This window comes from Nelumbo lutea, chromosome 2 (genome assembly GCF_056320005.1).
Source record: "Nelumbo lutea isolate HS-2025 chromosome 2, American lotus-T2T, whole genome shotgun sequence".
NCBI classification, from domain to species: Eukaryota; Viridiplantae; Streptophyta; class Magnoliopsida; order Proteales; family Nelumbonaceae; genus Nelumbo; species Nelumbo lutea.
This window is the reverse complement of record NC_142685.1, coordinates 57011530-57083618: the sequence shown is the minus strand read 5'-3', so window position 1 is coordinate 57083618 and position 72089 is coordinate 57011530. Positions and strand designations below refer to the sequence as shown.

Sequence of the window (72089 nt, the reverse complement as noted above, 5' to 3'; positions counted from 1 at the left end):
AAGGGGCCATTGCTTGGTGCAATAATAAAATCTAGGACTGACAAGCATAAGAATGTGGGTTCATGTCTGAGAATGGAGACTTGGTGTAAATAAAGACGAAAGTTGGATCCCCAGATAGCCCAGGACCAACTTTTAGTAATGACCTATAAAGGGTAGCAACTATTGAGACAATTGAACTTCAACCAAGTTAAAAGAGGAAAATCATTTTGGAATTTAAAAGGGAAATTTGTCACACAAACCTGCAAAGGTTCATTCTCATCTGTGGAACCAAGCATCTCATTTACGAGAAGCTGACGTTCTTCAGGACCACCAAAGGTTAAACACTTTTCAACAACATTGGAAGCAAACTTCTGTTGACTCATCTTTACTATCTGTCCAGCAAGCTTGCTAATTATAGCAGATCGTTCATGTGGTTTCCCATGTTGCAGCACATGCTGAGAAAAGCGAAAATAGCAACTTCAGGGAAAATAGAGAAAAATAAACATAATAGTAAAGAAAAAACAAAGAAAAAAAGACATACCACATCAAGAGAACAAAAATAAGTGGTGGGGAGAATCCTCAGAAAGAAAAGGATACCAGTTTTAGAATCAATAAGGAAGCTCTAGAATAAGATCTTAAATTAAAAGTAAACAAGACAATAAGATTATAAATATCTCAAAGTAGAACGGATAACATTTTATATGCACCAAAGAAAAACAAAGCAGCATATTTCATAGAAGGATATAATAAACGAACAACAGTATAACGGAGCAGAATGTGAAGAATGCCTCAGCTACTTATATTATAGAAGGTCAGAAGAAACAATATGGAGCAACATCCACTTTAGTGCAGGGAACATAAACTCTTCTGCCAATACATCTTTAACTAGGTATATAGGCCTTTTTACTTTACTAATACATCATCTTCCTAGCATATTAAGAGTACATTAACAGATAAAAAAACCCTTTGTAACAACATTTTCTAGCCCAAAATATATTCCATCCCCCAAACCCAACCCACTTTCTGATAGATAATTTCAAAAAAAAAAAAAAAAAAGAAAATAAGCAGACATGCCAACAATGAAGAGATGTACAATCTGGAAACATGTAACAACAGCATCAAATGAAACCAAAAAAGCCTCCATCACTAATTAACATAGAAAAATAATAGATACTCCATAAACGCACAAAAAAAAAAAGAAAAAAACCAGGCAACCAGACCTTATCATAACTCGAAAAGAAATGCCATTTGATTGATAGTTTCATCAACTGACATTAAAAGTTAAAACCATTAAAAAAAGGTTTTTTAAGAGATGTCAAAGTCTAATTAGCAGGGGCAATATTGTCTTTTACATTCATGTTTTAGTCTCTCTATTATGAATTACTTTTCAGGGGTATACTTGTAAATTTGTTATATATTAGATGCTAAATAAAACATGGGTTGATAGTCAGGGAGGGAGATTCAATTCCTCCCTACTGAAAACCCTTCTTTACCTTTTCTTCTTCTTCCTTCTAATCTGGTTACTTTCTTTTCTGACTGAACAGAGTTTTCTATCACTTTCTCTACTTTTCACCTCTTTCTAACAGGTTTCTAAGAAATATCACAAGGGAAACTACCAACCTGAACAACATAATTCCCATATTGATCTTGCGCCAAAGTAGAAACAGATTGCAAGATTTCTTCCATGATGATCTGTTGGGTATTGGCATCATCGCAATGCTCAAGGACCCTCTGTTAGAAGAAAAGGAACTTCTTCAGAGGATAGCATAAAGGAATATGAAAGAATGGGAAATGAAGTAGACATAATACCTGAATGACACGACAACCATATGGGTGGGTGGAAAGTGCAACAACTTGCCCATAGAAGGCAGAGATAATAAACTGAATCCGATCTTGAGGAACACACTCAATACACTTCTGGATAACATGATTACCATTCTGATCACGAACACATTTCATCACTGAACCATCAAGCTCTTGCACCATTTGAGTCTGCTGATCCACATCAACCACCTCTAGAGCCTGTATAAAAAATTAAAAGCAGAAGTTTCAACCATGGGGTATCGATACCAAAAAGAGAAATAAAACCTGCACATGACAAGTACATCTATGCAAACTGAAAAGACAAAAGCAATATAGAACTTGCATAAGGTATATATATCAAAGTCAATTCCACGATAATACTTTAAATCATAGAAAAGAGGTATGTGTCTAATAATTGTAATGGCATGACAGATAGTCAGCCAAATAGGGGAAAAAGTGCAACTCAAAACAGATTTGAAGGATGTCTGGAGGAGGGAAAAAAACAGAAGAGAGAAGAGAGAATGGAAGAATGATAAAAAGAAAGGGGAACAAAACCATGCTGCCACTCCCTTAGACTTCTATTTATGTCAACATAATAAGTGTGTACAATGACCATCATACTCCTGGCTGGCCCATACTTATGAAGTGAACTAAACAAATAAAGACATAAACCAATAGGCCCGTTACACTATGGGAAAAAAGTGTAACCCAAAAACAGATTTGAAGGATGTCTGGAGAAGGGAAGAAAAGAAGAGAGAAGAGAGAATTGAAGAACGACAAAAAAAGAAAGGGGAACAAAAGTATGATGCTGCTCCCTTAGACTTCTATTTATATTACATAATGTGTGTACTCCTGGCTGGCCCATACTTATGAAGTGACTAAACAAAGCCCAGGTGCATCATCTGCATTTCAGACCATTGTCCAATTGTACTTGGACAGAATTGCAGCACTTATGCAGTACCAAAGAATATTCCCTCTTTTTGTGTGCTTAGTGAGTTGGAAGGTGAACAACTGTACCACTTCAGAAGTGGTGAACCAAGCAACACCAAATAAGTTACAAGTAGCTCCACACCTTATAAGTGAAAGGGACTCTACCATTATCTATTCTAATTCATTTTTCCATCATTCTCAGAAATTGCAGTTTGAGATGTTAAACCAATAATGGAAACATCCTTTTTGTTTACCTAATCCATATTATATAGTTCACTCCTCCTAGTCACTTAGATAGCAGACACAGCATTTGAAGTCTCCACACCCCACAGTGAACCATTCACTGTTCAAAATTTTGTTAGACAAAGACATTCGTGGTCTACAACTTCATTCTACCCATTGACGCATAGATGGTATGCGTTAGTTCTCTATCATGAGAAGCAAAAGTTTGATTTTGGTGGTCAAAACCAATTTTCAAATTCGTAGACAATTACCTGTAAGGAAGCATTCCGATGAAAAAAATGGCAATATATGTAACTCCATATAGAAACTGTAGCATAGAGTTTCCTAACTGCAAGATAATGATTTAATATGAAGATAATGAAAACCACAGATGTGAAGCAGATGCAGCAAGGCAGAAACTTTAGGTGAGATGTAAAAGCATATAAACAACCAAAGCTTAAAGAGGCACCTTCTGAATCACTCTGCAGCCATACATTTGGAGACTAAGAGGCAAAACATGACCAGTAAGCTGGCTAGCTAACTCTTTTCTTTGACTCTCTGTACCATGTTCAAAAAACTGCCATTTCAAGCAAAACAATGTAAGAGACAGGTCTGGAATACTTTGACGCAAATATACATAGTTTCATAGATGGTGAAGTGCATACTTTCTGTATGACATAGTTTCCAAAGACATCTGTCATCAAGGTATGAGCTTGGGGAATGATCTCTGGAAATATCTTGTTCTTTTCTTCCACTGAAGCAGTTTCTAATTTCTGTTGAATAAAGCGACTACCATACTGATCAGCACTGCATTGAGAGAGAGAGAGAGAGAGAGAGAGAGAGAGAGAGAGAGAGAGAGAGAGAGGAGAGACTCAGTGTTATGCCTGCAGCTGCAGGAGAAAAATAAGATACCAACCAAAGGCATATGATTATACCTGAATTTGACAACATGACCAACAATTTCTGAAAGTTCAAAAGACCTGGTCTTGTTGTTCTTAAACTCTTCCAGTAGTGATGATGCAAAACTTTCATCCATGTTTCCACTATTATCTGAGTGCCAAGATCCTGCAGATCCTCCTGCTGAACTTCTTATCATGGAAGGGAAACGTGAGAGTCGCTCACTCTGTCGGATAGGACTTCCAGGCCCAATAGAAGGAAGTCCAAGATTTGCCAGGGGGTTTCCAGGATATGGCAAGCCAAGGCCAAATGCAGGATTCCCATAGTATCCATGATTTAGACCACTGGGTTTACCTAAAAATGCCAGCCCATACTGTTGTTTCTGTTGAGCAAGCAATACCTCAAGGTACGCTTTCTGAAACCCAAGTAAGTCTGCCTCTGAAGTACCTAGGTAATTCCTTCCTAAAGAAGCATCAGTCAAGCCACTTGCACCCTGTTCTGCATAATCAGAAGTTCTTTGCAAGTACTGCAAGTAGAGAGGGTCCATGACTGGTAACTGAATGCCAGACCCTAGTTGATTTCCTCTTCTACTTAGACTTGGTCCCTCTATATTGCCTGCTAATGGTATACCTAGAGGCAAAAGACATGTCAAAAAAATTTGTCCAATTGACGTTTTCTGATACAAGTAAACTATAGAAATCTTAGCAAGAAAGAAGCAAATTACCTGTATCAAGGTGATTGTTCATTACTAAATTCAACCTCTGATTGACGGAATAGCCACGTTGGATATACCCGCCAAAATCGACATTTGGTAAATCCTTATTCTGATAATGAAAACTAGATCCCTCTAGGCTTGCAGATGCTGAAGAAGGCACTTTTGTGTAGAGATTGGCAGAAGAGGATGTTCTTTTTGGCAAGTTTGCATGCCCATCAAAACTTACCTTGGAAATATTATGGTCGGTTTTTGCTAGATCTTTGTACATGTTAGGTAGGGTTAGTATTTCAGTCTCAGATTTGTCAATGAGCTGTTGCTGCAGGCTTTGTTTATGACCATTTGGCATATCATACTGGAAGCTAGTCTTATTATCAAATTCTTGTTGGAGCTGTGACTGTACATTACTATCTTCATCTGGAAGTCTACTTTTTGATAGGCTTAAGCCAGAAAAAGTAGCTGCAATATCAGTGTGATCACCTGTTCCAGAAGAAAGGCTATTGGAGGGATTTGAACTAACAGCATTTTTCTTACCACCCACAGGGGGAAGACGAGGGCCAGGTGACCTCACCGAATTAGATTCAGGGGTTGTACTCCTGGGCAGAGAAGAACCCAGAGCTGAAGCAAAAGATTGAGAAAGAGATGAACCAAAACTTTGAACTCTAGCCAGGCCAGGGGAAGTTGCTCCAGAATGTAAGCTATCTACAGAATCCACTCCATTACATAGCTGTGCCAGTTGGGGATCAGAAATTCCCCTCGGTTCCACAGCATCATCAATAGCATTACAGCTAACTGGTCGAGAAATATTACCAGATACAGAGGTAGGTTTCCCTAGTCCTTCCTGTAATGAAATTGACTTAACATCAGTACAAACAAAGCCATAAAATACATAAGCAAAAGTTAATTTTGGGAAGCATTGCAGATCCCACACATCATACTGTTTGAACTGAACTGACTTAGAAAACCAAGTATTTTGCATGACCACATTCAATGTGCATTACATGAACTGCTGTCAGAGCTTGGAACTTGGCACTTGGCAATGACAATTTAATCAAATGGCTTGCACAGTCATTCGAACAATGCGTTCAGTGTATAAACATGCTAGCAAAAAGAGATCCATCTCAGCTAGTGGATGACAAAAGCTAGAAAAAAAAAGGCTAGTTACTAAATGCATAAAGTGACAAAACCAATACCAGCGACACCAAGTCACCAAGTGAAAGGGATGTATGGAGTAAAAGTAAGTGGTCCAACCATTTCATTAGCAAAATGTATAGTTAATAAAGATTTAAAACTGCCATACATCTCAGCAGCAAATAGAGTTTCCAGGATGCCTGTGCTTCAGGAATACCGGACATTGCAAAGTTGCTGGTAGAGTTACTTTGGAAAATAGCATTCAGTGTGCCTCTGGCACAAGCAATAATTTCTCAGCAGAGTAAAAGCATACATAACCATAGGAAGGGAGATATCTGTCTATTTAAAGGCATTAAACATTTAACTAGAAAATGAATCACAAATAGTGCAGAAAGTTTTCTACGGGGTATTCCAGAAACTGGTAAAAAAACTACCTGCCTCATGCATACCACTGCCAGAAAAAAGGAATGCACATAAAAAATGGAACCGACTGCAAGCAAAAACCAAAAATTTTGGAACTTTGAACATCAGTGTACTTTAATTTGCATAAAAGAATTATTAATAAAATGAAGAGAGAAAAGAAAGTACAATCCCCAAACCCTCCAAAACAGAGAGGCAACACAAACAACCCCAATTTTTTCTTGACCATGTTGGTATGAAGATTGAAGATGTTTATTACAAATGAAATCTTTTATTGAGTTGCATGCCAGTTCTGCTCTCCTATATGTTGAGTCCCATCCTATTATACGTTGCAACTGCTTCCTGGTTTGTTCATAAATTAAGGAAATAGTATGACATAAAACTACAAAATAAGATGAAAGATAATATAGTGGTTTGAAAAGCCACTAATCTCTATTAAAATTATTATGATAAGTTGAGTTTTTCTAACCATTTGCTTTCATGTATCAGGCTAAAGCACAAAAAGGGGTAACATGACTGACAAAATAATACAATATATGGCCTAAACAAAAATATCTTAAGCAATAAGTAGAAAGCATAACTCAAAAGCATAAAAAGTACACAACATTTCATAATCAAAGCTGTACTATATATATATATATATATATATATTACACTTCATATCACTAATAGTTTTTATTTTGCTTTGAGAGAGAGAAAGGTAAAGTATTGCATTATTAATAACTAAAAAAAATACCACAATCTGCACAACAAGGTACTGTGCAGTGCCCATGACATTTCTGTACATGACATCACTAATAGTGAGTGATGTTAAAAATGAACTGCCAGCAACTCCATCAGGTATTAGAAAAGTACATTAAGAAACTGATTATCAGCCCTTCATGCACTCAGGATATGACGACAGTTAATTTCTTGTTACAAGGGAAAAAGCAGCAGATGCAAAAAAAAAAAAAAATTCAAAAATTTCATGATATAAAGGGTGACAGAAAAAATCTTCGTAAAGTATAAAAGGACAATTCCCCAGCACACGGAATGCAGAGACACAAGTATAATGAAAGCAACAAAAATTTATTACAGGATAAACCAAGCACCTGCAGGAAGTCAGCAATAATCTTCCTCCTCGCGCTCAACCCCACGCCTGCCAATCCAATGAGGCCATCATTGTTTCTCTCAAGCCATTCTGCAGAAGGTTGTCTAGTGAGGTTCCTTGGTGTGACTTTCTTTGGCTCAACGAAATCGCCTTCACCCTTCTGTGCTGGAAGACCAGGCTGCAAAGAGAACAATGATTTTCTTTCTCCTTCATCAATTATATCCTTCTTCCTCCGATCCCCAATTCCTCCAAACGGCGACGTACCAGTCTGAAACTTCTGCGCGACACGCCAATCCTCCTTCGACAACAGAGGAGGAGGAAGTCTAGGATTGATATTATCATGGGAATAGTAGTAAGACAGATACGCGGGATGTGAGCGAAGCTCTTCATCTGACAGAATTCCGTTGGTATTGGAGTTCCTATTAATCCCCGAAAAGTCAGCACCAGGATCCCTAAAAAGACCGCCGATAGCAGTAAGGGATCCCTCAACCGTCGGAGGTGCGCTACCGCTCCTGTATATATTTAGGTCCCTCTCCCGATCAATAACATCTCTATTGCGCTGCTCTCGCAGCAGGAACTCGAGCTCCTTCCCGAAAGTATCTTCTAGATTAACACTGGATCCTCTAAGATCTTCTCCTAACGTTGGCATCCCGTCTAGATTCGAGAACATCTTTAATGGACTCTCAGTAACCATCTCCAAAGCCCTTATCCACCAAATACGAGTGAACATGTGCAGAACAACAAATTAGCATGACGTAAAAATGTAAAAGTTAAGCAGGAGAAAAGGAGAAAAAGAAAAAACCCTAATATCAGACACGAAATCCAACCTAACGGGCTAAATTCCACACCTTTAAACTAATTTCCGCATCACTTCAAACCGCAACATCCGAATTACTTGGAAAATCCTTCTAAAACCAAGAACAAACAAGAAATCAGTACAACAGAAGAATCCAACGCGAAACTGATTCGAAATCCCCTTAGTTCTTCGATTTCAGATAAAAATGGCATAAATGGCGGGAAATTATCGACTTTATAACAGCAATTAAACAGTTACTGCGACAGTCGATTCACGATTGCCATTTAAATGCGAAAATCATAACTTATGCTTCACTACGATGAAAAATAGAAAAGAAAATTGAACGCCGAAGACACTAAACGCCTGTGAATTACCGAACAGAGCAGCTCAATCGAGAAACCAAGTGGTGATTCGGAACAGTTAGGTCGAGATTTCACTGGAATTAAAACAGAGAGCGAACAAGGAGGAAGAGATGGCAACGAATACGCGAGATTTTTCTGAAACGGTGGCGTTAGAGGGAACCAACCACTACTGCGACGCGTCGACGATAAGCACGAAGAAATGCATCCTGAGACGTCCAATCGTGGATGGACGGCTCAAATTCCTTGAAGGCGTTAAGCACATGGAAAATGTGGTGAAATTCTATATTAGCATCCCTTTATACTTGCATTTTATACTCGTATTGGAAAGAGGTAAGCTTGCTTTCGGAAATCGGAAACGAAGAAGGACACGTGGCAACCCAAGTGGCCCCCAACTTCCATCTATGAGTGTAATGAGTCCGAGTCCGGATCACCTGCCAATAAGACACGTTCATCCTTCTACTAACATATCTCACACCACACATCCACACATTTCACACATAGAGGGTCTCAGTTTCACGGTGAGATATAAAATCTTCTTTCACGTGGCAAAACGTTATTTTTCAAGATATTTTTCATGAATTTATAATAGAAAGTAGGTAGCCCAGACGAGATCAGATTGGTGCGCCGCACGAGATATTTCCAATTGAGATTTGCATGTGAGGCGCCAATATGATCTCAGCCTAGGCGTATAACATCAATACACAAGGTTTTAAAAACCGAATCGAATAGGGAACCGTTATGGGAATCAGTTCCTCGGTTGAACGGTCAGATTGTCTGGTTTGAATGGATGGCTTGTTCTGACAATAAAATTAAAAAAAACGAAAAACAAAAAACCATTATCTAATTTGACAGTTGATGGTTTGAATCAACGGTTTATAATTAAATCAATGGTTTTTTGCCAAAAACAGTTTTTGGGTAAAATGAAACCCAATTTGTCTGGCTTGACCGTCCAACCTGATTTGGTTTTGAAAACAGTGTCGATACAACCATAGCGTATAAATGACATACATCTACATATATGCTCTGCTCGAGTTCGGATCTAGTTCCCAATACAGGGCCAACAGCCATTACATTTTTACTGATTTACACAACTATTACAATTATACATAGATTTGTTCATGGGTGGATAATCCGACGGGGAAGCTTGGGCCGGCCTGATATTTTTTGGGTTTGGATAAAATTTTAAGCCTACGGACTCAAGCTAGACTTGACTATTTTTCATATTGGGCTTGGGCTTTTTCAACTAAGACCAGCCAGGTCCGAGATATACATTATTTATATATAATAAATATATAATAGGGAAATTGTTCAAAACCCACCCTCACTTTTTTATCAATTCTCTTAAACTCGCCGTAACTTTTCAAATCGCTAATTTACTATTTTACCCTTAATTATGTTGACCCATTTTACCATATCCCAAAATTACTCCATCATTCTTCAACCCAAAACCTTTAACAGTCAGAAAGTATTTGGCTGCATCCACTATTGGCCGCGTTGCTTCTCCCATCGTCTGAGAATGTGAAGATTTGATATTCCGTAGAGAAGGAACAAAATCAGAAGAATCAAGAGGAAAGCCACCACCGACCCGATTGCGATTCCAATAGCTCCTCCAGACAACTTCTTTCCACCACTGTTACTGTTGTTGGAGCTGCTACCTCCGCTTGTCGGCGGCACCGCTTTGTTAGGACGGAGAAAGCGGCGAGCCCCAGAGCGAAGTGCTAAGGAATGAATCGGCCTTAAACTTCCGCATAGTCGTTGGAATCGAGCCATTCAATTGATTGAACGAGACGTTGAACTGATCAAGATTCGTTAGGCTCAGCTCCGGTATCAGACCAGTTAACTTATTGTTCTGCAGATACAGAGTCGCCGGTGAGATTATTGAAGGACGGAGAGATCCCACCAGAGAAGTTATTCAAAGCAAGGTTCACGTGGACAAGTTTCTTGAGTCCGAACAAGGACGACGGAATCTCGCCGGAGAAAAAGTTCCCCTGCAAATATAAATTGTGGAGGTCCGTACATGCAGCTAGACCGGACGGCAATGGACCGGTGAGAGCATTAAGCCGGAGGATAAGCGTGTGGAGCTGCACCAGATTTCCGAAGATTCCTACGGGGATGTGGCCGATGAGTCCATTGCCAGGAAGATGCAAGACGATGACTCGGTTGTTCTCGTAAGTAATGCCTTGCCACCGACAAGGACTTTGTTCGGTCGTGTTCCACAAGAGCGACCTTCCACCGACAGCCAACTGGAGGAAGATGGTTCAGTGTTATCGATTTTGGTTGATCTTCTTGTAGCGAGAGGAAGATGGTTCGAGTGAGCAACAACCTAATAGGCATTCTAAACTTTGTGACGTTCCTGCTCTCGATTCCGATCTTGGGAGCAGGAATATGGCTGGCAAACCAGCAGCGACTACGAGAAGTTCCTCTAAAAGCCCGTTATCGCTCTTGGAGTATTTCTCATGGTGGTCTCTCTCGCCGGACTTACCGGTGCATGCTGCAGAGTTTCATGGCTTCTCTGGCTTTAGCTTCTTGTGATGTTCCTCCTCATAGTTCTTCTCTTCTGCTTCACGATCTTTGCTTTCGTAGTGACTAACAAGGGAGCTGGAGAGGTGTTGTCAGGTAAAGGGTATAAGGATTATAAGTTGGGGGATTATTCCAACTGGTTGCAGAAGACAACAACTGGAGGAAGATCAAGAGTTGCTTGATGGATAGCCATCTCTGCAAGAGTCTCAATGACTTTGCTGCCGAATCGGTGGAAGAATTTTACGCCCGGCATTTGTCTTCAATTCGGTCATGCTTCTGTAAGCCTCCAACAGCATGTAATTTCCTATACGTGAGCCCAACAGTCTGGACGAAAACCAATACAACCAGCGAGCTTTCTGATTGCAATAACTGGGACAATCCCACAGGCTCGCTCTGTTTCAACTGCGATTCTTGCAAGGCTGGAGTACTTGACAACCTCAAGAAGGACTGGAAGAAGGTGGCTGTCGTGAACATTATCTTCCTCATTATTGTCTACTCTGTTGGCTATTGCTTTCAGGAACAATGGAGAGGACAATGCTTACCCCAGATGGAAGGGATACCCTTGTATCACTGATTTAGTCCCGTCGTTCCGTTGCAAGATCTGGTTTTCCAAGAAGAAAGAAAACCAGTAACAAGAAAGTAATAAACTGGAGAACCCCATTAGCGGTTTAGAAAAACCAAACCCACTTTTCATTACTTCGACATCGTCCTAAGAGAGAGAGAGAGAGAGAGTAGGGTCACGAGAGATGTATAAAACCCAGCTGTAGCTTCTCTGCAATTCTTTCCTCGTCTCTCTTATGTTCTTTCCTCGTCTCTATTTTTGTAATTTCATAAGGGTTGTTCGATTGATTGCAAAACTCACCATAACTATTCAAAAGGTCTAAAGTTCAACATTCAGGGACAATTTTGTCATGAAACTTGCATTTAGGTTGACGTGGATAATTTGGGTCAATGAATTTAAACAATGTTCCAACATGGTGAGTTTTAGAAAATAAAATCTCAATTACATGATTAGTTTTGGATGTTTTAAAAAGTTATGATGAGTTTAAGAGAATTCATAAAAATTGACGTGGATTTTTTAATTAATTAATTATTAAATTAATATAATATTAATTTATTAATTTGTACAAAAAAAAATAGGACATTTTATGTAGAGATCAGGTTTCGGACCGGGCTTGGGCTCAAGATTTAGGCCCGAAGGTCGGACTCGGGCCTAGACATTTTCTATTGATAAAAGCCCAGCCGGGCCCGACCTGTAAACAGGTCTAGTTGTACACCAATAATATTTCGCCATAAAATGTTTCTAATGCAGGGACGGAATGGATGTTGGGATCAGTTTTTGGGACTCTGGGACTAGATTCAAACTCTCTCTGAATGTTTTGGTCGTTTGGATTAATCAATACAAATATATATATATATATATATATATATATATATATATATATATATATATATATATATATATATTATATATTAATACCAAAGGGGTTGTCTCCCCTTTCACCTCATGGCATTAATTTAATTATTTATTAAATTAATCATTATAATTATTAACGATTATATGACATTAATTTAATTACTAATTAAATTTATTGATTATAATTACTAACCATTATAATTACTAACTATTATAATTATTAACCATTATAATGGCAGTAATTCAAATCTATTATAATTATAAAAAATTCTTTAAAATTCTCAAATTACAAGAAACGAATATAAGAAATTTTATATATTTTATTTGTCATTGGTTTTTGGGTCGATGGTTCGATTGTCTGTTTTGAACAAATAGCCCGTTTTGATAACAAAAATTATAAGCAAAAAATTATGGAACCACTCTGGTCATTGGTTTTTTGGGTTGACGGTTCAATCATCCAGTTAAAATGGACGACCCGTTTTGACAATAAAAATTATAGGCAAAATTATTAACAATTATAATGGTAGTAATTTAAATCCATTATAATTACTAAAGATTCTTCAAAAATTCTCACATTACAAGAAACAAACATAAGAAGTTTTATATATCTTTTTTGCCGCCATTTTTTGGGTCGATGGTTCAATCGTCCGTTCGAATGGACGCTCGTTCTGACAACAAAAATTACAGGCAAAAAATTATGGAACCATTCTTGGCACCGATTTTTCGGGTCGATGGTTCGACTGTCCAATTCAAATGGGTGGCCCATTTTGGCAATAAAAATTACAGGCAAAAAATTGAGTGTGTGAGGTCCATTAAGCAATATCATACGTGTTATATCATTTGAGCACGTGACTCATACGATCCAAAAATTGAACCGTTCCGGCCATTGGTTTTCGGGTCAGTAGTTCGACTGTCTAGTTCGAACAGACGGCCCGTTTTGACAACAAAAATTAAAAGAATAAAAAAAATGGCCAAAACCATTAGACGGGTCAATGGGTTAACGATTCGACCGCTCGGGTCAATGGGTCATTGACCGATTCAACAAATTTTTTTCCAAGGGCCGGGGTTGGGGTAAAATGGAATCGATTGCCTAAACTGTTCCCAATTAAAAATAAAAAAAAATGGCGGTTCGGTCGTCTAATTCGAATGGATGACCCGTTATGGCAACAAAAATTACAGGCAAAAAATTAAGTGTGTGAGGTTCATTAAGCAATACCATACGTGTTATGTAATTCAAGCGTGCAACCCATATGACCCGAAAATGGAACCGTTTTGGCCACCGGTTTTTCGGGTCGATGGTTCGAATATATAGTTTGAATGGACGACCTGTTTTGACAACAAAAATTAAAAAAAAATGGCCAAAAACCATTGAACGGGTTAATGGTTTGACCACCCGGGTCAATGGGTCATTGACCAATTCAACGGTTTTTGGCCAGGGATCGGGATTGGAATAAAACATAACTAACTACCTGGATGTTCCTAATTAAAAATAAAAAATGGCAAAAATCCACTGAACAAGTCAAACGGCTTGACAGTTCGACCACCCGGGTTAATGGGTCGTTGACCGATTCAACAGTTTTTGGCTAGGGACCATGGTTTTTGATGCTTTTGGATTTTCACTATTCAATGGTTTTCTACTACGGGCTTTATTAGAGCATGTGTGGTATGTTCCTTTTTTTTCATTTTTTGCTTTTGTTATTTATTTATTTTTTTTTTTGCATTTGGTCTTCTTCTTTAAGATCCTCCAAAACGGTCTAGGGTTTACCACCATTTTATTTTTTCCCTTTTGTTTTTTCTTTGGATTTTCTTGTGCAATGTTTTTTTTTTCTAACAACATGGTCTACTTTGTCTCTTTCTTTGATTGCATGTATGTTTAGCTCCGTCTCAAAGTGAAACTTTAGACTCAATTTTCTGATTTTTTTTCCTTGGTTTTTGTGGATTTACAGCCAATTTTTTTTCTTTGTTTAAGCTCACTTTGGATTTATCTTTCAAGCTTTTGGAATTCCTTGCAATGTCCATCTTTCCCATGACTATGACTACAAAGTTATTTCGTCTAATTATTGACATCTAGAAAAAATGACCCAAAAATAGAACCGTTCTGGCCACCGGTTTCTAGGTCGATAGTTCGACCATCCAGTTCAAACGAATGGCTCGTTCTAACAATAAAAATAAAAATAAAAATAAAAAATAATTAAAAATAAAAAATGGCCAAAAGTCGTTGAACAGGTCGACAGGTCAATCCCCCGAGTCAAAGGGTTGTTGATTGATTCAATGATTTTTGGCCAGGGACAGAGTTTGGGGTAAAATGGAACTGGCTGCCTAGATGGTTCCTAGGCCGAGTGGTCCTACCGTCTGGGTCAACTAGGAGTTCTCGATATGAAACAAAGGACAACTATGAAGTAGAACTCAAAACTATCACTATACGATCGCACTCTTTTATATGACATACTTTGCTGAGCAATATTTAAAAAACAAGCACATAATAATCTCTTTTAAGTCTTTATATGAGTTTCAAGACTTGAGTACTTCTAATTGCAAGTTTCTTATTAAGATATCATTATCTTTTTTGATGTAGCAAATAACAATGTTAAAATTCCAATCCTGCCCCTACGAAGCAAGGACCCTCCGCTAGTATATCTATTAAAGGGATAGGGGTGGTCTCCCTTTTCACCAAATGGCAGCCCTTTAATATATATATATATATATATATATCAACATTTTAAAAAACGACCTAGAAATGGAACCGTTCTGGCTACCGATTTTTGGGCCAATGGTCCGACTGTTTGGTTCGAACGGACGACCCGTTCTGACCACAAAATTAAAAATTAATTAAAATTAAAAAAACACTCAAAAACTGTTAAGCAGGTCGACAGTTTAACCGCCCGGGTCAATGATTTGTTGACTTTTTCAATGATTTTTTACCAGATTATGGGTTTTGGGTAAAACGAGACTGGTTATATATACATGCCATCGGTTTTGGGTCGATGGTTTGAATGAATGGTCCATTCTAACAACAAAAACTATAAGAAAAAAACTATAGAACCGTTCTGGTCATTGGTTTTTAGGTTGAAGGTTTGGCCGTCCGGTTAGAACAGACAACCCATTCTAACAACAAAAATTATAGGGAAAAAACTGAGTGTGTGAGGTCCATTAAGCAATATCATACGTGTTATGTCATTCGAGTGCATGACGCATACGACCCAAAAACGGAATTGTTCTGGCCATCAATTTTTGGGTTGACGATTCGACCATCCAATTTGAACAGACAACCCGCTTTGACAACAAAAATTAAAAAAATAAAAAAAATGACCAAAAACCATTGGATGGGTCAACAGTTCAACCACTAGGGTCAATGGGTCATTAACCAATTCAACGGCTTTTGGCCAGGGACCGGGATTGGGGTAAAATGGAACCGATTGCATGGATGGTTCCCAATTAAAAAAATAAAAAAATGGTGGTTCGACCATCCGGTTTGAATGGATGACCCATTCTAACAACACAAATTACAGGAAAAAAATTGAGTGCGTAAGGTCCATTAAGCAGTATCATACGTGTTATGTCATTCGAGCATGTGACTCATACGACCTGAAAATGAAACCGTTCTGGCCACCGGTTTTTGGGTCGACGGTTCAACCATTCGGTTCGAACAGACTGCCCGTTCTAACAACAAAAATTTAGAAAATGGCCAAAACCATTGAACGGGTTAACCGGTCGATCACCCGGTTCAATGGATCATTGATCGATTCAACGGTTTTTGGCTAGGGATCGGGATTGGTATAAAATAGAACCGATTGCCTGGACAGTTCCCAATTAAAAAAAATGGTCAAAACCATTGATTGGGTCAATGGGTCAATTGTTTGAATGCCAAGGTCAATGGGTCGTTGATTGATTCAGTGATTTTTGGCCAGGGACCAGGGTTGGGGTAAAATGGAACCGGTTGCCTGGATGGTTCTTGGGCTGAAATGCTCATCTATCCAAGTCAATGACAGTTCAAAAACCATGGATTTTTATGCTTTTGGATTTTCACTATTCAAAAGTTTCTTCTACTATTGGCTTTATTCGAGTGTGTTCGGTATGTTTCTTTTTCTTTTCATTTTCTACTTTTTTTTGTGTGTTTGGTCTTCTTCTTCAACAAAAATTACAAGTAAAAAATTGAGTGTGTGAGGTCCATTAAGCAGTATCATACGTGTTATGTCATTCGAGCGTGTTACTCATACGACCCGAAAATGGAATCGTTTTGGCCATCGGTTTTTGGGTCAACAGTTCAATCGTCCAGTTTGAACGGACGACTAGCTCTAACAATAAAATAAAAAAATATAAAAAAACAGCCAAAAACCATTGAACAGGTCGACGGATCAACCGCCTGGGTCAATGGGTCATTGATCACTTCAATGGTTTTTGGCCAGGGGTCGGGATTGGGATAAAATGGAACCAGTTGCTTGGACAGTTCCCAATTAAAAAAATAAAAAACGGTAAAAAACCATTGGATGAGTCAACGGGTTGACAATTCAACTGCCCAGATCAATGGGTCATTGATCGATTCAACAGTTTTTGGCCAAAGACTGGGATTGGGGTAAAACGAAACCGATTGCCTAGTCGGTTCTTGGGCCGAAATGTCCGTCCATCTGGGTCAATGACGGTTCAAAAACCATGGTTTTTTATGCTTTTGGTTTTTCACTACTCGAAGGTTTCTTCTACAGTTGGCTTTCTTCAAGCGTGTACGGTCTAGGGTTTACCACCATTTTATTTCTTCCCTTTTGTTTTTTCTTTGGGTTTTCTTGTGCAATGTTTTTTATTTTCTTACAAGATGATCTGCTTTGTCTTTTTGTTTGCATGTATATTTAGCTCTGTCTCAAAGTGGAACTTTGGACTCAAATTTCTGATTTTTTTCCTTGGCTTTTCTAGTTTGGTGGATTTATCACCAATTTTTATTTTTGTGTTTAAGGTCACTTTGGATTTATGGCCAATTTTTCTTTTTCTGTGTTTAAGGTCACTTTGGATTTATTTTTCAAGGTTTTGGAATCCCTTGCAATGTCCACCCTTCTCATGACTATGACTACAAAGTTATTTTTTCTAATTATTGACATCTAGAAAAAATGACCCAGAAACAGAACCATTCTGGCCACTAGTTTCCAGGTCGACAGTTTGACCGTTCAGTTCGACGGATGGCCCATTTTGATAACAAAGATAAAAAATTAGAAATGGACAAAACCGTTGAACGGGTCAACGGGTCATTGACTGATTCAATGAATTTTGGCCAGGGACCGGGTTTAGAGTAAAATGGAACCAGTTGCTTGGATTGTTCTCGGGTCGAACAGTCCTACTTTCATGGTTAACTAGGAGTTTTTGACGTGAAACAAATAACATCTATGAAGTAGAACTCAGAACTATCAATGTATGATTGTATTCTTTTATATGAGATCCTTTGCTGAAGTAATATTTAAAAAACAAACACATGATGATCTCTTTTTGAGTCTTTATATGAGTTTCAAGACTTGAGTAATTACAATTGCAAGTTTTTTATTAAGAAACCATTGTCTTTTTTAATGTAGCAAATAGCAATGTTGCAATTCCATTCCAACCCTTGCGAAGCAGGGACCCCTCTGCTAGTTGTTAGTTTATTATTACCAAAAAAAAAATCAATACAAATTGGCAAATAACTGTTATTTTAGATGGTATATGCTCACAACAAAAATTGTCCCAACTTGGTTCCAACTTGATCTATGTTCGCACATCTCACCAAGAGACTAGCACCCATCGTGTTTATGATGTGTAGGTAAAGATCACGTTGGAATGTCAGTGAAAGCCCGTAGTCACATCGTTCCAACAGCCTCTTGCAACCTTCCATTGAGAATATCTCCCCATGAAATAAAGCACATAAGTATGGAGATATTCTCAATACAAATCTATAAAGGCTATTGGAACGGGTGTTACACAGATTGAAGCTGAACTCCTTTGTTAGGACATTATTAGGACTGTGTGTTGGGACTAGATTGAAATTTATTTATTTATTATAAAATCAAAAAATTACCATTCAACCAAAAGATCAAATAAATTTTATACAAAAATGAGAGAGGGGAATAAAAAAAAAATAAAGGGAGAAAGATGGTTCCGCCCAAGGTCAGAATTTATAGGCATAGAGTATTGTTGGAGTAGGTGTCAGCTCGAAATTGATGCCAGTGCATAGAGTGTGGACTGTTGCCATTTTGAATGTTTATAGCTCTATAGTGAAAATCAGAAATCTACATTAGGCCTGTCCGTACTTCTCCGAAAAATAAATTAACCTCCCTATTCAGAGTTTGTGCCCTCTTAGCTATTTCATGGGCCAGATTATTCCTCACCCTAGGAATATACTTAAAAGTTTACCCAAGTAACGTAATAACATATGACAAATCCCTTGCTAAGTTGATAAACCTAAATCATTTTTAAGTAGAAAGAATAGCAATGGTATCAAACACAATCTTTTGCCTTAGAGTTCAAATTTTCTCCTCACTCTAAATCAATCCTCACACCCACCTAACAGCTTTTGCAGCCGCACATCGAGACACTCGTATGTTTTTATTCATGAGAGATGTTCGTATGAGGATCAATTTTATGAAGAACAAATTGGGTTTTTGTGCTTTAGCTTTCAAAGGATTGGTTTCGGTGATTTGTTGTTTGGCGGATTGTCAATTAGTTAAATTAGTTAAAATTTGAATTTTTTTCAGTGACAACTTATGTTCTATTTCCTTCTTCTCTAATGGATGCTTGTCTCTGTTGCTTATATTTTTCTTGTAACATAATAATAGAGATAGATGGTGGTGTTCGCAATCTGTTTTTGAGATAATGTTAATTTGATTTCTTGTAACATAATAACATATTAATTTGATTGTCAATTGTTAAATAGCATATAAACATGTATTTGTCATGTATAATATTTTTAGAAGATAATGACCCAAAAGTTGAGATGGTGATTTGGCATCTGCCCAAAAATGGAGACATGGAAATGACCTCATCGGGCTGAATTCTCTCTATGATGTGTGGTCAATGGACCTCATATACACTCTCATTGTCCCCACTTGAGACTCATTCGTAAACTCTAACCCGAATCATACTATCAAAATTAAAAAAAAAGGAGAGAGAATACTTTGTCTGCCCATGTTTGATAGCGTGGATTGTGAGTAGGGATCTCTCTATGAGTTCATTTTTTCTGAAATCATAGACTTAGATATACTGAAGTGGCCCCACCAATAATTCACTTCATTTTAATTCAAGGTGGGGCCATGGCAATAAATCAAAAGCTTTAATTTAGTAGTTCCAGTGCAGGGCTACGATACTATCGTAGCAAATGTAGATCGTCTCCCCATATGACACGTTAGTTCATATAGATTTATTGTAACAGTATTAGTGATTCACATCTTTTAATTTACACGGAGACAAAAATTTATTAGTCATTACTCATATTTTTCAAAGCTAATTAGTGAAAGTTGCATTTGTTTCCATGTAAAAGGAGTTAAAAACAATGCTTTGACCGTAGGGGGTTAAAAAAATATAATTGAGACTTTGTGAATTGAGAAGATTCTTTGGAGAATTACAGATAAATCCATTGTAGATTTATGATTTTCGAGACCGGATCTGCTCCTCACATGCACATCCTACCATGCATTGAGAACATTTCTGGTATTTATAAGTTATTTTTCACGGGAGATGTTTCCAATGCATGGTGGATGTGCATGTGAGGCACCCAAGTGTGAGGAGCAGATCTCGTTTCTTGATCTCCACCGCAAAACGATAAACATTCAAAAGGTAAAAAACTCACGCTCTATACATTTATACCCGCCCATGAATTAGCATCAATTCTGAGCTGGCACCCATCCAAAATGTACTTTGAACCTACAAATTCTGACCCTGAGCTGAACCATTCTCCCAAGATTTTTTGGCCCTGTATGGTGAAAGAAAGAAACCTTAGGATAAGTAAGCAGTTAAGCACATTAAGGAAATATATACATTTTGGTTGTCCTATTATTGTCACTTCTACTTGCAACTTTTTGTGTTGTCAAGTTTATGAGAAATTGTCTTGTCATATTACATCAAATAAGTAACCACTTGCACTCATTGAACATTTATGGTAGAAATACCAAATTTGATGTTTTCTGAAAAAGCAGCTATGGTATCCAATGTCGAATTGATATTTCAAAGCATTTGTGGTAAGAAAAATAATATATTCTCATAACATTTGTATTGACAAACCTAAATGTTGTAAGTAGAAGTGGCAATGGTAGCAACACATCTCAGATTTTAGTAAGCAATTAAGAAAAATAATATATTCTTATAACATTTGTATTGACAAGCCTAAATGTTGTAAGTAGAAGTGGTAATGGTACTAACACAACATTTATCTCAGATTTTGGTACATTCTGTTTATGGGTAAATAAAAACATTTGTTCTTAAGGCTACGTTTGGAAAGGGGGTTAATACAAAATTGAACGGTGTAAATTAGCATTCCACTGGTTTGAAAAATACAAATCAGTTTGTTTTTGCATGTCTAATTTACGCTTTTCGTGTTTGGCACCAAGATGTAAAACATTCGATGTACTTTTTCTACCATTTGGAAACTTACAAACTTACACCGATGTAAAAAAAATGACCGTTTGATTATGGATTGTGCCATTTAACATCGTCACATATGCCTATAACATTTCTGTACCGTTACAGTTTGATTGTGGATTGTGCATTTTAGAGATGGCTCACGTACCTGCCTCTGAGGTTGTTGCCCAGTCCCTAGATCTGAATTTCACAGAATACTACCACCGCCACCACTTTCTCTCTTTTCCTCAACACCCAATTCATCAATCATGAGTCTCTCCCTTCCTTCTTAGATTCTTTCTCTTACTTCAACAAGGCCTACCCTGCTTTCTCCTAAACCCATCTGCCTGACCGCATCAGAGCCCAGGAATACTCAAGGTTCTAAATATCGATCGATACAGGGCTGATATGTGTCAATACTTTGAACCTTGGGAATACTACCACTGTCACCACTTCACTGAAATCTTCACTGAAATTCAACAGAAAAATGAACTAAAATTCATCAAAAATTCATTGAAAATTTACATAAAAATTCACTGAAATTTCATAGAAATATTCATTGAAATTTCACATAAATATTCACTAAAATTCTATAGAAAATGAACTAAAGTTCCACAAAAATCCACTGAAATTCCACATAAAAAATCACAGAAATGTTCACTAAAATTCTACAGAAAAATGAACTAAAATTCCACAAAAATCCATTGAAATTCCACATAAAAATTCACAGAAATGTTCACTGAAATTCTATAGAAAAATGAACTAAAGTTCCACAAAAATACACTAAAATTCCACATAAAAATTCACTGAACTTTCATAGAAATAGTCACTAAAATTTATGTCTACATAGGTTCAAAGACAAGGTGTCAAACAACAATTGGTTGTTTGTGACACTTGGTAAAGTGGGTGAAAAGTAGTTCCTATATGGGTTGGGTTTGGTTCAAGAGAGGCTGGACTAGTCTTGAACTGATTATTGATCAGTTCTATCAAAAAGACCTAGGACTGAACAAATTATTAATTGGGATAATTAATAATTATACTTGATATCTATAATTACCTATTATATAACAACTTGGGACTTCATTTTTGATAATATAACTGTAAGAAAAATGATATTAAACAGAAAGTTGTTTATATGTTGATAAACAAAAGGATGCAAGCCAAAGATTACCAGAAGTGTTTGACGTGCGGTGAGAGAGAGAGGATCAGTGGAGACGAAGAGCCGTTCGCTGCGTAAAAAATTCCGATGGAGTTTTACATCGTACTTACTTCGATGGAGTTTTACATCAAAACAAATCGATGTATAAAATACATTGATAATCGAAGTAAAAAAAATTGAAAATCACTTTTATACCGATTTTCAATGTATTTTTACATTCCACCGAAACGGTCATAAAATTGAACCGGAATATAAAAATACATTAAACCAGGTTTTACACTAAATCCAAACATAGTCTAAAGAAATTACAAAGTCAATTATGTTTATTCCCATTGCCGTCTTTATATGTTGTACATGGTATAGATTGAAATGTATTAGAAATGTGTTGTAGTTTTTGCATACTGAAATATTTACCTCTGATTTTTGACATGTTTAGCTTCTATTTTGATTATCATAAAATATGTTGTTTTCTCCCAAATTATTGACAATTTATTGGATATAGAAAGTAGGTTCTTAAAAAAGAAAAAAACAAAAACAAAAACAAAAGTTTAGTTTCAAGGACAACACTAATATGTGATAAGTTGCTTCATCACCTTCAATTCTTGAAGTGAATGCTTAAAGCTTTTTCCTATTAACTTACTAACTGATTACCATCAAGGCTCAGTTTGAAAGGAGTGCAAATACAAATATTTAGGGTGTAAAACCTTGTATTTTGTATATATCTGTAGTGTACATATTTGTATTTATACTCTTTCCAAAATATTTTATAGAACATTGTAAAATGTTATTTTGGGCCTTTAATATCTAGAATTCAACTTTTATCTCATCATCATCATCATCTTCTTCTTCTTCTTATTCTTTCAAGTCTTATCCCAATTACAAGGGATCAGCTACATGAACCCTATTTCACATTTTATTCTATTTAATGTCATTTCCAATATTAAATTATAAGGGAACATACCCTTGCCCATTTGACACTAAACTAAAATTAAGATGCAGTGTGCTATTTCTAGAAAACACCATAGCATAAACATCGAAATAAAAATCAAGACCTGATCAGAGAGTTCTTGGCAAAGTTCTAGTCTCAACTACCAACTTAATGCAACCCTCCTCTTTATTTGGGGCTTAGGGCCAACGGTGTAAGAAAAAGCTTGAACTAGTTATCTCCTCATAATAAGTGCTTGTTTGGGAGGGTTTTCACATGGTGTCTTTTATGGCTTTGTGAGGTGGGCCCCACGAACAAACTAGAAGTTATGTTTGATGAAAAACTTGAGAAGCCCAAAGAAGCATTCATTCAACTAAGATATTCACTTTCATGAAGTTGATTTTAGTAGTTTCTTCAAAGTAGCTCAACGAAAGCTGAAGTCCTCCCAAATGAGAAGGTAAAAATGCTACGGATATAATCCTGTAGGTAAATTATTTTATCCCGTTAATTAGGGATTGCAAATTTCCCCATCCCTACTAGGTACTGGGTTGATCAGCGAGGGAATGTAGATTACTTTGGTGGGGACATGGATAGGATGGGAAGTGAAGTGAGATTACTTTGGTGGGGATATGGGTTGCCTAGAATCCAAAACTAGGCCAACTTCTAGTTTAAATTACCATACAACAATCATCATTTTTTTTCCTCATGCTAGGTTTGGGCAATATGTAGGAAAATCTATGATGCCGAAAAGATGTGATATCGGAATGGTTTTTATCAATCATAACCTCCTGCCGAAAAGATGCCGAAAAGATGTGATATTGGTTACTGCTTTTATAATGTTGGTTGATTGGTTGTAAATTTTTCCTATATCATGTCTTTCTGGCATCATAATCAAACCCCCTAATATATAGTGTATTGGTGGGTTCAGGCGCGATGTATATTGTACCATAAGCACTGATACATTGCAATGCCAAACCTTTATTGCCTCATTATGAAGTCTTCTCTTAGCTTACTTGGAGATTTAAGGTGTTTTGATCAATTAAAATTTTGAACTTTTTTTCACTTCAGTTTGGTGTATGGTATTGATTAAAGGCTTTAGGACCACCACAATGACCATTTCAACCACTTCACAGGCATTTAATTTAAAAAAAAAAAATTCCTCTTTAATCCCATGAAATGTTAGCCATAGATTTACTTTAAAAGTAAGTATTCACAAGATAAAGGAATTTTTCTTTTTTGCAGGATATTTATTAATTAAAAAGATCAGGAAATTATTTAATAACATTTTTTGTTTGGATGTGGCACATCATATATGACCAGTGACAACACTTGTAAGATAACAAATTGAAAAAGCAAAAAGGACTAGGATGAACTAAAAAAAACATGAATAATAAAAAATGATTTAAGCACTCATAATTTAAACAAGGCTCATATAGGGGACCCCGTAAGACTTGATGATGGTGATGATATGGCACATCATGCAATTAATCAACGGATGGTTAGTTATTGGTTGCCCATCATATCTCAGCTACCTCATGCCAAAAAAGCCTTATTCCAGTTATTAAGACCAGTGAATGCCTAAGGAAGACCTTAAGATATACAGCACCAGTTCTTATCAAAGAAATAGTATAAGCTTAAAATCATTTAGAGTTTTGATGTGACCTCTCAAAATCATATTCAGATTCAGATTGATTCTAACTCAGTATTATCTATGATTATTTTCATAATCCAAAATATTAAAACAAAATAATAAGTATAAAAGAAAAGAAAAAAGTTATTAAGCCAGCAAATCTCATGTCTTGCAGGTATGCACACCAATGGTAGAAACCCAAAACTGTTGGAATCAAGATGTGCAACAATTGTTGGTATACCAACTCATGAACATCAGATCCAAACACATACTATATATATCAGCAATTGATGTGTACTCTTACATGTATGGGTATTTATAGACGTGTAATGGAAAACCTTCCATAGATCGAATGTAAATTCACATGGGCATCCCACAGAGTATACCCTACAGCACAACCGAATCGTGTACTGGGAACATTTTTCTATGACAAGTATGTAGAGCATGCTCTGTAGGAGACGGGATTTGCTCCTCACATGCATATCCACCCTGCATTGAAAACATCTCCCGTGATGTGCATGTGAGGCGCCTGTGAAGAACAGATCCGGTTTCGCTCTGTGGAGCTTCAATCTGAACTCATTGAATGCACGCTGGATTTCCTTCCCCAACACTATCTACAGTACATTACGGACCCACATCGTGCACTGCATGTTGTCACATTGATGTAACTGCATGTAGGTGAGATATGCTGCTGCAGTGTATTATTGGTAGAGTCCGGTGGGCAGGAAATCTGGACTAGATTTAATGGAAGTACCGGAGATCCAGGCTCTATTGTTTCCTCAAAATTTGTTAGTCTGATGTAAATACATACAAAATACAAGATTTTACACTTTAAATATTTGTATTCCTTCAAACTTAGGTTCAGTTTGGGAAAAGTATAAATACGCATCTGTACATTGCAAGTATAGGTATATAAATATAAAATACAAGGGGCTTTGCATTGTACATATTTGTATTTGAATTCTTTTCAAGTTAAGCCTTAGTAAACCCATTGATCACAAGTGCAAGAATGTTTCAAGGATTTAACATTTATCTTGATGACATTGGTGCACTAATGAGTCCAACCTTACAAGTGCATGGTGCACTCTTCAAAAATCCTTGTGCACACAACATTGCATCTTAGGATAGAACACATGACAGTAGGCATGAAGTTGCCAGGAAGTCACTGTTAAGTTCATGAATTGCAACAATGCTTTATTTATTTTTTTTTTTGCTGCAAGGGGCTACACAACAGAGAGATAGCCCATCCCCCAAATTCATAAACCCCCAACCCAGGTGCAGGTGGGATTCGATCCCAAGTCTCTGCTACAACTAGCAAGAGACCTTATCACTAACCGATTGGCACTTTGCACAATGTCTTTTTTTTTCCTGAAGACTTGGGGACCAACCTGGTCTTCATACAGGAACTCTCGGTGTAAGGAGCAAGTTGGATTGGGTTAGCCTGAACCCAACCCAAAAAATTCAAGTTGGGATTGAAAAATATAAACCTGACTTGACTTCAGGATGGGTTAGGGTTGGGCAATCTGGCTCAATTTGAGCCCAATATGCTTGTTCATATTTCCATATATTACATAATTAGTGTAACGTTGAGTATAGCAATCTCAAAATAGCCCAATTGATGAGATGGTCATTTGGCACCTCACCATATAGCAGGCATGGGATCAAACCCGTGGAATTGCAGGCTATCTGTCATATGCCCAGTGGCTTCATGAGCACCCTGCTGGGCTAGCTCGAACTTGACTGACCTACCCAATTAGACTTGCATTCTTACTTTGGTGGTTCTTTCATAACTTAACTAGCTTTCCTCTCCCGCAAGGTTCATAAAGGAAGAAGAAGAAAAATAGATGGAAAGAACAGAAAAAAGGAAAAAAAAAATTGCAGAATAGAAAAACTAGAAGAGTGCTAGCAAAACAAAGAAAGAGAAAAAAAACCATGTTGAAAAATTATACTGGGTGCAAATTTACACTGTATCAGACCCGAACCCTTCAAGTTTTAAATTTTTAATAATTGCTCAACCCAAGCCCACCCAAATTGCACCCCTACCTAAGTTCTTTAAGTTTGCATTCTTTTGATATTTGTTTAAAAAATCCTAATATAACCTTGAGAAAAATCTTTGTTGGAGAATATGGATAGAAATTACATATAGGTACCCTGTACTTTGAGGGTAGTGACAGATGGGCACTGTGTAATGTTTAACTGGTGAAATACTAATGGATGGACCTAAGGCTCAGTTTGGAAGGAATACAAATATAAATATATATAGTATAAATACATAAAAAATAATACAAGATGCAAGGTTTTGCACTCTACATTTTTGTATTTGTACTCCTTTCAAACTGAGCCTAAGTATCTATTTTTTAAAGTTCAGGACATTCAAGTGTTGCAATTAAAAATTTAGGGTATTTATCTATCACTACCCCAAAGTACAGGGTATCTATTTGTAATTTACCCTTCATTTAATTTGCTTTTAAAGTTTATCAAAAAATGATACTAATTGGGTGAGTGAATGAACTGGCAATTGAGTACTTGTATTAAGCTTGTTGGGCTTATTGCTTATTAGAAGCTAAGGGCACCCAAAAAAAAGCCCAAATAGTGTTTATTTCTCCCCAAAAAACCCATCTAGAGGAAGCCAAAAATTTTGGGATTTTGGTTTCTTACCTTGTGAAGAAACCCTTTTATAAAGAAAAAAAATCCGTTTAAAATATCACACCAAATGCTCAAATGTATTTGTCTAAATAAGAATTTATTCAAAAAGAAAAATACTTGTTTAAAAGCTCGTTTAGAAAGGAAAAACTTTCCCTATCCCAAACATACGTCTAAACTTTATTTCACACTAGAGTAAAGGGAATGTGCTACATGCGTATACACATGTTAAAGATGGGGTAAACCTTATACGCTTGATACTTTTATGACCTGTATTAAAACCAAGGTTATTATCTACTTGTATATATAGAGAGAGAGATATACAGATAGATTTTATCTGTACAAGGTTTGTACAGGTTTCCATACCTTTTCCTTCATTTCTATATCTTTTAAAATAGACAATATGGCTGATTTTATTTTTGAAAACAAAAATAATCGTCATATAAAAAAGCAATATGTTTAACAAATTGAATCATACATCTATCTATAGGGAAAAACTCAATATGATCCTGTCATTCAGCTATTAGTTTGATTTATTTAGTTGGATAAGTTATAAAGATCTCCTTGTACTATAGAGTTAGTGACAAATACCACCTTGAACATTCATTTGCGGCAAAGACCCCCTACATTTTTGCCTTCTAACAAATACCCCCTCCATTAGTAGGGGTGAGTATGGCCGGTTCAATTCGGTTCCATGGTAGAACCTACCCTGTAGGGGTTGGTTCCAAGTTTTTGGAACCAGAGCCTACCTTGTGAAGGTCGATTCTTACTTTGGTGGTTATGGGGTCGATTCTAGGTTTTACTCGTGGCTTGATCTTTCTTTACTATCCCCACTCAAAAAAAAAAAAAAAAAAGAAGCATGTTCTTTAAAAACTTGATTTTTAATAAAATATAATATATAGTTAAAACTTATATTATCTTTATTGATGAAATTGAGTAAATTAATATGTAGATTATCATTATATGGTTCAAAACTTATAATTTAAATTTAAAATTTGTGAATATTACCTTTTACATTACTTATTGTACACATTCAAATATTAAAATGAAAATAAATGATCAAATCGCTTAGGCAACTCAGTTGTCAAGTGAAACCATGGCCTTTGTAACCATAAGTGCTTGGCTTCAAATCTTCATATCCCCAAAAGTATTTTGGGGTTTATTTCAAGGCAATTTCAATTCCAAGGCAGGCTCCACCAAGGCCAATCAAGGTTGGTTCATTAGGTTGGTTTGGGTAGGGTAAACTCATCGATCCTTGAACTAGCCTGGGTGGGGGTCAGTTCCAATAATTTGGAACCAGACCCCACCTTATAACATATTAGGTAGGGTTAGTTCAAGGCCGGTTTTGAGTAGAACTAAAGCTGTTCCGCCATTAATTTTGAAAAAAGATTCTCATTCAGTTATTTATTTATTTTTTAATTTCTAAGCTACCATTTTCTTATTTATTCGAATAACTTATGGTTTGATTAGTTTTCTAAATATGACATTGAAGGCCTCTTAGTTGCTCCAATAGATCCTTGCAGATTTCTAACTAGATTACCATTCCAATGAAATGGTAGATGTTTCTTTCTAATAGATATAAATTTATGGTTTTGTTTGGTTTTCCTTAATTTTTATATTTTAAGATGATGAGAGACATTCACGTGAGCAAAATGAATAAAAAAAATTTAAAAAGCTTTTTTTTTCTATGCCAATGAAATGATTCGTTTTTTTTAGTTGGTTTCATTTGATAAAAATGGAGGTATTTTTAGTCTATTAGGGTTTAAGAGAAAAAAGGACAAAAAAAGAAATTAAGAAAAGTTTAAGTAGGCATTTTGATTATTTAATACGTTTCCAAGACCAACTTAACAATTGAGGGTATTTGTCTCAGACTGAAAGTTTTAAAGGGTATTCGTCACAAATGAAAATTAGGAGGTATTTGTAAGGGTGCTGTCATAATTTAACCGAACGGTGAGTTTTTTTTTGAACCGAATAGACTTGGTCGGTTTCTTAATAATTCAAACCAAAACTGAACCGATGCAACCGGTTGGCCAGTTAATCGTAGTTTGGTTTTCGTTTTTTTTTTTTGTTTAGTAACCTTCCACTCAAAATAAAAGAAAAGGAAAAAAACCTTCCCTCCATCAAAATCAATTTACATATTGAAATAAACTGATTTAAATTTATACACTTTTATTTTATTGAATGCTACAATAGGTTATAGACTTATAGTTTATGTAATTTGTTCAATTCTTCTAATCTAAAAAGTGAAGATTATAAGCTGGATGTACAAAGGACAGTCATCCCTGATTCTTATACAACTCTCACTAGATGTTTGGCATAAAAACAAATGTTCTCATTTTGTAATCATCTCATAAAACATGAATAAATAAATAGGCATTGGGGCATAAAGTTTTATTTCTGCTAAATCATTCAAGGGTTTACTTGTAATCCAAATCAGCATTTTAAAGTTATAGTTTTGCTAAATCATTCAAGGGTTCACTTGTAATCCAAATCAATAAAACAAGCTAAAATGAAAATACAACAAACTAAACTATTAATTAACATTCGTTCACTAAAACAAATTAGACTATTAATCAACATTCATTCAGTAACAATCCAAAAAAATGAAAAATTACACTATAAATGAACAAGCTGAAATAAAAATACAAGCTTAAGCCTAAAGGCCTGTATATTAATGAAAAATACACTATAAATAATATTTATGCAAAAAAAAAACCTTAAATCAGCTGAAAGCTTGAAGTCAAACTTGGACAATGAACACTGAAGTAGTAGCCGATTTGTTGGTGCAAGATTGGTTGCTGTCGCTTAAACATGAAGTGAGAGGTGGTAGAAATGATAGGTTTCATCGGAGCGGGAGTAGCTGGCACCTGGCTTTGGACCTTTGGTGGCTTGGTGCTTGCCAGCAACCAACTAGCGTTGCCGCTTGGCGGTTGTTGCGGAGCGGCAAGGGAGATAACGAGAGAGAGAGAGAGAGAGTTCTTAGTTCTAGGCATTTTAGCAGAGAAGGGAGGGGGAGAAGCTATCAGAGGACGACCATCAACCTCGAATGATAGAAGATGATGACCGGCGCCGAAGGAAAGCAAGGAGAACTAGGGAGGAAGACGAATAAAAGTAAAGCAAGGGTTTTCAGCTTTGATATTAGCTGATGAAAGAAGATTTGGCCCGACATCACTGTTACGCGACACGTGGCAGAAACAACAGCTCGGCAAAAGGGGCCAAGCCTAAGGCGGGAATAAGGGGACACCAGCGGACCAAACTCCCGACGGGGGGCCCGAACTCACCCTTTGCCCAAAACCAGAGTAATTCGAACTGGCCAACCTTGTAACAGCTCGGGATACACCTCGCCGAACTGACCCACCTTGTAATAGCTCGGGATACACCTCACCGAACTGGCCAACTTTGTAACAGCTCGGGAAACACTTCGCCGAACTGACCCACCTTGTAACAGCTCGGGATATACCTCGCCGAACTGGCCACCTTGTAACAGTTCGGGATACACCTCGCCGAACTGACCTGCCCTATAGATACCTCCGAGCTCAAGACTTCGCCTCGCTCAGCACTCCGCATCACCTTCTGGGCACCAAACCAAACAAGTCGTAACATGCCTGACACTGAGGAAGTCCGTGCCCGAGGGCGCCGCACCTGACTGACTTGGGATCTGACGCTTGGCGGCCGCACTCTAAACGGCCACCTGCCACTGCCACTGACACCGCCATCTCCACTTAGAGAGACAGTTAGGCAGTGACGATTCTGTCCCAACAGAAAGGACGATGGCCGAATTGACAAGCACAAGGGTAATCATACCCGACCTGACAAGGGCCTCGGGGTGAGTACACGAAGTGATTATAAGAGCCCTTTGCCCCCAACAAACAAGGGATGCAAAACTTTGCGCTATCTGGTATTATCTTGCTTTTGAAGGATCCTAACTTGAGCTTCGGAGCCGCTACACCGGGTTCCCCCCGAAGCTTCCTCATCTCCTCCGTTTCAGGTTCCCTGCTACCCCGTTCAGAAGCAAGGTCACGGACAGCTAAGACCGGCCAGATCGTGCTCCATCAATTGGCGCCGTCTGTGGGAACGCTTCAAAAAGCCTCCCTCCAAACTTCCATAACCCCTTTTCTTCAAAAAACCCAACACTCATGGCCTCCTCCAGCAACACCGGATGTGGCACGGAGACAAACACCACCGGGGAACAACTTCAAGTCCCCGTGGTGTGCGTTGGACAGTTCACCATCCCCCTTTCGATGGATGGGATCCCCAGCTTGAACGCGCCACAAGCAGTGGCGCCCGTAAACCTTCCTGCCACAAGCATCCCCTTTCCTCTCCCCATTGAGACAACCTTCACTGAACCGACTGCCGTCCCCCTGGCAGCTAGCCAAAACCGGTTGGACGACCTGATGCAGTGCATGCGGGCAATGCAAGCCCAAATGCAACAGTTCCAGCAGCACTTGCTTCACCAGCACCAAGTACTGCACAACATCTCCTAGTATCACTATCAAGAGCAGTTCCCCCAACAGCCACTGAACCAACCACTACTTCCACCTCGCCACCCCGCTCCGAGGCCGGTCAAGGCCTCCCCGCAGGATGGACGCCCCCACCAGGCGAAGGCCTCCCGGCCCCAGAACCCCCCTAACAGCCAGGCCTCGTCCCCAGGCCGAAGAGAGAAAAATGTCATCCCCGCCTCGCAACCCGCAGGCGGGTCGGGAACCTTGCCTGCGAGGTCGGCACCCCGGCGCTCCCAGCTTGAGTTCCCGCTCACCGAAAACCGATTCGGCACCCTGGCGGCAGACTACCAGCATTCTGGGCCCATCGAGCTCGGTAACACGGAGGCCAGCAGCGTCAGTACAAGGCTTGCTCAACAACGAAGGCGCCGGCGAAGTCACCGAACCGCCACCCGTGTCTTGTCAGAACTCAGAGGCAAAGAGACGAGCTCGGACGAGGTAGGAGCTGCCCCGATTCTCTCGGTTCCTTCCCCCCTCGCATCAGAACTCCTGGCGGTCCCCTTACCCAGAGATTTCAAGCTCCCACCTCTGGACAAGTACGACGGGTCCTTCGACCCCAACAACCACGTTGACGCCTTTCAGTCCCAAATGCACCTCGCCAAGGCCAGCGAATCGTGCATGTGCATGGCCTTTACCACCATCCTCAGGGGGGTAGCCCGCACTTGGTACAGAAACCTGGCCCCCGGGTCGATAAAGTGCTGGGCCCAGTTCGTGCAGGTCTTCACCGCACACTTTGTCACCAGCCAACGGTGCCCCAGAACAGAGGAAAGCATCTTTGGAGTAGTCCAAAGAGAAGGAGAATCCATCTAGGGCTACATCAAGCGATTCAACGAAGCATGCTTGCAGATACCGCAGTTGGATCCCGCAGTGCAGCTCGCGGCGGCCAAAAGAGGGGTGACGCACAAAGAATTCAAATGGCACATGGTGGCTAACCAGCCCGCAACCGTGGCCGAATTCCTCAAGATCGTGGATAAGTTCATGAGGACAAAGGAAGAAATCAACCAACGAACTGAAGGCGGGAACGAGAAAAGAAAGAGAGAGGGCGAGCTCTCCAACCCAGTCGACAGAAAAAACCCGACCCGGGAGCCAAAGCCGAACCAGTCATTCCGGACTCCCCTAGCAGTTCGGACGGACTACACGCCGTTAAACACGAGGCGGACGGAGATCTTAATGACGATCAAAGACGCCCCGTACGTGAAGTGGCCACCTCGCCTAAAGGGAAATCCGAACGAGAGAAATAAGAATTTGTATTGTGGTTTCCATAGAGACCATGGTCATAGTACCGAGCAATGTAATAACCTCCGGGACGAGATAGAGGGGCTCATCCGTCGCGGATACTTGAGAAACTTTGTACAGCACAACAATAATAACAATAAGGCAGGTCGGCAAGGGGAGCACGAAAAGGATGCCCCCGAGTCTAGCAACAGACCTGCCGAACCGTTGCAGCGACAACCTCCGGAAGAGAGGCTAGTTCGGGGAACCATCCATGTAATTGTGGGAGGTTCGGTGGTAGTGGGGTGTACCTCGGCAGCGGCCCAGACTTCAGTTCGCGAAGCGGCCCTCGAAGAATGGAACCCCCCAAAGAGACCAAAGACCGAAGAACCAATCTTCTTCACGGAGGACGACGCGCGAGGGGTCCGCTACCCCCATGATGACGCGCTTGTCATTAAACTAAGAATCAACGACTTCGAGGTCAGACGCGTACTCATAGATTCGGGCAACTCAGCGGACATCCTCTTTAAATCAGCATTTGACCAGTTGCAGTTACAGAGGAGCGAGCTAAAGCCCGCGAACACTCCCCTGGTGGGTTTCAGCGGAGAGGAAGTCAGGCCCCTCAGAAAAATAATAGTACCTGTGGAAGTCGGCACATGGCCTTGTGCAGTCAAACTCAACCATGATTTCCTGGTAGTCGCGACCCCCTCCCCATACAATGCCATAATAGGGCGGCCAATCACGCATATCCTAGGGGCGGCGGTCTCCACCTACTATTTGGCCATGAAGTTCCCTACGGGCTTCGGTGTAGGGGTAGCGCAGGGCGACCAGCTCGAGTCCCGCAAGTGTTATGTTGCCACCCTGAAGGGAAAAACCAAGGCGGCCGACGACCTCGAACTGGAGCGGCCTGCGGAGCAAGGTGAGGAACGAGCTTCGCCCACAGAGGAAACGGTTGCAATCCAGACTTCGGCTACGGACTCAGCTTGCACACTTCAGATCGGAGCTTCCATCGAGGATCCCCTACGAACCAAACTGGTGAGTTTTTTACTTCAAAATTTAGATATTTTTGCCTGGTCCGCGACCGACATGCCCGGCATTAGCCCCGGCCTGATAACTCACAAACTTAATACTGACCCTGTAGTCAGACCCGTTAGACAAAAGAAACGCAACTTAGCCCCAGAACGCTGGAGGGCGGTCGGCGAGGAGGTCGAGAAGCTCCTCGCAGCAAACTTCATAAGGGAAGTCCATTACCCGAGCTAGGTGGCCAACCCGGTGTTGGTAAAAATGGCAAACAGCAAGTGGTGCATGTGCGTCGACTACACCGACCTGAACCGAGCTTGCCCGAAAGATTGCTTCCCCCTCCCCATAATTAACCTCCTAGTGGACGCGACCTCGGGAAATGAGTTGCTAAGCTTCCTGGATGCCTACTCGGGCTACAACCAAGTCAGGATGGACCCATCCGATTTGGAAAAAACCAGCTTTATAACCGAGTTCGGCCTATATTGCTACAAGGTCATGCCCTTCGGACTAAAAAATGCCGGGGCGACTTTCCAAAGACTTGTAAATAGGCTATTCCGGCCCCTGATTGGCACGAAGATAGAGTGCTATGTAGACGACATGGTCGTCAAGACTCAGTTTTCACAAGAATTAATACAAGACTTAGATTCTGTCTTCCAAATCCTGCGTCAGTTTAGCATGAAATTGAACCCCAACAAATGTGTCTTCGGCGTCACCTCGGGCAAATTCCTAGGGTACATTGTCAATCGGCGCGGTATTGAGGCCAACCCGGACAAAATAAAAGCCATTCTAGATATGAGACCACCTTGGAAAGTAAAAGAGGTTCAGAGGCTAAACGGCCACATAGCCGCTCTAAGCCGCTTCATGTCCAAATCAGCAGACCGCTGCCTACCTTTCTTCAAGGCAATCAAAGGCAAAGGGTTCGAGTGGACCCAGGACTGCCAGCTCGCGTTTGACGAGCTAAAAGGTTACCTCGCTAGTGTGCCGACCTTAGCCCCGCTCGAGGTGGGCGAGGTCTTAGAACTGTACCTCTCGGCAAGCGACGAGGTGGTCAGTTCAGTACTAATAAAAGAAACAGACCGGGTCCAGCGACCCATCTATTATGTTAGTAAAAATTTTGCAGAGAGCAGAGGCAAGGTACCCGCAGATAGAAAAACTAGCATACGCCCTAGTGACAGCAGCTCGGAAACTCCGCCCATACTTCCAGGCTCACACCGTCATCGTCCTGACTGACAAACCTATGAGACAAGTTTTACTCAAACCTGAGGTTTCCGGTCGACTGACGAAATGGGCCATCGAACTCAGCGAGTACGACTTCCAGTACAAACCAAGAACCGCTATTAAGGCCCAAGCTTTGGCAGATTTTATCGTCGAGTGCACTTTCAGCCACGAAGCCCCACAGGTCGAGCCCGAGGTACCCAGTTCGGGCGAACCTGGAGCTCCCGAGCCAATAGAGTCCGAACCCCGTGAAGTAGCAGCTAGTGTGGCATCTCTCCTGGTCAGGCGAAGCGCGAACTAGGATGAGGAGCCTTGGATCCTTCACGTGGATGGTTCCTCGAACCGGCAAGGCAGCGGAGCTGGAATAGTCTTGTGCGGCCCGGGCGGCACAAAATTAGAATACGCACTACGCTTTGAGTTCGCGGCATCCAACAACGAGGCAGAGTACGAAGCACTGATAGCCGGACTGGACCTAGCGCGAAAGGTAAAGGCAAAACACTTGGTCATCTGCAGCGATTCTGAGCTCGTGGTCAACCAAGTTACAGGCGAGTATGAAGCACGCGAGCTCTCCATGATCGCACATTTGGCCAAAGTAAAAGAAGCCCTGCTCAACTTCCAGTCACACTTCATCAGGCAAATCCCGAGGTCAAAGAACACTAAGGCCGACGCCCTGTCCCGGTTAGCCAGTACAAGTCACAACAACATGAGAACTGTTTACATAGAGGACTTACCTCGGCCTAGTATTCTCGGGGGGACAGAGGAGGTCACTCCCGTCTTGGAAGCAGAGCCGAGCTGGATCGACCCACTCGCGAGCTTCTTGATAGACGGAACCCTCCTTGCAGAACGCAATGCGGCCAAGAGGGTGCAGCGGCAGGCAGCCAAATACGTCATAATAGACGAACGGTTATACCAACAATCCTACACGCTCCCCTACTTGTGTTGCCTACGACCTGCCGAAGCCGAGTTCGTACTCCGCGACACTCATGAAGGCCTGTGCGGCGGACACTTGGGGGGCAGAGCACTCACCCAAAAAAGCACTTCGACAAGGATACTACTGGCCAACGATGAAGGCAGAAGCTGTCGAGCTCGTCAGGAAATGCGAGAAGTGTCAAAAGCATGCCAATATCCACCATCAACCTGCCTCCGACCTCAAATACCTCGCTAGCCCGTGGCCCTTTGCACAATGGGGCATCGACCTCCTGGGGCCATTCCCACCAACAACAGGTGGAAGAAAATTCCTAGTTGTTGTAGTAGATTACCTTACGAAGTGGATAGAAGTCGAACCTCTGGCAACTGTTACGGCTCAAAACATACAGAACTTCTTTTGGAAGAACGTAGTATGTCGCTTCGGGTTACCTCAGGTACTAATCTCTGACAACGGCAAGCAGTTCGAGGATATCAAGTTTCAAGAGTGGTGCCAGAACATGGGGATTCGGCAAAACTTCACATCAGTCGCGCACCCGCAGGCAAACAGTCAGACGGAAGTAATGAACAGAGCCATCCTGCGCGGATTGAAAGCACGTCTGGATCGAGCTAAGGGATTGTGGGCCGAAGAGCTACCAAGTGTCTTATGGGCTCACCGAACTACAGAAAAAACCGCCACGGGAGAAACCCCCTTCAACCTCACCTACAGCACTGAAGTAGTGATCCCGGTGGAAATCGAAGTACCGACATTGCGACTAGAAACATACGACGATCGGACGAACGGAGACGAGTTACATACCAACCTTGACCTATTGGACGAGGTAAGGGACCTCGCGCACATCCGAACAGCGGCATACCAGCAGCAGGTAGCTCGCTACTACAATAGCAGAGTAAAGCAACGAAGCTTCCGAGTCGGCGACCTGGTCCTTCGTAAGATTAGTTTACCCGAACCCGGTGTGGGCAAACTTGGACCAAACTGGGAAGGGCCCTATAAAGTAAAAAGAGCGCTCGGGGGGGCATACGAACTCGAAACCTTGGAAGGCAAACAAGTACCTCGAGCGTGGAACATCGTGAACTTAAGGCGATACTACCTATAAACCACCAAGCGAAGCGGACGAAATTAAGTCCTATGGGCCACGATGCAAGCCAAGAGGAACCTCGGCGTAAACAAGCAAATAAGTCGAGCATATTATCAGCTCGGCAAAAAACCAGTTCGCTGCAAAAAAAAAAGCCTTCGCGGCAGAACAGGTCGCGGAAGTATAATAACCCAGACAAAGTGGCATCGACAAAGAATCAGTTATGGGAAAAAGAACACTTGGGCAAAAAAACTATCTATTCCATTGCAAGAAATAGGAGTACATTGGCCATCAGAAAGGACTTCCAAAAAAAAAATTACATGCCCGGAGCTACTTCTTCGCCATCAGAAGGCACTTCAACAACACCCGAAGGCCCTGCCTCTCCTTCAGAGTCCGGCTTGCCATCGGCAGCATTGGCCATCTCCTGAGTTATATGCGAAGTGGATATGGCACTAACATCGAGGTCGGGGTACGTATTCCGGATCAACCACCTACTCAATTTGAACCCCCTCCTGTAAGAATCCACCATCAGATCGTCAAAACGCGAAGAGGCAATGTAGTCCTCAACTGCCTTCTTCTTGGCGTCTTCAATGCCTTGGGAAAAAATCTATGTTCTCTCCCTGATGTCCTCCTGAAGATATTCGACTTGATGCTGCAAATCCAACTTCAAGTCCGCCATATGCTTGACAACTACCCCCATGGCCTCGGCGTCACGCTGAGACCTTGCCTGACTGGCCATCGCGACGCGAGCAGCCTCTTCGGCAGCGTAAGCAGCCGCCTCAGCAGCCCGGGTATTTGCCTCTGCAGCATGGAAAGCTTCTTCAGCAACATGAGCGGCAGCCTCAGCAGCTCGCGCCTATCGCGAGCTCCTCTCCACTTGGGCCGCTAAGGCATGAATTGAAGAATTCACCTACCAAAAGAAACAAGTGAGCAATAACAGCAGAAGCGACATAAAATGAAAAAGGCAGACGGAATCTAACTTACCACCATGGCATGTGTTATGGCGCGGCAGGCGACCTGATTCAAGGGAAGATCGGTCCACGCCGCGATCTCCTCAAGGAAAGTAGCCTCCCTACTCTTCTGAAGAGCGTAGTTCGGTGTCAACACGCTCTTGAACTCCCCTTGAGCTCCCGAGCCCGAGGGCCCAGCCCGCGTATGAGCGGACCCGGAGTGAGCAGGAGCACTTGAGTATGCAGGAGCGCCCGTATGAGTGGTCTCAGCGTAAGGCGCCCCGGCAGTTTCGTGCATCGGTGGAGTCACCTCGGGCTCCCTGGGCAGATCCTCTGGCGTGTGGTCTGGAACTTGGGGCTCCTCATCCAGGGGTAGCTCGGTACGAGTTTGCTTGGCGACCCGCTTCCTCCTCTTCATACCTTGGAACAAACGCCCCCCACGAGTTCTCTCCGCGTCCATCACACCTGTAGAAACGAGTTCGACATCAGAAAAAATGAAAAGAACAAAGCAAGCAAGAAACCGCATAGCTAGAAACCTACCTGAACTCAGGCCAGCCGCAATAAGCTTGGCCTCCGTTAAGTAGTGGTGGCACTTTAAACCTTGCCGTGCCCATTGCCGGAGGCCCTTCACTGTCTCTTTATCGAGAGTCACGCCTAAGTCAGGAGCGGCCTCACCCTACCCGGTTTGAAAGGTCCATCCTTGTGCACTTCGCACGCCGAAGTAGTCCCGCTTCCACGCCGGGACCTTATTAGGAAGATCGTGCATAAGCTTAAAACCCTGGCGAGAAGAAAGGTAATATGCCCGTCTTCCCCCAGGAAGAGAACCCGCCTGTCTCTTGAGCATCAAGATAGAGGAGAATATCTCTAAGTCCAAGGGGAAGTTCTGCTCGCAAAAAAGGGAAACTATCCCCACCAGGTTCCGAATAGAGTTCGGATGAAATTGGCCAATGGTGACACCGAAGTGGTTTATGACTTCGACGAGAAGGGGATGGAAAGGAAGTTGCAACCCCGCAGCGAGCTGCTCTCGAAAAATCACGATCTCATCAGGACCGTGTTCCCAAGGAAAGCTACCCGAAGGAATAAAATATCTATACCCCCCAGGAAGGTTATAAGACATAAGTATGGATTGAAGCCCCTCACGCGTCATGGTCGAAGGACCAAACCTGTCTAGCATCCGACCTCGGCGGGAGGTAGACGCCAAACTGCCCGAAGCAGCTCGGCCTACTGGTTCATAGTCCTCAAGTTCCACCTCAGGATCACTGAGGCAGTCGGAGGACACGACTCGGTTGGTGGAACCTACGTCGGCCCTACTTGAAGAATCGTCTGAACTATCAAAGCTAGACATTGGGGAAAAGATGGATTTAGGAAAGTACTCACCGGAAAAAGTTTGAAGGCTCCGGAGACTGGAACAAGCCAAAGAACCGTGAAGGCTATATAACTAGCCTTGACGCGAGCTGGAAAAACTTGGACGTGAGCTCAGTAGACAAACCGTAGAAGTGACAAACCGACTGGGGTCCCCCACTATTTATAGCTACAGTAACCAAGAATCGATCGTGCAGATCGAAGACGATCCGACGACCCATGTTTTCACTGACCGCACGTCCCATAAGGTCGAGACGTGATTGGCGCACGTCTTTCCGAAAAAAGCGAAACGTCAGCGCACGTCTTTTTGAAACCGACGTTGCTTCGACACGCGTCTTTCCGAAACTAATGCGCTGCACGTCTCCCTAACAGCCGCCCGCGCACGTACAGTAGTGGCACGCCTTTTTGAATGACCCGCTGTCACGTCCCAACGGCGTGAATTTTTGAAATTTAAAACGCGCGCTGTCACAACCATCAACATTCTTGAGTAGGCACGTTTCTAGCCTTCTCGGAAACCGAAGAACCCTGGCAAAAACAACTCGCGCAATCAAGATTCGAAGGATGGGACAAATCCACCTACTACCTCGCGAAACTCCCCGCACCATGGCAAGACCCTTGGCGCGAGGAGTGGGGGCAATTGATGAAGGAAGATTTGGCCCGACCTCACTGTTACGCAACACGTGGCAGAAACAGCAGCTCGGCAAAAGGGGCCAAGCCTAAGGCGGGAACAAGGGGACACCAGCGGACCGAACTCCCTACGGGGGGCCCGAACTCACCCTTTGCCCAAAACCAGAGTAATCCGAACTGGCCAACCTTGTAACAGCTCGGGATACACCTCGCCGAACTGACCCACCTTGTAACAGCTTGGGATACACCTCGCCGAACTGGCCAACTTTGTAACAGCTCGGGAAACACTTCGCCAAACTGACCCACCTTGTAACAGCTCGGGATATACCTCGCCGAATTGGCCACCTTGTAACAGTTCGGGATACACCTCGCTGAACTGACCTGCCCTATAGATACCTCCAAGCTCAAGACTTTGCCTCGCTCAGCACTCCGCATCACCTTCTGGGCACCAAACCAAACAAGTCGTACCATGCCTGACACTGAGGAAGTCCGTGCCCGAGGGCGCCGCACCTAACTGACTTGGGATCTGACGTTTGGCGGCCGCACTCTAAACGGCCACCTGCCACCGCCACTGACACCGCCATCTCCAGTTAGAGAGACGGTTAGGCAGTGATGGTTCTGTCCCAGCAGAAAGGACGATGACCGAATTGACAAGTACAAGGGTAATCATACTCGACCTGACAAGGGCCTCGGGGCGAGTGCACGGAGTGATTATAAGAGCCCCCTGCCCCCAACAAACAAGGGATGCAAAACTTTGCGCTATCTGGTATTATCTTGCTTTTGAAGGATTCTAACTTGAGCTTCGGAGCCACTACACCGGGTCCCCCCCAGAGCTTCCTCATCTCCTCCGTTTCAGGTTCCCTGCTACCCCGTTCAGAAGCAAGGTCGCAGACAGCTAAGACCGGCCAGATCGCACTCCATCATTAGCCTTTAGGTATCGAAGAAGGGGAAAGGGAGGAAACTCAAAAAGTCAAATAACAATGTATTTATTTTGATTTAAAAAAAAATAAAATAAAAATATAATATATAATCTAATATATATAATACATAATATATAATATATATTACTATATATATTGGTCAGTTTGATTAGCTGCCGATTTTTTTAAAAGGTTAACTGAAATCGAATCGACCGATTCAGTTAACCGAATTTTTTATTCGGGAATCCCATCTCTTGTTTTTGGGAGATTGGCTTCTATCAGGGCAAACCTATGCCCATACCTTTCTAATAGCCTTTTGCAAATTTATACTAGGCATATCGTAAGGCAGTAAAGGTCGTTTGAACGGGCTTTGCGGTGAACAAATAATCTAATCTACTGCAATTTAACTTCAGTATGCAGAAGACTGTGTTCACAGCTTTTTGGACCGTTCATTGAGAATATCTCTTTAATTATTTTATAAAAAGATATTTCCAATGAAAGGCTGAAGGTGCTATGCGAACGGTGTGAGCACGGTCGAGTGAGCACTGAATCCACTTTTCATCACTCATTGCAGTCTCGCAAAAAACAACAGAAACCAGACTCCTTTTGGATGTAATTGTTAAAGAAAGAGAAGGGTTGTTTTGTAATTACAAATTACGATGATTTTTCGGTACCTGATCCTTTTGAAATGGTCTCAATTCTAAGGCGCAGGAGAGTTCTGTGGAGTGAAGTTGTAGAGAGCAAAGAGAGAAGCTTAACCGAGCAAACAGAGACATTAGCAAAAGCCTTCATACATCCTGCAATGGAGGTCGGAAGAACCCTAGTTTCTTCAGCTTCACTGTTCCCTCCAAGAACCCAACTGAAAAATTCTTCTTCCTCAGGTATGCCTGGTATGCAACCTTTCTTCGTATATGTACATATACTGAAATCTTTTGCTTTTGTTTGTTCTCCTTCTTGTTTAGATCAATGGTGCCATTACTGGCAAGAGAATCAAATGAGTATGTGAAATTTAGTTATTTTCCACATGGTTTTTGGTGGATAACGCCTTTGAGTTCCCTTTACTTGTTCCACTTAGAGTTTCCTCTATGGTTCTACCCTGAGTTTTTTGTTTTGATTTCAAATTTGTTCTTCCGTTGCTGGCATGCTTATATTTTTCTTTTTTGACTGCTGAGTTGCTGACGCTGATGCCGAGTTTGTGTGTGGTCCTTTGGATTGATATAAGTGGAGAAATGATAAAATACTGATTAAATTTAATACACTCATATGGTTTATTCTTGATTAATGTTCATTTTGAGTAAAAGAATAAGAATAAGTGGATAAATGAAGCCAGAAGGTGTTGGTGGGGTTAAGGGGGAACATAATGAAGCTGGATGAGAAAGTGAAGAGGATTGGTGAATGATCCAGATTGGAGGAAGAATCAAGATTAATCCTAAATCATTGAATTGGAGATGCTTTTTTTTTTTTTTAATCCTGGTCATCTACCTAAATTGGCTACCTCGCCATTCATGTGCTGCCACTGGTTTGCTGTAGAAAGAATTAGAGGGAGGTGATGGGACTCTCATGTAAGGTTACATTTAGAGGGGTTTATGCACTCTGGTTTGCAAAATTGGTTAAATTTAGACATAGTAGGTATTGGAATATCCTTTACACCCCATCTAAAAGAAATGGGACATCAAAAAGGTTCCAGTCCCCCAAGAGATGTTAGGACTTGGGACTGGCAAGAAAAATGTCAGGATGGAGAAAGTGGTGGTGGGGCTTCAAGAGGGGTCTTGTCTTGTAAAGCTATAGAAAAAGGTCTAAATAGATTCTCTTTGTTACTTAATAAACATTTTATATGAAAATTGATATTCATTGTGTATATGCTGAATAAGCAAGAAGAAAATCAAATTGACACAGATTTGTCCTTCAGGCATTTACATTAGGTTGCATGTCCAACATGGATACTTAATCCATTTAGGAGAGCCCATTCAACACTTTCAAGAATTCTACATTGATCCGAAGTAAGAAACTTGGCATGCATTCTGAAAATGGTTATTTGCATTAAGTAATGGTTGATCTTACTAGATCTATATGATTTTGTTGTTTTACATGGAACTAAATCAGATCAGTAATACATCATTATCATCTCTAAATTTGTTCTCCATGTATGCTTTTGTTCAAAATGCTTTATATACTCCCTCCTTTTTAAAATTCTTATCACATAAACTTTGCCTTATGGGGCATAGAATCAAAGAGGTTATATTTGGCATGGGCCAATTTCAATCTGACCCTGACCCTACCATGTCCAGCCCTAAAATGTTTCTTGCACAATCAGGGTTAGCAACTACCAGCCCAAATTTGACTCATTGAAGGAAAAAGAACCCGTTTAAGTATTGAAAAAGTATTGACCTAGTAAAACAGGAAAAAAACTTAGAAAAATTCCCTGGTTGAGAGATTTCCACGAATAAACTCATTGCATTAGCAAAGATGGTTCTAATCCAACTTGTTTAATTTTTTAGGATTAAAAAATGGCTTAGGTCCATCATTTCGAGCATTTAAATCAGGCCCTAAGTCTCTGATTCTATGCATATTTTTTTATCAAACCAATGTATTTTATGTTAGAAACTTTGGTTCTAAATGAAGTTGGAAAGAGTCGGTACTTGAAGGAGATAAAAGATCAAGAACTATGATGTGCATGATTAAATCCAGTTATTCACTCTATACATTAGAAGAGCTAGGGCTAGGCCAAAAAGGACAGGGATGGAGGTAGTGAGAAATGATTTGAGGGCTCACAAGTCACAATAAAGGATATGACACTTGATAGAGTGGGAGTGGGATGGAGAAACAAAGATTGGTTTAGGTTGGGTTGCTTGACACTAGGGGTTTCAAATGGACTGGATTGGTCCAATCCAATCCGGTTCAATATGAGTCCATTCAGATGGACCAGGTCCAATCCAATCCGATGAATACTTTGGACCATTTTGGACCAGTCCAATTCAATGTATGGACCACCCAATCTGTTCAAATTGGTTTTAATTTAGATTGGTTCCAACCCAAACCTGTTCCATTGACACCTGTGTTCTTATCTTCTATCAATAGACAGGATATTGGTTCAATCCAACCCAATCCAATAAATACTTTGTACCATTAAGTCTGGACTGGTCCAATTCAATATATCTTATTGGTCCATCCAATCCATCCAAATTGATTTTGATTTGGACAGGGTCCAAACCAAAACCGGACCATTGAAACCCCTACTTGACAGTATTGCCATCCCTATGGGGGATGCATAAATGCTGGGAGAAGCTGTCCAAATCCTTCTCCAATGAGTGGATACTTGGTGAAATTCTCTCTGTACAGCAGCTAATTGCGTCCAAGCCTAATGTAAACAACACCGGATGTCCTAAAATTGTTCTCAAAACTAGGTCAATACTAGCATTTCCTCTCCTTCCAGGTTATCTTTAGCAATGCAGAAGAGTGGATAATTCTTTTTTTTTTTATTTGAATTGAAGCATACATTGCTGTTCATAACCCAAGTCACCTGAAATAAAGACTGGACAGCACAGTAGAACTTCCAATGAGAATATATAATGCAACACAATGTGTACCCTGATGTTGTTAAGTTGTTAACACGTGTGTAAGTTCATCTCCCTTCTAAAATGTTGGAAGGAAAAACCGTCTGTCAAGGTGTCCCAATAGGGTTTGCTTGTTAGAGTTGAAACGTAACCACAATAAAACTCACTGGGCTCATTCCTTAGTAAACATCAGGCCTTTGCATTTCATGAAGTTTCACTTATAAGTTTATGTTAAACAAAGGGCCTGTATGCTTGCTGTAGACTTATTGTGACAGGTGTCTTAAAAGAATTTTTCTGTTACTTTTTATTTGGACAATCTTGATGAACTGCAAATTAAGGCATACTCGGTTTTGTATTTGGGTGTCTCCTTTCCAAGGTTGGCTAGGTCATGAAGCTTGGACCCAGAGGTGTAATGCGTGGATTATTTTCCTACCTTTATGCCTTTGTGCTTCTTATTGTATTATCATTATTATTATTTAGTGGTTTTATAAATTTGAGAGTTTAAATAATATTTTTAACAACCTGGGATATTATTGTTTCTTTACTGCAGAGTCCAGGTTCTATTTTTAGCAGAGTCCAGGTTCTATTTTTACAACTCTTTGTCCTGTTTGTTTCCTTGACAAGCAACAGAAGTTATTTTGTGTGCCCATCCTAATGTAATTCAGTGTCTTGGACAGTACAAGATATCTCTCTTTGTGATTGCTAGATTCTCTCTCTTCCTGTTTTTCTTTAAAAATTTATTTGAGATCTTTTTATTGCTTATATGCCTGTTTCCGTTTTGGTTTTGCAGTTACTTTGCTTCATGAGCAGGCAAATCCTATAGTTGTCTCTATGCCCACTACATCCATAACTCGTCACTTCCCTGCATCGGTTCTTCTCCAAGAACAGCGTGATGACATTAGACCTTTTCTGCAAATAATCAGGGAAGATAAAACATCCCAGGTGAGTCTGAGGGAACACACTCACGATTGTCTGTGTATTGTGACTGAATCTTCTTTTTCTGTTCTCATTATTTTTCTCTTCACTTTTTTTTTCCTCTTGGAGTTGTTATCTTTTATTTTGCCACAATGTAGCTAATCTAATAGTGCAAGGAGGTTTAAACTTGCATGCCTTGTTGAGGCAAAAAATGGACCGAGTATGACAGGATGTTCTTGTACTCATTTCTTATGATTAATGCTTTGACACATTGTTTTCCAATTTGTAGGCAGCTTGACATATATTTTATGATTTCATTGTATGCAATTCAGATGTTATACATGATTGATGCTGAACAATCTTTTCAAGCCTATTGCTCTCTCGCACATGCAATTTGTAATTAATGAATCCTCAATTGCTTATGTTAAGGCAATGCTGGACAGGAGGAAGCTAGAGGATAAGGTGCATCTCTATGAAGAAAAGAAAAGTTGTCAACCTGATAGATATTGGGAAGGTTTTGAACGCCAGTTGCTTTACTGGCCTGGTTTATGGTATTTGTAAGATAAACCAATCTCAATTTTCCTTGTTTGATGCATCATTAGAACAGTTTGTGGATTAACACCATTGTATTTCTATCTTATGCTTTTTTTTTTTTTTTGGGTTCTTATGAGTTCTTTATGGGCCATCCCTTGGTTGCAGATTGCCATCCTTGTACAAAGGGGAAAAACCCTTGTTATCCATGGTAACACAGTCTACTGCTGCTGGCACAGTTAAGAATGTGGATGTTAGACCATGTGATGCACTTGAGCTTGCAAAGAAAGCAGTGTTGGCCTCAAAGCAAGCAGCTTCATTGGCCAAAGACTATGAGTTATTTGGAGCTGATTCACATGAATCTTTTCTGCCTGAGTCAGTTTTTTGTTACTTACTTTTCCTCTTTTTGCACTCTCCCTCCCTCCTCTCTCTCAGTTGTTCTTTACTGACAATTTTGAACTAATTTCTAGAATTTCTGTATAGTTTGGAGCCCAGAAATTTGGCGAATAAAATTCCACTTAGAGAGGAGGTAGCAGTAAGGTCAAAACGGCTTCTGGAGAGGCAATCCAAGAGAAGATGGATTCCAAGGCCAAAAGTTGTTGTCACTGAGGCTTCAACTTCCAGAAAGGCTGATATACATAAGAAGATACATGAAGGCTTTGATACAAATGATCCCCTCCGTCTGTTCTTGTGGGGTCCAGAGACAAAACAGCTTCTGACTCCAAAAGAAGAATCTGAGTTGTTTGTTCATGTTCAGGCATGTTATTTGATTCCTGTCAATAACCAATTGGGATGCTACTTGGTTTAGAAACATGGGCTACTTTATCTGGTATATAATTTTTATTTTTTCACTCTTATTTAACAGGAACTGATCAGATTAGAGGAGGTGAAGCAGAGGCTTCAGTCTCAATTTGACCGTGAACCAACATTAGTTGAATGGGCTGAGGCTGTTGGAATGACTTGCCAGTCTTTGCAGTCAATCCTTCATTCAGGGAATAGCAGTCGAGAAAAGATTATTTATGCCAATTTCCGTTTGGTGGTTCATGTGGCTAAACATTATCAAGGGCAGGGTCTGAACCTTCAGGATTTACTGCAGGTCAGAATTCAGATTTGTAACCTATATGTAGAATTGAAGCACTTTGTATCACAACGTAGAATTGCCAGATGGGTATCTTTAGTTGCATCCTGTCTTGAACCAAATAACTGTGATTAACAGGGAGAGATTACTCAAGCTGATATATAAATTAGCCTTTATTTCACAAATGTGGCTCTGATGCATGACCGACCACTAGTGAAAGCAGCTTCTGCAGTTTGGAAGTGCAAGGACATTTTAATAATCTCGATTACTTGTGAATAGTTACATGATAATTCCTTTTGTGTTATCCCTTCTTCATTCAAGGTAACTACATATTTTTCAGTTTTCTGCTTATTGTAGGAGGGAAGTATGGGCCTTATGAAGAGCCTTGAGAAGTTCAAACCACAAGCTGGTTGCCGATTTGCTACATATGCATACTGGTGGATAAGGCAAGCGATTAGGAAGGCCATATTTCAGAATTCCAGAACAATTCGTTTGCCAGTAATGACTCTCTTATTTTGATCATGAATCTTGATTAAGGCCTCTGCTAATCATGCTATTAGACTAGGGTATTCCTTATTTTCTGATTAGTATACCAGGGTATTCCTTCAGATCTGTTATTGATTTCCTATTTTCAAGCAAGTTTCAATAGATATGGATTTTCTGCTTGTACCGAAGGCAATGTTATTCTGATTCTTTCAGAAATAACCATTAAATCATTTGCAGGAGAATGTATATAGCCTCTTGAGTCAAGTAAAGAAAGCAAAGAAGCTGTTTATTCAAGAAGGTCATCATCCCACGAACGAGGAACTGGCAAAACGTGTTGGCATTACAGTTGAGAAGTTGGAAAGATTGTTTATGTCCACAAGAATGCCTCTATCAATTCAACAACCAGTGTGGGCAGATCAAGATACCACTTTTCAAGTAATGTTTTTCGTGTCCCTTCCCCCACTGTCTAAGATCTTACTTCCTTTTACTGGTGAATGTTTGCTTATCTGCATTTGTTCCTGAGATGTCATTATATCAGAAGGAACATGAGAACTGTGGTATTGATAAGAGAGAGAGAGAGAGAGAGAGAGAACTGTGGTCCACGTTTATCTAAGTATTGAACCAGTTATTTCATCTGGAAGGTCTACATCCAGTTGGAGTTGGTCCGGAAGTTGTGGGGTACAACCTAAAGTTAATTTTGTATAAGCTCCCTGCTTTTATATGATAGGGTAAATGTTGCCTGCTTCTAGATAACAAGGTAAATTACAAGTAAATTAAATGCTATAGAATTTAAACTGGAGAGCCAAGGTTGCTTTCTGAGATCTGGTGATGTGAGAGATTTACATCTAGAACTATGCATCTAGAAGTCTTTTTTCCGCCCATTTAGGGTTATAATAAAACTAGCTTGTTAAACTAGAGATAAACTGCACTGACTTCCAGTGGTACAGGGCTCATCGTCCAGATTAACTAGACTGCCACTTTAACCCTACACCCGTTTGGGAAAGGGATACGATACTCAGAACCCTATTGTTTTTCGAACTTGATTCAGGATTGTGAATGTAGAATAGAGTAGATTTTTGGCCCTTGGGGACTTTGTGTTTGACATGTGTACAGTTGTGCATTTGGTAGATATAGACCTGAATTTCTGTCACCGTACATTTGTGCTCTCAGGAGATCACAGCAGATACTGAGGTGGAGAAACCAGATCTATGTGTTGCGAAGCAGCTGATGAGACGCCATGTGCGTAACCTTATAAGTATTCTCCCCCCAAAAGAGAGGCGGATAATACGGATGAGATATGGAATCGAAAACAATGAACCGAAATCACTGCAAGAAATTGGGTCTATTTTTGGAATGTCCAAGGAGAGGGTACGGCAGCTGGAGAGCCGTGCCTTGCACAAACTCAAGCAGTGCCTCTCAAGCCAGGGGCTTGGTGCTTATGCAGATTTACTTGTTTAAAAACATAGGTTTTCATAGCCTTTCAGCAAGGACATGAAGTTGGTTTTTGGAATCTGTAGAGCACTTTGAGTTTGTAGTCTGTAACTATTGTATATATAAATCTCTCTCTCTCTCTCTCTAGCAAGATAAAACTCCTATACTGTTGGTAGCATACCAGCCTGTGAGTAGAGAAATACAAGAGACGTGGAAGTAAGAGAGGATAACTTGGCACCGGAAAGCCTTTTACCCATTCAGGCCTAGATTGTTTGCGGTGCAATTTCATTTGCACTGGTGCAAAAGCATGGGGTACAAATGATTTTGGTGTAAATTCTGATTATTTATTTATTTATTTATTTTTGTTTCAACTTCGTCATTATTTCCTTTGTTTGCATTGCCGATTAAATAAAACCTGTAGCAAATTAAATTAAAACCAAAGAAAAAAAAAAGGAAACAGATTAACAGATTTTGCATCCTTCTCATTCGCATTCATATATTTGAAATTTTGAATTAGTGCAAATGAAATTGCACTGCAAGAGCCTTAAAGGACAAAACAGTGGTTTTTGTTCTGATTTCTGAGTGCTGACATTTGAGGCCTGAGGATTAAAGAGGGTATTTGGTGGGCATCAAATCGTTCAAGACAGAATAGCTTGAGGCCCCATTTCAATTAAGGCAATTCTATGATATCGGAAGAATCTTGACCAATCAGAACCGCCGTGAATTTTGATGGATTGCAGTTGATATGAAACCGGTTGATTGTTTATCAGTTTCTCATGTATCAAATATGTAATGCCTTTACGGTATCATAGTCGAACAAAGGGTAAAAACTAAAACTAAAAGGACTGGCGGAGATGGAGCACCAGACTAATCTACTCCTGCATCCAGCCATTCATTTCTGTAGGAGTGATACATACTTGGAGACAGAAGACCAACCCTAATCTGTTTTTTTTTTTTTGCCTTGGTTAAAATTATCGGTTTTGTATTGTAATGCATGGTGCCCTTTAATATGGTAAAACCCCAAGACTCAAATATCATAAAAATCTCATAAAAATATATAAAAAAAAACTGGTCCTTGGTTCCGTACTTCTAGTAGATTATGGGTGAATTTGACGATTCAGTTATTAGTTCTTGTTAACGAGTTTTGGATTTAGGTTAAGTTTGGAAGGAGTATAAATGCAAATATGAATAGTGCAAAACCATGTATTTTATATTATATTTTACTAGCGGGGACTTGTGCGATGCAATGGACTTATCAAGGAAAGTGAAATAATAACCAATACTTATAACTAAGGAAAGAATGCAATGTTGTTTAATATAATTAAATCTTTATTTTAATAATTTATTACAAAAATGTTTTAGTAATTTAATAATTTTGATTAATTATATTAATATTTTTAGCAAAAAATAATAATCGTTGCTAATTACTTAATAAAATAATTATTTTTTCCACATTATTTTTTAGTGTTCTATTTTATTTATTTTATTTTATTAATGATTAAATGTTTCAATTTTTTGTAAATATTACTTAAATATTTAAAATAATTAAATATCAGTAAATATATAAAATTAGGCTATAGTCATAATTAAATTAATCTATAGTTAACTTTTTGCCATTAACTAAATTAATCTAAGCCCAAACTCAGGGTTTAAGACTTTGGATTAGACTTTGATTGATCCTCATCTTGATCCAACCAACCCAAGTTCCATGCATCGTAACATTTGTAATTGGATTGGACCAAAGTCATCAAACCAAGTGCAACCCATGCATGCATTATTTTTAGTTTTTTTTAACTATTTTTAGATAATATTGAAGCCAAAGGAATTATGAGGGATGGGCCACTCGCATTGTGTAGCAGTATTTTAAGATTTCTTGGCCTAGCCTAGCCCGCACCTTAAGTGTAATAGTATTTGTATAGGTTTATAGGATTGCCTGTGTTAATTAAAAAATTATAATTTTTATTTAATTCTAGTTTAGTATAAAAATATATATATATAACATTTCTATATATTAATATAAAATTTGTTATCTAAACTAATATTTACCATATATGCATATAATTTCCAAGTTGAACTTATTAGGGGTTGTTTAGCTTGAGCCCTATCCACTAAAGCCATCATTGGACTCCAAAAGTTTGATGCCCAATCAGACTTCGAATCTAATTATCTTTTATAATGTGTGGGCTTGGTGCATATCTCTCAGTTAGACCTAACTCAAAAGAAAATAGTTGCTTGAACTTGAAAATTTATAGATCTAATTGGGTTAGGTTAAGTTATAAACGACCTGTTACTTTTTATTATTAACTTTAATTATCCTATCAATACTAATTTTTAATAGTTGCTAGATGAAACCTAGGGGTGAGCACTCAGTTTATTCGGTTAAAAATCGGACCAAATAAACTGAAATTTTAAAAATTGAACTTAAAAATAAAAATTGAAATTGAAATTGAAAATTTTGGTTATTTTGGATAAAATTGAATTTAATAATTTATACTCTATCATATATATTACAACATATAATATATATTATGAAATCAAATTTCATTATATTATATATTAATATGTATAATATATTATATATTATATGTTACACACTATATATTATATCTTTCATATTATATATTACATATGATAATAGAAAGTTCGGTTAATTTGGTTAACCGAATTTCTAATTCTAAAAACTAAAACTGAAAATTTATTTAACCAAAAATCAAAAAAACTAAACTGAAAAAAAAAAAAAACCAAAATTTTTGGTTTGGTTTTCGGTTTTAAAGGAATGGTGCTCAGCCCTAATAAAACCTATTAAAATTTAATTATTCTATCAATAATTTATACTTGGGTTTGGTGTAGATCTAAGGTAGACCTAGCTTAAAAGAAAATATTTGCTTGAGCGCAAGGTTGAGCTAAGTAATAAATAATCATCCCTATGTAGAAGGAGTCTTATGACCTTATGCAAATGGTTTAACTTTTATTTTTCAAAATCTTTTACTTTTTTATATTTATTTTAATTATCCTATTAAATTATATTTAAGTTTTTTTAATTTATGAAATACTAAATAGTTTTTATTAATTTCATAAATTTTAATAATTTCTAGATAAAAACTTGCTAAATTTTAATATTTTTTTAACTTTAGTAATTTTATTAATTATAGTTATTAGGCTTCAAATTATATATAGATTGCACGTTATAGATTTCTAGACAAACCAGGACCATTTTAATATTGTATTTATTAATGAGTAAAATATTTTAATAATACTGTTAACTATTTAAAAAATACTATAATTATTATTAATGCTGAAAAAACTACTGTTTTGAATAAATAATTTATTAATAAATAATTGTAAGTATTAAAATATTATATTTATTGAATAATGTATTATTAAAATATTGTAAGTATTAAAATGCTGTAAGTATTAAAAATACTATAATTATTAAAATATTATATTTATTGAATATATGGCTAATTAACTAAATACTTTTAATATTATTAAATACTGTATTTGTTAAAATACTGCTAATTATTAAAATTACCGTAATTATTAATTTACTGTTAATTAATAAATACATTATTTATTAATGTAGTTATTAATACTGTTTTTAATAAAAATTGAATTTATCAAAATACTATTAATTATTAAAAATACTATGATTATCAAAATATTGTAATTATTAAATTACTGTATTTATATAAAATACAGTAATTTTTTGGTAATTAAATGTAATTTTCTGCTATTTATAGCTTAAATTATAATTGCTGTTAATTACAGTTTAAAAATAATTATTGTTAATTATATTCCATAAATAATTAAAATAGATTATTTTTTCATTATTATTCAGTATTTTTTGCAATAAATTACAATTAATTTAGTTTTTAATTTTTTTTTTTGTATTTTAATTAAGTTTTAGGTTTTTCAGAATTTTCGGATTTTTAATTAATTTTTGGTATTTTTTCATTATTATTCAGTAATTTTTGCATATGGTTTTTTCAAGAATTTTCAGTATTTTCAGCATTTACTTTTGCATATTATTCACTATGAAATTAGCTTGCATTTGCTTTCAAAAATAACATAAATAACTAAATAAATACCATAGTTAACAAAAGTGCAGTTAATTTTCAATATTTTTTTAATAATTTCTGGCTTGGGTATTTTTTTAATAATTTTTGGTATGTTAATAATAAAATATTATTAATTGTACTTTTTAATACTTTTTTTGTTAATACCCTTTTTAATATAACTTACTGTTAATTTTCAATACTTTTTAATCATTTTCAGTATTTTAATTACGTTTTGTTTTTTCAGAATTTTCTGGATTTTTAATTAATTGTTTGTATTTTTTCATTATTATTCAATAATTTTTGTAATAAAATACTGAGTTTTGTATTTTAAATTTTTATTTTTTTTAATGAGATCATTGTGCACAATAAAGGCCTTAACTCATAAAAATTATTAATTAATTAAAAATGCATTGATACAAAGTTATCTAATAACATTATTAAAACTATGAATTAATATTTTTATAATTTCTTATTTTTATTAGCATTTATTGAGTTTTATTTTTAAGTGGAATTGAAACACATTTTTAATATTTACTAAGTTTTGTTAATATTTATTTTAAGTGAAAGTTTAATTGATTTTTAAATTAATAATTTTTTATTGTTTAACATCAACCTATTTATATTATTACTCTCTCTCTCTCTCTCTCTCTCTCTCTCTCTCTCTCTCTCTTATATATATATATATATATATATATATATATATATATATATATTAAACAAAAAAATACAAAAAAATAGGGAAAATAGATAAATAGCTTATCTCAAAGGAGAGACATGCTGGCACGACACGTCCAATTTTATTATATATATAGATGTATTTGTACACCTTAGGCTCAGTTTGGAAAGAGCACAAATACAAATATGTCGGGTGCAAAATCTTGTATTTTGTATTATTTTTGTATGTGTTTACATTGTACATATTTGTATTTATATTATTTTCAAACTGAGCCTTGGAAGGAGTACAAATACAATAAAACAAAAATGTAAAGTGCAAAACCTTATATTTTGTATGTATTTGTATTGTACATATTTGTATTTATACTATTTAGGCTCACTTTGAAAAGATTAAAAATACAAATATATACAATATAAATACATACAAAAATACAAGATGTTGCTTTCTACATATTGGTATTTGTACAAATATGTACACTTGTACAGTACAAATAAATGCATACAAAATGCAAAGGCTTTGCACCCTACATATTTCTATTTGTACTTTTGTACTGAGAATAAATAACAAATTCTTCAATTGGAGGAATCCCAAAGCAGGTATTAGATTTACATAAACTAGCCGAGCAGGATAGGATGTTCAAAAGAGACGAGTAGAGCGAGGAACGAAGAAAGTATTATTTTGCCTGGTATGATGATGGTGTAAACGTGAAGCCAAGCATGCATCCGCATTACATAATTAAGATATAAGTGCTGGTTATGGGTGGAAATTAGACCCGGCAAAAAGTTGACAACCCAAAAATACATATTTAGCTACCTGAATGTGAGAATGATCCGTCTGATCCGACCCGGAAAAACTGGGTTGGGTTATGGGTCAATTCGCTGACCCGATTGTCAAGTCTAATTGTGACTATTTATGCATTGTTATAAGTTTTCACTCTTTATTTATTTTTTTCTATTTAATCTTTACTCTTTAAACTGTTAAATGTTCAAGTTTTTTTTTAATTTTATATTCAGAATTTTAAGGTTAATTCCTTTAATTTTTGTATTGTTCATGTAGTTTTTCTTTACTTTTTTAAATTTCATTTATTTTTTGGGATGACCTGAATTGACCCATGGGTCAACCCTAACCCGAACATTTAGGGTTAGGGTCTAACATTTGATAATCCAACCCGACCCAAAATCAATCCAAAGCATCTTGACCCAACCCGAACCTGACCCACCCAACCCAATTGCCAGGTCTAGTGGAAATGAACTTTCTGGGGTAGAGTTTGTACTTTTTTTCCATTGCTGAAAAGATTGCTGTTTGAATATTTGGATCTTCTAACAAGTCAAATACAGGACTATTCCTCCTCCAAAGCATTCAAAATCCAAGTGTTTGTTTGGTTTGCAGTTGAAAACGGAATCGGATTTGAAATGGTCTACCCCCACCTGTTTGGTTCAGACATAAATTAATCAGTTAGCATGCATGGATTTTCATTCCCAAGGGAAGGGGGAGGGAATGGCCATTCCTGGTGGAATGAGAATGGAATTCCGATGCCACCCCACCAAACAGTTGGATAGATTCCAGATCCCCATTAGTGAACCAAATGTACCCTCAGAGATTAATGCAAAAGATGGACATGCTTTTTTCCTCTGAGCAATTTATGATGCAGAAAAGATATGATATTGAAAGAGTTTTGACCAATCAAAACCCCCCATGAATATTGATAAATAAACACCTGATTGGCTACCACATTTATGATACTAGTTGATTGGTCAAAAAATTTTCAGATATCATATCTTTTCCATATCATAGTCGAACCCACTTCTCATCCATTCGCAAGTTACAGGATCTCACAATTCTAAACCCGATTAGTGCAAAACTCAACAATTGAATCATCTTCCCGAGTTCCTGAACCTCCCCCAGTTATCCTTGCAGGTCTGACTGGTTGTATTCTCATTGAATCACGTTCCCACTCCCACCTTGGTTTGGCAGATGGAGGTCTGCTAAATAAATCCAGTTGGTACAAATGAATTCATAATTCCATCCCAGGATCCACCAGTAAGAGCCCAGTGAGGTCATCAATGGTGGAGGTGGTTCAAGTTTTCTGCAAGAAGATGGTGAAGAACAAACGCATCACCAAGGCTTATGATTGTATTAACTATTAACATATGGAATTTTCAGATTCTAGACTATGTTGGCAGCCCTTATTGTAAGCCAATAATCAACGGGCGATGCGTTTCTAAGGATTCTACCCTTGCCCAGCTCTACCCAGATTGGATGCAAATGCTACCTCTGAACGGTAAGCTTGGTTGGATCTTATTAGAAACCCATATACATTATCTTTGCTTATAGGGTAGATGGTTACGTTGGCACTTGGAAGACCTAAGACCACTCGATCAGTGAATGTGCCTCAATGGTCATCTCTGATTATGGTTGGTGATATTCAAAACAAATTGTCAAAAGTTGACTCTCAACTCAACCAATGTGCAGTCCCAATAAATGGCAACAACTCACCTCTGACCACATCTTAATGTCCAATATGTGTTTCTTATCTTTAGGAAAAAAGGGATATGGGAGACATTGAGCTTGAAGAAACTACTACCCAAGTAAAGGTAAATAAGAAGAAGAAGAATACTTGAGATTAAAGAAATTGATGTTCTAACTTCTAATACAGTGAAATCATTGCTATTGATAAAAAAAAATAAAAAAATAAACTTCCAATACAGTGAAGTATAAGCATTGAGGTGAAAGGCAAGGAAGGTTCTAGTATTTGTCAAAAAAGAGATCGAAGGTTTAAGTATTTATCCCTTGAATTTTTTTATCCTTCTATTATATTGTACATAAAACAGATTTAAAGGGTAGGCCATGGAATGGATATATATATACAAGTAAAGATGTTGACAAAAAAAAAATATACCAAGGAAAAGAAGTCAATTCAACAAGAAAACTCATATGGAAGGCTCATTATTGATCATATCATGAACCTCATTAACCACCAAATGTGCTTTGTGGCCTCCAATAACCTCAGCCTGCTTCTTGCCATCCTTCCACAGCTGCATTGAGTTCTGTCACTTTCAGGACAAAGAAGAAAATATTGGACACAACCAACAAGAGTTCTGCCACTTTACCTGTATAGTTGGCATCTTCTGGTTTAGGGAACCCCAAATTTGACAAACATGAAAACACATAATAAATGTCAACTAAAATGATTGTTGAACTTCAAGGCAGCTGAAGTGTTCTGAGATTAAAGAAAGAATCATTGAATAGCTAATATTCTCAGTTCAAAGAGAAAGAGCAAGCAATAAGTGCCCAATGAAGAGGGAGATTTCCAAGTAAACCTGTTCTGCACACTGATCTACTAATCAACAATATGTCACATACTAGTATACTACAGATGAAATAAATAATGCTTCATAAAATTCGATTTTAAGGATGAAACTAAGAGCAACAAGGAACAATACCATACTTACCATATAGGACCAATGGAAAAAGAATAGTAGAATACCTACATAAAATTCCTATTGGTTTGGCAACAAGGATGAAAATATCCAGATGCATGGAACCTGTAATAGTTGTTTCTACAGGGAAACACTTTCAGTAATGTGGAGGATGACATTTAATCTAAACCTTTCACATAATATGGGACCTTTTGAGGTTGACCAATCAACAAGAACTTGTGTAGAGTATTTTGGGGTTTAGAGTTGCAACTTTTTCTGTTTGTATGTGCTCACATAATGAGATAGACATTGCACTGTGCTATTCCCTGTTGCTGAACTAATAATGAGAGTAGATCATAAGATAGTAGCATGGGCCAATGATATAGGTGTAAAGCACGACATGACCGAGCGGGCCATGCCACCCACGGCCCATGTGCCAGCCCGGCCTGGCCCAGCACGACCCATATATATATATATATATATATAATTTTATTTTCAATTTTATTATATTATTTCATTTTATTATTGCATGTAAAAAACAATTGTATACATCAAAATTCATATAAAATAAAATTTTAAGATCTTTTTTAATTTTTTGTCTATTTTTAATTTATGTTAAAATTTTCATTATTTTTTTCAAAATTAAAAAAAAACATGGCTTGGCCCGGTCCACGGCCCAGATTGGCCCATGGCATGACACCGGCCCCGTGTGGGCTTGGGCCATGGGCCATGCCGGGCCGACCCCCCAAAGTATCCCAAAGGAGGGAAGCATGGCCCGCACTTTGCACGGGCCGGTGCCAGCCCAGGTAAATAAGGCATTGACCATGTTAGCCATAAAAATCCATTATTAAAAGGGGCATTTTTGTCCCATTCAAGTGTTGCAACTTTCCCCTCAAGTGGGAAAGTTATTTACCCACCTAGGAGATGGATAAACCTTCCCTACTCCCCACATAAATCTGAAAAAGGAACATGGGATTCTTGGTCAATGGGAACCAAAATCCCATTGACCAACTTTCCCCCCCCTCAAAATCCCAAAAAAGAACGCCCCCTAAAGGACAAAAATACTGGGATTGGGAGAAAACTTAGAAAATATGGAATCTAGGGTTCTAGGTAGAATTTTGGATGATATTTGATATGATAAAATGTTACAAAGGTACATAGGGGCATCTAGGTATGAGAGCAATCAGATATGGTTTGGCTCAAAGGATAGCAACTGTTAGAACAGGAACATTTTGGATTTTGAGGTAAACTTTGAAGAAAATGCACTCGGATCAGTTTTAGACCTTTGCGAATGTACTCTTTTTATGCAGAACTTAGAGCTTTTGATGACTGTAATGATTGTTTGCAGAATTAGAGAATGGAGATAGAAGAGAGAGAAAACACCGATAACAAAGAAGAGAAAGAAAACCTAGAATCACTTAATGGGGTGCCTAGAATCTTTCCAAGGAATTGGGAATCACTCAACACAAGCACAATATGGAGAAAATTACTCAAATATGTTTTTTTGATAAGTGATAAATTGAATTTCATTAAAAATAACTAGAAATTATCAGTGGATACAGCCTGGAAAACAAAATTACAATTGAGCCCAAAATACGTTGTCCCTGAACACCCCTTGCTTAGCTAGAGAATCTGCCGGCCCATTAGCCGATCTCCTCTCCCACTGAACTCTCACTGCTACATTGGAGGTTAACCACTTGAATCTTCTCATCACCCCCTAAAGGACCAGGCTACAGACTCTGGCTCCTTCAGCCATCCAGTGACCAGTTTAGAGTCACCCTCTATCAGCAGTTCCCAAAGTTAAGTTCTCTAGCAAGCTGTGCTCCCTGTAAAACTGCTTGAACTTCTGCCTTAACCGCATCCTCCACTCCAATTGGGCCAGAAAATAGCGCAACAATCTGAGCCTCTGCGTTCCTAAAAACCCCTTCCACTCCAGAAGGCCCCAGATTACCAAAGCAACTGCCATCAAAGTTCACCTTGATGAAGCCTTCTTTAGGGAGCTTCCAGACTGCTATAGGCTTGTTCTTAGCTGAGGAAGAATTAGCTACCAGTCCTCAGTTTCTCCAAATGTCATCAAAGGAGAATTGTGAAAGCAAATTTGAAGCTTTAGCCCAATTGATAGCCCTGTTCAAAATGCAGTCCCATACATTATCTGCATCCCTCTCTTTGTCATTAAAAATCCTATCATTTCTTTCCTCCCAAACTGTCCAAACCAGAGCAGCCCTAACACATCTCCACAACACTCTCCCCCTTCTCTTAGGGCACCTGAAGGTAGACAGGTTGAATAGACCACCAATCTGTAGAGGTTCTGCTGTCCACCTGCAATAAAAAAGACCAAAGATCTTTTCCCACAACCCTACAACAAAAGGACAAGAGATTAGTGGATGGTAACATCTTTCTCCATTAGTTTTGCAAAGGAAACACCAATTTGGTGAAATGCTAAGGTTAGGTTTTTTTTGTTTTGCAGGTTATCCAATGTGTTTTAACTTCCCAAGAGAAACTTCCCAGCATAGGGCTCCACTTTAGGGGGAATAGGATTGGACCAGATTTCCTTGCAAAAGAAGGCTGAGGGTTAGGGATAGAACAAAGGCTAGAGAAAAAAGAAGCATAGGAGAACCAACTTTAGAGGGTAGGGGTCTAAATACAAGTGTCAAGTTTAGAAAGATCCAAACAAACAGGTTAAAGGGTTTTGATAAGCAAAGCAGCCTTGTCAAGCTCTGAATCCCTCAGGTCTCTTCTAAAGCCCAGGTTCCAACTTAAACTAGAACAATGGAAAGGGACAAACCTCTGAATGGGTTCAACTTAGAAAAGGGAAAAAGAATACAGGTAGGGAAAAAGGTCATTGACAGTGGAATTACAGATCCAGAGGTCCTCACAGAACAAAACCTTATATCCTATACACACATCATACTTGGTGAGGCTCAAGAAGTTTGTAAGAATCCCACTAATAGCCTTCCACGGAGAGTTCAAAGTGGCATGTCAAGAAACACCAGCATCCTAACCATTACCTACACGCCCGTTAATACTTCCTATTACCTTATGACAAAGTCTCTCCCTCTCTAAAGGCCATCTCCACAACCATTTACCTAGCAATGCAGCCTTCTTCTTCCCTAGGTTGCCTAATCCCAACCCCCTTGTTCCTTACTTTGGCAAACTACATCCCATCTCACCAAATGATCTTTTCTTCCTTCCCCTAGTTCCCATAAAAAATCTCTCATTATCTTTTCTACTTTCAATACCTCCCTTGTGGCATCTTAAAGATAGATAAGAAGTAAACTGGGAGGTTAACTAGGGTAGATTTTATCAAGGTAATTCGACCCCCTAAGGAGACATAATTCCTCTTCCAGGCTGACAGTTTATTGGCATAACTTTCGACAATTGGACTCCAAAAACTTCATTCCCGTGGGTTAGCTCCTAAGGGAATCCCTAGGTATTTCAACGACTAGTTAGTAGGACACCCTAAGGTCTCTACTACCCCATCTATCTCCTCTTCCTCTAAATTCAACCCCACCACACAACTCTTTCCAAGTTAATCTTCAATTTGGAAATAAATTCAAACAATTTTATCATTTGCTTCAATTTCCTTGCCTTTTGAGGATCCCTACTTTCACAAAATATGATCGTATCATCAGCAAACTGCAAATGTGTAACAACTGTACTCTCTCTCCCTACCCTCCATCCTCTAAAAGGACCCAGGCTATCAGCTCTTGATAAAAGTCTATTTAACACCTCAGCTACCAGAATAAATAAAAAAGGAGAGAGGGAGTCCCCTTGCCTCAATCTTCTAGTGGATGGAAAGAAATCTCTAACCACTCCATTAACTATAACCGAACAATGGGGCGTCTTCAAACACCCTTCAATCCAACCACACCACCTTTCTCCAAACCTAACCTTTCTCAATAAATCCGATAAGGACCAATCAACCAAGTCATAGGCTTTCTCCAAATCTAGTTTGCACACAAAGCCTTTCTCTCCCCCTCTTTTGAAATCTTCCACACACTCATTAGCTATCAAAATTTGATTTGTGATCTGCCTACCTTGAATGAACACCCATTGGGGTGGCTTATCAAATCGGGAATAACTAATTTTAACATTGGGATAACACTTTGGCCAAAATTTTATAAATGCTACTCACCAGGCTGATAGGTCTAAAGTCTTTCAATTGAATAGCATCTCCCTTCTTAGGAGTCAAGGCCAAAAAAGTAGAATTAATTCTTATACTGATGTAATGTTCCCCCGCAAATTCTTCAAAAATTGCCCACAGGTCTGATTTAATAATCTCCCAAAAATTGCTCGTTGAGAAAACTGCTCCCCTAATCTCCTCCACGTCAAAATCCTTTTACAACAATCTTGCCAAATCAGTGTTCAGCCTAGGCCAATCCAGTCCTTCCATAGTAAACCCCATTTTGCCTTTTTTTTCAGAGATCATCTCAACACTATCTTCTTCTCTTAACACTTAACAGCCCATGGCCCTCTTTAATATCCAGCTGCTCTATTTGGAAAGTTACATATAGTTTCCTCTCCTCAATTCTCCCAAAATGTTCTTTATTCCAACATCTTCTCCAGACTCCACGTTTTTGCACTTTACATAGGGGTGGCCAGTTCTACTAGAACTAGGAAATGGAAATTATAGAATTGCCACTATCACAAGAGAATAACTCCTAAGGCTCAATTTGGAAAGAGTATGTTGAGAAAGTTTAGGCAAGGGTGTTTTTAGTCTTTACCTCTTCCCTTTGTACTCTTTTTGTATATGGGCACCCAAATAGGGGCCTCTTTGTAATTTCTTGTTTCAAAATATAAACTTATAAAATGCCTTTTGAGGCTGTGAACAGTAACAAAAAAAACACCACCCGACAAATTCCTCTTCTTCTTCTCCTTTCTCTCTTTCTTTCTTTCTTTATTTCCCATACAAACCCTAGATTTACAACACTACTTTCCAACTTGGTATCAGAGCAGGTAAAGGCACTTGGGAATACCTTTCTTGCTGACTCTCTTACACGAGATGAACTGCTGACGTCAAACCGCTGCCGGATCATACAGGTGCCGGCGGCAATACATGAATCATATATGGTTTGATTCGCCCTGGTTTTAGAAGATTTTTGGTATGACTCTTGTCTTTGTTCGAAGCTTCTATGATTTTTAGTAGATTTTTCAAGCAGAAAATCGCAAAAAATCCAGATCTGATGTCGAGCCCTATACACTTTGTTTAATCAGTTTTTCTGCTGAAAAACCTAGACCATTCAGGTCGTTTTTTACCTTGGGAGCAACGGGAAGTGGTCCCATATTTTCCTAAGCCCTAGACAATTTTGGTAGATTTTCTTCTCCCTCTATTTTAGGCGCCAACTTAGTTTTTTGGCTTTTTTTTGCCTCTCAACCATGTGGTGGCCTAGTTTCTTGGGTCCTTAGCTGTGGTTAAGTATTGGAGGGCCCTTTTAGAAGGATGTACATATGGTTTCCAGTGTATTCTTGAGAAGTGGAGGCATTTCTAATGGTATGATAACTACTGTTAATCTTGATGGAACCAACTTTTTAGAGTGGTCCCAATCTGCTAAACTTACCATCACTAGGAGAAGTAAACAGGGATAAGGAGGTGAAGCCAAATCTAGAAGATCTGAAATATGCAAAGTGGGAATAGGATAACTCCCTTGTAATGTCATGGTTGATTTGCACAATGTAACCTCATATTGACTGAAACTACATGTTTCTTCCAACGGCCAAAGATATTTGGGACAGAGTTGTTGCCACTTATTCCCAAATTAACAATACTGCTAGAGTGTACTAGCTTCAGAGGGAAGCTTGCAGTATGCATCAAGGGGAAAGATTTGTGGCCATGTATTTCTCTTCTCTATAGTCTATTTAGGAAGAAATGGATCACTTGAAGACTCTTGTATGGAAGGACCCTGAAGATGGTGAGCAATATCGAAATTATATAGAGGAGAATAGAGTCTTTGATTTCTTGGTTGGCTTGAATTCAAAGTTTGATTTTACTAAGCAACATATTTTTAGTAAAGGCATTGCCACTCTTGCTTCTACGTACTCCCTTGTACAAGGGGAAGAGAGTAGAAGGACAGCCATGATGCAACCTCCTATGATTGATCACTCTGCCTTTATGTCATCTCGATCCAAGCAAAATACTAGTAAGCACCCTGTTATTGAGAAGGCTGAGGATGTGGTTTGTGATTATTGCAAGAAGCCAAGACATACTAAGGAAAAGTGTTGGAAGCTCAATCCTCCCTTAAAACTAGAAAAATACAAAACCGGGAGGAAGGAAAATGCTCACTTGGCTACAGTTGGTAATGATGCTCAACCTTCTAATGTTCCTAACTCCTTTGATGTAATGGACAAACTTGGGAATATACTGCTCAGCTAGAAAAAGGTGGTACATCCTCCTTGTCTGGTTCTGGACTTAGTAATCCATCTAGTTCATATGCTAAGACAGGTACTGCACTTGCTTGTTCCACATCTTTTAGTACTTGGATTGTAAACTCCGAGGCCAGTGCCCATATGACTGGTATGACTTCACAATTTACCACATATAAGTTAACCCTAGGGAAGGGCAAGATTACTGTTGCTAATGGATCTCAGACCCCTATTTCGGGTTAGGGTGAATACAAACTCACTCATAGCCTTTCTCTTGAATCGGTTCTTCATGTGCCCCAATTACATAAGAGTTTGTTGTTTGTTAGTTCTCTTACAAAATCCCATAATTGCTCAATGACCTTTTTTCCTACCCATTGTGTTTTTCAAGACCTGAGCATGAGGAAGATGATTAGAAGTGGGCATGAAACTGATGGAGTCTACCTCTTTGATGGACCTTCAGAGCATGGATTATCGAGCCATACTAAGTCTTGTTCAAATGAGAAAATGAGTTTTGAAATCATGGCATTATCATCTTGGTCATATGTCTTTCAATTCTGTAAAACTTTTGTTTTCAAAATTATTTGACTCAGTGTCAAAGTTGAACTTTGAATGTGAAATTTGTCATCTATCAAAACAATGTAGAACCACATATTTTGCGAATAGAAAAAGAAGTAATGTTGCTTTTCATTTGATTCATACTAATGTTTGGGGCCCATATGCTATCCCTTCCATGGGTGGGTATAAATACTCCATCCTCTTCATTGATAACTACAATCGGTATACATGGCTCTACTTGATGAAAAGTCGAGATGAAGTTCATATGGTGGTTCAGAACTTCATAAATATGGTAGAGACACAGTTTGAGAAACAGTTAAGATAATAAGATCTAACAATGCCAATGAATACTTTGAACATCATTTGCATAGATTTCTTGAAGATCGAGGCATTATTCACTAGAGCTTATGTAGTCATACTCCACAACAAAATGGGGTAGCTGAAAGGAAGAATAGGCATGTGGTTAAAGTTTCATGAGGTTTACTATTCTAGAATCATGTTCTCACATGTTTCGGCATTTCTATGGTGATGCTGTTGAGACATCTGTGTATCTCATCGATAGACTTCCTTCAAGGACACTTAATCTTTAGTCTCCTCATCAACTTCTCTTTCTTGATGAACCTCTTTTCAATATCCCTCTTAAAATCTTTGATTTGTTTGTTTTGTTCATGATATGAGTCCTTCTCAGCTTAAGTTTGTTGTTGGTTAAATGTGTCTTCCTCAATTACTCTCCTGTCCAAAAAGGCTATAGATGCTTTGATGCTCTCTCTAACAAGAGATATGTCTCTAAGGATGTTACCTTTTTGGAGTCATCTTTTTTCCAGTCATCCCGTCGTTCTCTTCAAGGGGAGAATGCAAGTGAAGATCGAACTCCCTTCTGCCTTCCTGTCCCTTTCTCTTCTGTTCCTCCTTCTCCTCCCTCTCTTCCCTGTAATGAAGGTATTGCTTCTCCTCCTCCTATGTATCGACCTTGGTCCTGGTAGCAGTTTTTCATCAGGCACAATAAGAGGGTGGCTCCTGAAGTAGAATGTCCATCACATTTTGATCTCCCAGACTCGGGTGATCTTGAACCTCTTGATAATTCTATTACTGATCCTGACCTTGATCTTCTTATTGCCATTCGAGAAGGGAAGAGGATATGTAGCAAGTACCCTATTACTAACTATGTGTCTTATGATGCTCTCTCACCTTCCTATTATGCCTATATTTTTGCCATTTCTTCTGTTTCCAACCCATGTAGTGGTTGCAGAGGCAATGCAGTCCCCTCATTGGAAGAAAGCTATGAAACAAGAGATGGAGGCCCTAATAAAGAACCAGACTTGGGAGGTTGTTCCTTGTCCTAAGGATAAGACTCTGGTTGGGTGTAAGTGGGTCTACACTATTAAGCACGAGGCAAATAGTTCAATTGAGAGTTACAAAGCTCGGCTTGTAGCCAAAGGATACACACAAACTTATGGCATTGATTATCCAGAAACCTTTGCTCTAGTTGCTAAAATGAAATCTATTTGTGTAATCATGTCTCTTGTTGCCCATTACTCTTAGTCTTTATATCAAATGGATGTGAAGAATGCCTTTCTCAATGGGGACTTACAAGAGGAAGTGTATATGGACATACCACCTGGGGTGAGCTTTCCTAACAGTGAAGGAAAAGTTTGTCGCTTGAAGAAATCCTTGTATTGGCTCAAGCAATCTCCTAGAGCTTGGTTTGACAAGTTCAAAAATGCTATCTTAAAGATTGGGTTTTCTCAATCTCAGGCAAACCACACTTTATTCATTAGAAGAGTTGATAGTAGAGTAACAATGTTGATAGTATATGTTGATGACATTGTTGTGACAGGTGACGATATCACATGCATCTCCTAGTTAAAGTCCTTCCTTGCTTCTAAATTTGAGATTAAAGACCTTGGTGATCTCCGATACTTTCTTGGCATTGAAGTTGCAAGAACTAAAAAGGGAATTTTTCTGTCACAAAGGAAATATGTACTTGACTTGCTTCATGAAATTGGAAAATTAGGGTATAAACTTGCAGAAACTCCAATTGATCCCAACCACAAGTTGAGTGCTACTAAAGAAGAAGCTCTTCCAGACAGAGGAGTATATCAGAGATTGGTGGGTCACCTTTTGTATCTCTGTTTGACTAGACCTGACATATCCTATGTTGTTGGAGTGGTTAGCCAATATATGCACGAACCTAGGACATCTCATATGCAGGAAATTCATAGAATTTTATCCTATTTGAAAGGATGCCCTAGTAAAGGGATGTTGTATTCCAACCACAACCATCTAAAGATTGAAGCTTATATAGATGCAGATTGGGCAGGGTCCATTGATGATAGAAGATCAACATCTGGTTATTGTGCATTAGTTGGAGGCAATGTGGTTTCATGGAGAAGTAAGAAATAATCTATGGTTGCTCATTCTAGTGCTGAGGTAGAATATAGAACAATGGCTCATGGAGTGTCTGAACTACTCTGGTTGAAGACCTTATTGGCTTAGATGGGCATCCAAGTGGATATCCCAATGAGACTATATTGTGACAATCAAGCAGCCATAAACATTGCCCACAATTCCGTTCAACATGATCGTACAAAGCATATTGAGGTGGACAAACACTTTATTAGAGAAAAAATTGCTAGTGAAAATATTTGCCTTCCTTTTGTAAGATTGGAAGATCAACTAGCCGATTGCCTCACCAAAAGTGTTCACCACCCAAAGTTTGCTAAGAACCTTGCCAACCTAGGCATGATTGACATATATGCTCAGCTTGAAGGGGAGTGTTGAGAAAGTTTAGGTAAGGGTGTTTTTAGTCTTTACCTCTTCCCTTTGTACTCTTTTTGTATTTGGGCGCACAAGTAGGGGCATCTTTATAATTTCTTGTTTCAAAATATAAAGTGTCTTTTGAGGGTGTGAACAGTAACAAAAAACACACCACTAGACACATTCCTCTTCTTCTCCTTTCTCTCTTTCCTTCTTTCTTTCTCATACAAACCCTAGATTTACAATACTAATTTCCAACTGAGTACAAATACAATCTTTCAACAAAATCTGAGTACAAATACAAATATGTATAACGCAAATACATACAAAATACAAGGTTTTGCATTCTACATATTTGTATTTGTACGCTTTCCAAACTAAGCCTAAATGACTTAACAAATGGCCTGAAAACAAGCACAAACTAACTATGATTAGACAAATCAAGACCCTACAAATAACATGTAGAATGATCAAAACATCCCTACTGTCCAAAATTACATAAAAACTTGGAAATTTCTAACTTTGATTCTTTGTCTTCTGTATCAAGTGGAGATTTTCTGGAAGAATCTAAGGTCATGAAACAGTTGAAGAAATTCCAAACAAATATGTGTGTGCCAACGAAGGGTTGTTGATTTACAAATTCAAGAAAGAGATTGTATCTCTCAACTTGTTGATTTACAGCTTTCTCTTGACATGACAATTCTCTTGAAGGGGTGAAAGAAATCAGAAAATAAGCTCCTTGGAGGCATCTCTTAAGAAAGCATTAATTTGAAGATGTGCTCTTAATTTTATACAAGACGCCCCCATTATGGTACAACGCAAAGCTATTAATGCATTTGCAGGATTTTTAGGATCACGATTAATTCTTCAAAAGGGTGGAGTGAATTTTTATCCTATTTTAAAACTCCAAGATGAGTTTTCTTTTTTTTTTTTTTTCCTTTTTCCCTAAACCAAGAGAGAATGATGCAAAGGATTCAAAGGTTATATACATAAGCCATTTGGGACTCAATTTGAAATTAGACAAAGGGTTATCTTAAGTTAACCACTTGACTTTCTACCCAAATTTGAGGGTTTCAAACTTGCATGTTTCGTCTGATTCTGGTGTCAGCTGATGGGTTATTTGGGTAAGTATTGGTGTAGAAATTGTTTCCTTTACACAAGTTCAAGTTTCTAAAAGATGAGTATGTAGGGGTTTTACTTAGTTTCAAGTCATTCCATCTATAAGGTCTATAATGTCAAAGGTGGAAGAGATTGAGAATAAAATTTGCATCTTGGCTCCTTTTGTCTTGGTGCATTGCTCAAGAACTTTTCTTCCTTAGTCTGACTCCATACTTGATCGGGAAAAGGAGTGACTCTTCTTCTCTTAATTTTCTATTTTTCACTACTCTATTTATAAGATACTGGTTGATCCGTTATCCTTGAGGCGATGCTACATCAATGCTTCTTCTCTTTGGATTTGAAGCTCACAAATTTATTCTACAATATAACTCCATTGAATGCCTTTTATTGAGTTTGTTGTGACTTGTGACTCCATACTTCATTCACGAAAAAAGGTCTGATTCATCTATCTATCTTCTCTTAATTTGTCTTTTCCATTATCTTGTGAGAGATTGGTTCATCTTTGATGCTGCGCTACATTAGAAAGTTTGCAGAAAAAGAATCAGCTACTTAATTTTTCATAATAGTCTAGCACCACTCAAATTAATCGAAAACTAGATCAATAGTACATAAATGAAACTAGAGACATAGGAAAGCAATAGTATTTATTCCTTAGTTTTTTGTGATTGGGTGATTGGTAGTCCCTCCCAGTGTTGCATGGTCTTACACTCCATGGATTCTTGAAGACATTCTATGTAACATTTTTTTTTAAAGATAAATGTCATTTTTTGTATAAAATGCTACTTAATAACAAAGGCAACGTTTTAGATACTTTTTTGCAGGTATATAATGCAAAACTCAAAAAATAATGAAATATTTTAATAGCATATATTTTTCCATAGATGTTTCCATGGGTCCATGTTTTCTCATATTGTTGAGTCAGACCCTTAGCATGTGTTGGATTTCAACTCCCCATGTCTGTGTCCATGCAGTTGAGTATGAGAAAGCTAGATTACTGGTTAGTAAATAAAATCAAAATAGAAGAGACCACGCTATTGCTGGTTGTTCACATAATCTAAAAATAAAAAACCTGTAAGCCTTTAAGCATTTAAAAAATCTTACATTGATTCCTGCACGGGTGACAAGCTTGTGTGGAATGATGTTGACATCAACACAGTAGAACCTGATTCTGCATCATGATATGTAGCAGACATACTCTCAATCAGATGATCAGAATTCCATATTTAAGATTTAAGAACAATTTGGATTGCAAGGTGCCTGCCAACCAGATTACAAGGATGGTGTACCAATGACCCATTTGAGCAGTGGCAACTGGAGTACCTCGTACTGTCCTATAGGTAGGACACTTATGATGGGAGGGTTCCGGGATTTTGTTTGGTTCCATTAAGTGAATCTTTCATGCTAAAACTGATATAATTAGATGACACTAACCATTTGATTCTGGACTCCATTCAATGGTGAACAAGGCATAAGTCAAAATAATGAACTGAAGGGGAATGGATCACACTGTTAGATGAGTATAAATCTCCGATCAAATTCTTTAGCACTTTGAGATCTCCCAGATGGTACAGTTGTTTGTATGGTCATATGGCAGTGGTAATGGCCAATCTGGTACCAAGTCATCATGGTTTTGCTATCAGCCACTGCAAATTAAAACTGAGTTTACTCCTACATTAAATAGTGTGCAATCTGGTATCAATGCCTTCTGCAGGAAGATCTTGGGTTACTTCATAATAAAATAAAACTATCCCCTATCTTAATCCAGTAAAGCTTGCTAGAAAGGAAAAAATCTTCAGACTAGTGACTTTGGAAGGGGGATGATAGTGACTTTTACTTTGAAGTTTTAATAAAGGATAGATTTCAATTAAAAGCAGATTAACAAGTCTAAGCACAATATGGTTAACAGAGAAAACTGAAAAGTCTAACCTCGGATGGTAATGTGCTGCCAATTTTTCCAACTTGGGTTTCAAATATATACATTTTCGACACCAGCTTGCCATCCTACATGTCAATACAGTTTTACATGAGGTCATTTCAGTGTGAGATTTGAGAAGAACAGAATTATTCTAAAAAACATGAAAATATGTCCATACAGCCTTGAATGAGAAGCCATTTCAAATAAACAGTAACACCAGGGCTGAGAAAGGCTCAAAACGGGGTTACTGAAAAAATTGTTCAAATACAAGTACAAGCTTTGGAAAAAAGCTTGAAGTTCCACACAGAAGTAAAAATCAAGTTGACTGAGGTGACTCTTTCATTGAATTTCTACAGTTTTTCTAACAAGTATTCCCCCAAAAATGTTGCTTGAACAAACTCCCGAACGCTTCCGAGTTTTAAGCATTTAAACCAACTTATTATTATTCTTTTCGTTCAAGAAAATCCCCTAAAATCTCTGCCTAACCAAATCCAATAGCTGAATTATAGGTCTTCACCAAGTTAGAAGAAACACCAAATAAATAAAAGAGAATTAATGCCCAGAAACGAACCAAAGAACAATCACCGATTCTTCGAGCTGTTGTGCCTCGGCAATGATCCGGTCAAACTCTGCTTCGCTGACGATGGGCTGGAGTTCGATTGAAACGGGTGCATCGAGGTCCTGCACAGGATCCTCTGTGCTCCAAGCAGTTGCCTTCATGATGTTTCTTTGAAATGTGTTGTTGGTCTTAATCGGAAAACCCAAAGGACTTCTAACCAAAGCAGCTGCTCTGGGCTCTAATGTGGAGAAGCAATTAAGAAAACTCACATGCCCAGATGGGGATTCGCATGGTTTTCTTCGTTGCAGAGATTGGACGCAAGGAGAGAACCGGAGAGCGTCAGACATCCCCAGAAAAAAGTGGTGAGATTTCAGACAAGGTTAAAAGGCTCTGGGTTTTATAGGGAGACCGAGATTCCTCTCAAACCCACCCCACAAACATTTAAGACCCTCACCAGCCACGGTTCGGGTAAATCTCAACCTCCGCCCCTCCATTTCCACCGACCCCATCTCCTACCAGTCTACCACGTTAGCATAAAGCAAATATTATGACTTTAATACCCCCGGGTTGGCCCGAACCCAACCTGAAAAAGTCGGGTTGGGTTAGGTTGGGTTGAAATTTATGAGCCCGACTTTATTTTGGGTTACGTTAGGATTGATCCCTCGGGCAACCCAATCCAACCCGAATCTGATTCTATAGTATATATCATTATATAAATGATAAAATCTATGATATGAAAAGAGTTTTGACCAATCAAAACCCACCCATGAATTTTGATAAATAACACCTGATTCGCTACCAAGTCTATGATTCTAGTTGATTGGTCGGGTGTTTGGATATCATATCTTTTTCATATCATAGTTGAACCCTATATATATATATAATACATTGATTTGTTTAGATGCATGATAGTTGTATAGCCCTCATCCTCATCACATACTATCATTTATTTCTTTTAAGATAATCACTTCACTTAATCCTAAATGGAAATACTAAAACCTTAATAACATATTTTATGTTTTTTGAATATTTTATTCTTTATTTCCTCTCCGTTGTTTGCCACCCATAGCTTGCTGCCTTTAAGAGATCTATTATAAGTCATAACTCATAATAAACTATAGTCATTTCAAACACTTTTTTTTCTGAATTTTGTACATAGAGAACCAATAAAAATATCAACAAGCAAATACTAATAAAACATATGATTAATATATGTAGTGAAAATTGAGTTAAGATCTTAGATTAAGAAGTTCTACAAGATTTTAAGGGATGGGAAGAAGGTTTGGTTGGGCCCAACTCGAGCCCAACCCAACCCAAAGTTGGGTTGGGTTAGGATTGGAGGTATTTAGTTAGGGTTAGGGTTAAGTAGGTCAGGTTGGGGGTTTAGAACTTAGGGTTGGGCTAGAGTTGGCCTCAACCCGACCTAACCTAGCCCGACTTGCAGCCTTATATACAAAGTACGGAAGATGTTTCAGTTTTGATGTAGGAGAAACCACTATGGTCCTCTCTCTCGAGCAATGTTTTTGAAACCCAAACCCGATCTCTGGTAAAAAACCATTGAATTTATCATTGAACCGTTCGACCCAGAGAACGGTTTGCGGTTTATTACTTCTGACAAGTTAGAACAAGAATGAAAAGAGAAGATCTCTCAAATTTGAGATCTACTAGAG

The 72089-nt window shown here is 38.7% G+C and overlaps 3 protein-coding genes and 1 pseudogene across 10 annotated transcripts in view; 2 read left to right on the top strand and 2 right to left on the bottom strand.

Annotated features, from left to right (window-relative positions):
* The window catches only part of LOC148870896 (pumilio homolog 4-like), an 11030-nt gene extending 2406 nt beyond the window's left edge, over positions 1-8624 (bottom strand). Inside the window, exons 1-10 of one of the 2 annotated variants that reach the window (XM_088968957.1) lie at positions 8355-8624; positions 8033-8092; positions 7186-7888; positions 4556-5384; positions 3870-4461; positions 3600-3741; positions 3404-3511; positions 1789-2001; positions 1600-1710; positions 240-434 (exon numbers count right to left, since the gene is read on the bottom strand). In XM_088968957.1, coding sequence (XP_088825083.1) covers positions 240-434; positions 1600-1710; positions 1789-2001; positions 3404-3511; positions 3600-3741; positions 3870-4461; positions 4556-5384; positions 7186-7878 — 2883 coding nt within the window. In that variant the 5' untranslated portion in view covers positions 7879-7888; positions 8033-8092; positions 8355-8624. Of the gene's footprint in view, positions 1-239; positions 435-1599; positions 1711-1788; positions 2002-3403; positions 3512-3599; positions 3742-3869; positions 4462-4555; positions 5385-7185; positions 7889-8011; positions 8093-8354 lie in introns of both variants that reach the window. The other variant, XM_088968958.1, reaches the window with a different exon arrangement.
* Positions 8625-9365: 741 nt separating this feature from the next.
* Positions 9366-11759, top strand: LOC148870895 (tetraspanin-8 pseudogene; annotated as a pseudogene). Its single transcript, XR_016106847.1, has one exon. The product of XR_016106847.1 is annotated as a tetraspanin-8 pseudogene (transcript).
* Positions 11760-41662: 29903 nt separating this feature from the next.
* On the top strand, positions 41663-49372 carry SIGF (RNApolymerase sigma-subunit F). 3 transcript variants are annotated; one of them, XM_088971996.1, is made up of 10 exons: positions 41714-41887; positions 45111-45216; positions 45351-45502; positions 45905-46032; positions 46175-46381; positions 46490-46763; positions 46872-47102; positions 47442-47582; positions 47808-48005; positions 48741-49372. In XM_088971996.1, the coding sequence occupies exons 3-10, from the start codon at positions 45392-45394 to the stop codon at positions 49026-49028; spliced, it is 1578 nt and encodes a 525-aa protein (XP_088828122.1). In that variant the 5' UTR covers positions 41714-41887; positions 45111-45216; positions 45351-45391; the 3' UTR covers positions 49029-49372. The 3 variants fall into 3 exon arrangements, with proteins under 3 accessions (XP_088828121.1, XP_088828120.1, XP_088828122.1); XM_088971995.1 differs by lacking the exon at positions 45111-45216 and having other exon boundaries at positions 41663-41887; XM_088971994.1 differs by lacking the exon at positions 45111-45216 and having other exon boundaries at positions 41705-41896.
* A 7084-nt stretch (positions 49373-56456) lies between these two features.
* LOC148870893 (thioredoxin-like 3-2, chloroplastic) lies at positions 56457-70946 on the bottom strand. Of its 4 annotated transcripts, none has more exons than XR_016107309.1 (5): positions 70432-70946; positions 69872-69946; positions 69047-69113; positions 56846-56955; positions 56457-56770 (listed from the first exon to the last, which is right to left on the bottom strand). XR_016107309.1 is itself a non-coding variant. In XM_088970266.1 (5 exons), the coding sequence occupies exons 1-5, from the start codon at positions 70764-70766 to the stop codon at positions 56666-56668; spliced, it is 600 nt and encodes a 199-aa protein (XP_088826392.1). In that variant the 5' UTR covers positions 70767-70946; the 3' UTR covers positions 56457-56665. The 4 variants fall into 4 exon arrangements, 3 of the variants coding, with proteins under 3 accessions (XP_088826392.1, XP_088826393.1, XP_088826391.1); XM_088970266.1 differs by having other exon boundaries at positions 56846-56863; XM_088970267.1 differs by lacking the exon at positions 56846-56955 and having other exon boundaries at positions 56457-56845.
* Positions 70947-72089: the final 1143 nt, after the last annotated feature.

What these genes read in the sequence shown, in the direction of transcription:
- SIGF (XM_088971995.1), top strand. Translation starts at nt 41,695, where the DNA reads ATGGTCTCAATTCTAAGGCGCAGGAGAGTTCTGTGGAGTGAAGTTGTA. An exon ending in TGGCCTGGTTTATGGTATTT is followed by an intron (nt 46,033 to 46,174) that starts GTAAGATAAACC and finishes CCTTGGTTGCAG; the next exon opens with ATTGCCATCCTTGTACAAAG. An exon ending in ATCAAGATACCACTTTTCAA is followed by an intron (nt 48,006 to 48,740) that starts GTAATGTTTTTC and finishes TTGTGCTCTCAG; the next exon opens with GAGATCACAGCAGATACTGA.
- LOC148870893 (XM_088970265.1), bottom strand. Translation starts at nt 70,766, where the DNA reads ATGTCTGACGCTCTCCGGTTCTCTCCTTGCGTCCAATCTCTGCAACGA. An exon ending in GAATCGGTGATTGTTCTTTG is followed by an intron (nt 69,947 to 70,431) that starts GTTCGTTTCTGG and finishes ATTGACATGTAG; the next exon opens with GATGGCAAGCTGGTGTCGAA. An exon ending in TCACCCGTGCAGGAATCAAT is followed by an intron (nt 59,511 to 69,046) that starts GTAAGATTTTTT and finishes CTTTTGTTGTAG; the next exon opens with GGTTGTGGGAAAAGATCTTT.